At 39.2% G+C, this 72,089-nt stretch overlaps 1 protein-coding gene across 1 annotated transcript; it reads right to left on the minus strand.

The window, feature by feature from the left end:
- Positions 1 to 5,160: 5,160 nt before the first annotated feature.
- On the minus strand, positions 5,161 to 30,623 carry FHIP2A (FHF complex subunit HOOK interacting protein 2A; the record flags this gene model as incomplete). The annotated part of the gene is made up of 17 exons (XM_084244585.1): positions 5,161 to 5,489; positions 5,591 to 5,694; positions 6,053 to 6,193; positions 8,227 to 8,370; positions 10,358 to 10,448; positions 11,284 to 11,427; positions 12,069 to 12,238; positions 12,427 to 12,619; positions 12,703 to 12,779; positions 13,303 to 13,417; positions 15,034 to 15,230; positions 15,405 to 15,698; positions 16,375 to 16,497; positions 17,236 to 17,340; positions 19,477 to 19,646; positions 24,073 to 24,151; positions 30,579 to 30,623. The coding sequence occupies 17 exons, from the start codon at positions 30,621 to 30,623 to the stop codon at positions 5,384 to 5,386; spliced, it is 2,298 nt and encodes a 765-aa protein (XP_084100711.1). The 3' UTR covers positions 5,161 to 5,383.
- Between the last annotated feature and the right edge of the window lie 41,466 nt (positions 30,624 to 72,089).

Genomic DNA, 72,089 nt, shown 5'->3' on the forward strand with positions numbered 1-72,089 from the left:
GTGTTTGTTTTTTTTTTTAAGTCATCTGTGAGCCCCAGCATGTGTTGTTGGCTTATTTGGATTCTCTCAACTGAAAATTATCCCCAAAGCCTTTAGCACATCTCTGGAATGAAACATTTTGTTAAGAATAGAATGATCACCATGCCAACGAATGCACATAACATGGGTACCATTAGGAAACTAACAACCACAAATATCCAAAGATGTCTTCCTTCTCTCCTCACCCTCACCTCCTCAAATGAGAGCAAAGTAACCCATGGGGATGTCTGAAATCCTGACAGCCCTACTGAGCCCTACTTTTGTGACAGGATTTGTTTACTCAGTCAGAATTGTTACCCTAAAGCCCTCCTCACTCCCCCTTTTAAAAAGAGACTTGTTGGCTCCTTCATATACTGATGAGTGTAACTAAAGGGAAAAATCACGAACTGATAAAGCCATCTAAAATTCCTTTAATTCCTCAGACTCACCCCAGTAGATCAGGGAATTCCTTGGGGCCACCTAGAGGAGAATGAGAATAGGAAGGGAAACCGAAGTCAGATCTCTTCATTTTGCTTCTGGGCAGGTGTAACGCTGCCCTGCCCCACTGCTAGCTGCTAGCCTGATTGCAGGCTTGAATTTAGGGAATGGGTAGGCATTTCAGGGAGAAGCTAATGGAGGGTTACACATTCCCTCTCAACATGTGTCCGGCATGTGGGTCCTGTCTCCCTCAAGCTCACTTGGTTCTCTGTTAATTGGATATACAGCTACCTTGTGCCCCAACTCAGGGAAGGATAAACAATGTGGCCAAAGGAAGGGAACACTGAGCCCAAGCAAGGAGAAAGGTGTGGCCCTATAAGTATTTTACTAAACGAAATCTCACCCTGATATTCGGGTCATTTTTAAGCCTACTTAAACCTTTTGGTTTTGGTATTTCAATTGACTTTTTTGCCTTCTAATAGTTCTAGAATGAGATCATTTAAATTACGTATCATGATTATTCATTCATTGAGAAAATACGGGTCCCAAAGCACAATGTTTGGACTGGTGCTTGACACAAATCTCAGAATGAAGGTGAAATGAAACAATCCTGGTAAAACAGGACATGGAACAGTTCTGCATTCTGCGTTGTTACATGTGTTAGTGCCCAGAACCCTCACCCGACTGACTTCTTGAGGACAGAGACTGCTTCTTCTTGTTTTCCTATCCACCTTAAAACCTGGCCCATAGAAGTTCTCAGTAACTGTTGAATAAATCGTTTTTGAAAGACATGTATCATTTCTGAAACATTGTTAGAAATACTATTGTGACAGGAAAAGAAAATCTCTACTGCACTCAAGAGTCAAACGATGAATAGTGAGTGTACAGGAAACATACTTAGATGGATGTCACGGATGTGGGTCTTGGGGAGCAGGTGGAGTAACTCAAACACCAGTCTCCTGCAAGCTGGCTCATAGCAACAACTCTCTTATTGGCTTAAGACCAAATAAAACCTTTTCCAATTCTTCCAAGGATGCTTCAGCATTAAACTGTCATGCAGTACTGTTTTGTTTTTTTTTTTTGAGAGTTGCTCTAACAAAATCTCAACCTTAATATTTCTACATTAATTCTTTAAATTCCATTGAGATAAAACACTGAACAAGTTTTAATTAACAGCAGTCTGAACTGGGCTGTTTAGACTGGGGATCTGTGTTCCTAATCAGCCGTTTTCTTTACAGGCAGCTCAGCTCTTCAACACCTAGCCCATGGGTCCTTGTGAACCTCAGCCTGTCATCCTCTCTACGTCCTTATGACACTGATTTTGAATCACCTTGGCCGAAAAGAATCATGGGATTAATAATAAACTTTCCTCCTTCTAGTTGTGCCACTTATGTCTATTTCAGTTTTCAATTGAGAAACTTTGGCAAATACTCAAGCAAATCGAATTAGTCTACTTGTCAAAGAGAAAAGTTTTTATATGCTATAATATATGAAGAAATAATGTTTACCATAAATTCTTTAAGACTTGCATAAATATTTCTCTCTTTAGGGAAGTGATTATTAAGGAGTGGAGTGATGGATACACGCGTGGGTCACCGGGAGGGATTTTTCTCCTACTCTTATGATTTCTCCTTGCTCTCACCCTAGAATCAGTGCCCATTGATTGCTGTGTGTCATAGCTGTTGGTGTGTTGGTGGTTTGAATTATTATTCTAGACTTATCAGTGCACACAATGTTTCCAACTAGAATGCTATAAAAATGTAAGGTTGACATAATATAGACATGAGACATTTTGTTTAAATTACATTATTTATTTTTAGATTATCCCTCTTAGTCCTGCATGCATTGTTAGCACAAAAAGTTGAACGCGATCACACCTCCTTTGCAGAGAGAGTAGGTATACAATCACCTTCTTCACAGGCGGCCCGAGAATTCCAGGCCTTAGTAACACTGTCAGTAACCTACGCAATGCTCGATAGAAAAATTTACCAAATATCCTTTGTTTAATATAAACAAAGCAGGAGGCAAAACAGAGCATTATGGTAACACTATTTTACAGGGCCCAGAAATATGATTATCGATCGTGTGTCACATCAAGTGTCACAATGACATGCATATTTTGATTCGTAGTATAACCCAAAATGTAATTACCATACAATTTGTGGTTTTCACACTTCACTGTAACTTCTATGAAACCTCATAATTAAATGGCAATTATCTATTAATGCAGTAATTTATGGAAATGTATTACCATGAATTATGAAGTAATTTCATAATTTGTGCCCTGTAAAATTAAGTGTAACAATCTTTACACTAGCAACGGTGTAAGCAAGCTAAGGATTTTGGTCCTTCTGTATATACATTTATATACACATGTACACCACAATAATATACAATTAAACCAAAAGCTATGAATCCACTCATAGCTCTCATATTGCACACAGATACATTATGAGAACATTACATAGTTATGAGTACTACGGTGATAAGTGGCTAAGGACAAATCTGTGTTCTAGCAAATAAGGAACGTGGCTCATTACTAAAAAAAAAGAAAAAAAAGAAAATCCAAAGACACTACTGTCAGAGAAAATGTTTAAAAAAAAAGTGTATACCTACTTATATCAATATGAAGCAAGGCTAAAATCCAGTTTGGAAGTTGCTATGGCAATCAATTGTCACGGTGGTTATTTCCACCCAACACAGTGTGAATTTTAGTCACTGTTCTGCAAATACTGAATAGTAGAAATATTCAGCTTCCAAGAGACAGTAAGAAAAAGACTTACTAGTCACATAGCACAGTGTTCCCCTCACAAATCCAACTCACTGTGGGAATTATGCTGGCTCTCGGTCTGAACTAAGTATGGGGGGAAATAAAAAAGAAACCTAGAAGATAAATTATTCCTTAAGCTTTAGCTGATTGCAAACCAAAGTCATTATAATAACTTAGGAAAACAATTGTTTTAAGAAGCAGCACACATACACATATAAGAGTTAAAGCTTTTCTGCTCTTGGTTTCATGGATTAGTTATAAGGTCCCGTTGTGGCGTCAAAGATAAAACAGTATTTGGTTCAAGAGGTAACATCACTGCTATTACGCCTATTGAAACATTAAGAAATACCTAGTACCTCTTAATGCCTTTAAACAAACCTACGCACTGCATCTAACAAGCGAGAGGCTGCAGCACTCCTTGCATGAGTGGGTAACGCTTTCTCACCATTAAAGATCATTCAAGGAAAGTAATGCACAAAGTATCCCCCACATTTGTTTTTTCATTGTTTAGCTTAACACATTTCTAGAAAGAACTAATATACATTTGCATTAAATTAGAAATTTAGTCTTTTTTTGTTTAAGTGGTAAACATTCTACTGCCAAAAATATTCATAGTCTTCTGATATTTTGTTCTTAATAAATAGCAAAAACTAACTATAAAATAAACCAGAAAACTGATTCATCAAAATTAGCAGTAGGTGTAAAACAAGTGTCTATGCACATGCCACACAATGTATATATGCAGACATGCTGCACAGAACAGCTTCCCAGCAGAGCAGTGGTGTCCCTTTCAAGATGGAAAATCTGATAGTCTGCTCCCCTAAAACATCAGTAAATGGAAAAATAAAGAGAAAAGTGCTGCTGCTTAATATTTCAACTAAGAGGGAACAAAGGGGAAGGGAAGGGGAGAGAAGAAGGAACAGGGGGAGGGAGAGGGAAGAAAAGCAAAAGGTTTAAAAGCAGTATCTGAGTGATAAGCATCACTTAGGGATGAAGAGAAAGTGGATTAGCAAACACCATTTCGTAAATCAAGTCCCAGCGTGCAATGCACAGCACAGCTTCGCCAAAGGACCACATGCTCCCACACATCTACCCATTCACATACACTCAGTCTACCCCAATTCTTTACCATGTAAACAGGACAGACTGGTTAGTTTGTTTTTGAATTTCTTTAGGATCATTTAAAACAAAAGAATGAATAAAATGAAAAAAAATGTAAACAATGAGGAGGCCACTGGCATTTTGATTGTTGCCTAAAAATCATCAGTCAATTCCCCTGCAAATACCACCATGCAGTTCACAAGGAAAATCAAATCACAAAGCAGCTTTCAGAGAGGGGGAGCAAGCCAGGCAAAAAAAGGTTTTCGAGGTTATGTTTATGTTAATTAACTTAAAAAATACTATTTTAGTAAACACTATCAATGGAAGGCCTAAATTCAATATGGTTGCAAAAATGACACAGTTTAAACTGGGACTCACACAGGAAAATCAAACACTACCATGGCTATGTGCACAAAAGAGTAAAAGGAGAATGTTTCTTTAAAAATATATATATTATATTAATCAAGAATTTTTTTATCATATTAAATTGTTATTCTTAGAAAAGCTGAAGAAAGTTAATGGTGCTCTACAGATCTTTATGTCTTATTATTAACTCATTCATTTGATGTTTCCTGAATTTTTTTTCCTCATTTAGAGTTTTTTCATATTTTGTTTGATAAGAATTCTGACCTTAAAAAGTTATAAAATTAGTCCTTTTGTGCTACTTGTTAATCCAAAAGAATATAAGCATTTGAGTCCCAGAGAATGTCAAAATGCCTTGCTGCCTAAAAGGATATTAAAATAACAGAAATATCATCAAAGTCATGACATCACAAATTTTGCAGCTTTTCACACAGTCATTAGAAATGCTTAGCTTCTGATTGTATCCTGGATTCAAGGACGTGAATGTTACATCTGGAACCATTGTGAGAAAGCCAATGAAAGCACTATACAGGTTTAACGAGAGTGTCACTCAGTGGGTTCTTAATGGTTCTGTCCAGTTTACAGCAACACTTCATTTACAAATGCTTTGTATCCTCTTGGTTGGATGGAGCTGAGCTTTGTTGATGAAATGTACACGCCAGTTTCGGCCCTCAGCGTCCTGAAAGATGCTATTTATGGGGTGGAGGAAGCGTGGTATTTCACAAATGCAATTGCTGCCAGCTCCTTACAGAACTCCTCTAACACGATCACACCCTCCAGCAACGTGATGTGGTCAATACTGTGAGGGGAAAGCAGGCAATAAATCAACTCATGCCATTAGCAGCCCATCATGTTTGGGGGAAATTTTTAGATTAAAAAATATGTAAAAAACTGACTTACATGGGGCCTTCAGGCTCCAAACCAAGTAATCGCTTTCTTACTAACAGAAGCTTAGGCGTAAAGTCTTGAATGCGCTGGATTCGAACCATAAGGTCCCCAACAACCTGTATCAGAGAGACAAAAGGAACTCAGTTTCTATAATAAGCTCCACAGGGGTTTTCAGGATTAAAAAACACTCTATTTCCCATTACTAAATAAAGAGTATCTTTCATTCTAGGTTAATGGTTCATAATAGTGAACTTTTTGCTGTTCACATAACCATTTTTGATGAAGGACTCAATGACTATCCCTTAACTATAATAGCTGTATATATCACAAAATTTTTTTCTTCCATATTTTGTAATAAAATAATTACTTCCAATTATATCTAATCTCTCATTATGTGACACTATACAGTGACAATAAGACATTAACTGGACAGGTTTATCAATCCTAGAGAACAAAACAAAATTAATAACTCACCCTGACGATTACAGAGAAGAGAGATCTACAGCCCGAAGCAAGGTTCACATAAGGATCCAAAAGGTACTCGTGTATGTGTGGATGAGGGAAGAGAGAAAGTCTAGATAACACCGAGGTTACTTGTAAATTGACATCATATGGCTGTGGAGAGGTGAAAAACCAAAAGACATCTGACATCACTTAAAATATATGCACCTGAACACTTTATTCACCCTTTTAGTCCTTCCATTCCAAATCTACCATCTCACTCCACAAGCCCTTCTATAATGACACTAAACTAGCTCTCACCATCTTAGTCAAAATGCATGTATCAGGGGCCTAAAACTTAAAAACAATGCATATAAACATACATATTAAAAAAGCCTCATACCATAGCCTGTTTTATGCAAGTGGTTTTATTTATTTTTTTATTTTTAAGATTTATTTATCCATACAAGAAGTGGGGTACAGGCCAGATGTGTGGGAGGGTGAGAGGATTCACCAGAGACAGAGCAGGGAACAGAACAGGCAGACTGATGAAATACACTGCTGAGGGGAGCAGCGGGCGAGACAGGAGAGGTCTGCTGCGCCATGTGGGAATCTCCCCAGCCAGCAGGGAATTGAACCCGCACTGCAGAGGCTGCGGATAGCTTCATAGCGTTGAGCTCAACCCGCTGTGCCACTGGGGAGGCCCAAAGTTTTGTATTTTTGAGCAAGGGCAAATAATATCAACTTCACTTTTACAATAAGCAAATGTGACAAGTGGCTAAATAAGATGCCCAAGGTCAAATCTTTCACTGTCAGGGCCTCCCTTTTTCTTGGTGTCCTTGTGCTATAGGCCATATCATATTATTATCTTTTAAAAATCACCAGTTATAAATAATTCTGTTTGTGTTATAAGGCATTAAAAAATTAACTTTGTGACAACACAATTGCATCATAAATTATACGTGCAGATATTAGCTCCTTTATTAATTATCCACAGTAAATTTTTAATCTTAGTCTAACCACCCTGGCCCTATTATGGATATATACTAAGAAAATATAAGCAAATGCCACCCTCAGCAAAAACATTTAGAAAAGAAAGAAAATGAAACTAAATCAAGTGTGCTTAGCACACACCAGGACTCATGATCATCTTTGAGATCTGATTATATAATGTTCTTACCAAAAAAGGCTCGGAAAATCAAGGATTTTCAAGACAAAAGGTTTGAGGCTGGGCTCCACAGCTCGCTAGCTGTTATGTTAACTGAGACTAAGGATTCCTCACTTATAAAATAATACTAGAAATCTGTCTCGCCTATTAATAGGTCACAGTTGTAGGGACAAAGACTGAAACACTGTATGTGAATCAGCTCCGCATTAGCAAGTGCTGCAATTGCATCTGAGGAAATGAAAGGAATTGAAGCCTTTCTGGATATTGTCTTCAGTACCTCCTTTTGTGTTGGCACTTCAGAAACTAAAGAGAAAAATGCTCAAGTATAAGGAAGATTCCAACGGGATTTTTCCTCAATTCAGAAACTACTTTTGAAAATTTAGATTCTTTATTAGAGCTTTTGATGCAAATTTCTAGAGAGTATGACTTGATTTTGATATTATTACTGTATCTTGGACTTGCTTAATTAGATTCAAACTAAGTCTAGCAATGCACGAGCATGTGCATGCATGCATACACACACATACACACACACACACACACACAAATATGAATCCTGGCTACCCCAGTTCACTTCCACTGACAGTCATTGGGACAGACATAACAATGTCCCAGACGTTAGCGCTTCTATACACCTTGGAGTAAGCAACCTTTTTTATTTCCTCCCCGATTATGAAGAGGAGTAGCATTCATCAGTGCTTTGTCTGAAGAAGCAGGTTCATCTAATATTGCTCTGTGATTTTATGAGACCAGAGAGTTCAAGATCCAATTTGAAATGACGTTGAAGATCTTGGGAATCAAAGTTAACAAGTTTGCCTCTATCTGTATCTGCACTAACCAAAAGACTTTCCAGTTAGTCATAGAAGGAAAGCCCTCCAATTACCACCAGAAAGTGTTAAGGATATTAAGACAGTGACCTATAAAAAGAAATACAACACAAATCCATTTTAGCCATCAGATCAAATAAATGCTTTTAACATGATAAATGCTTGGAAACAAGTAATAAAATATGAAAAATGAATATTTTAAAACTTATTACCTGATCAAGGATTCTTCCCATTCTGTCAAATAAAACTTTCAAAAAATGGCCTTCAAAGAAAGCTGCTTCTAAATTGCATCTTTCCAAGGCCTTCGGAGACCCAGGCCACTCCCATCTCAAGCAGATAGCACAGTAGTCCCGGAACTAGGAGGGGGAAAAACAGCATTTGGACCATTAAAGAACTGACACAAAACAAATTCAGATGAAACAGAAATGATTTCCCAAACAGGCACCAAAAAATCCATTTGAATGCTGAGAGCGTCTGTAACCCGTGAGGTGTCACAGGAGAGGGGAGAAAGAGATGACTCAGGATATGGCCTAACCAGAGGCACACGGGAAGATCACAGTCACAGTAACCACCGTGTGGATGAAAAACAGGCAGAGTAACTTTACCAAAGAGCCCGTTTAACTACTGTGCTTAGCTCTTTCCTTTAGAGGAGTTTAGCCCTTTATATATTTTAATAACATACAGAGGTTATTTAAAAAGTAAGGTGAGTCTATCCTAAAATGGGGCACAGAATGGATGAGCAGAGACACGTCATCTGAGGGGCCAGTCTGACCCTCCTGTGAGGAACTACACACGGCACGCGGCTACCACAGCGTAAGCGGTGCTGCTCAAAGTGTGGTGTTCCACATAGCAGTGCTGGTCCCCATGCTGACACCACTGCAGTGAGGTGAGTACAAAACTGAGAGGAGCTTTTAGAAACTCTTCCAGCAATTTGATTTAGTGAATTTTATGTCAATCGAATCTAACAAAACAACTGGAGTTTTTATTTTATGTGTTTTTCCCACTTTTCTGGTAGTTCATTTTTATTACATTTCACCAAAGTGTGGACCTGTGAAACACAGGATATAATAAGAAACTGGCTCTTCACTATACTAAGTTTATCTGTAGTTAAACAGTATCAACGTTTATCAACAAAGACTACCTCATATAATAAATTTTAAGTCTTCCATTATGTAATTTACTTGAATTTAAATAAAAGAAATTTATAGCATAGTTTTCCTCTTTCATATTCTGTTCCTCTTCAATCTCCTTATTCAATAAAGCAAAATTACTTTGATGTGAAATTAAAACACATTCTTAGTTAAAAGAAGAGCATATTTAAAACTACTAAAAATTAATTTCTTCAAAATCTTTTGAGTTTTAAACTATCAACTTTCAATAATTTTCTTTATAAAGATGTCCCAATTTTTAGTGATTCATTTTTACAATAACACTTTTGAGATTCTGACCTAAAAAGTAAGTTTCTGGTTTTGCCTATTTTCTAATGTTGCTGAAATGATCAATACTTGCATTTGTGATCAGAAAATGGAGATGAGAGAAACTACAGAAAGAAAAAAACACGGGTTTATGAAATTGCTTGGTAAGGAGATTGGTGTCACTCATACTACCTCTGCTGTTATATGAAGGTAGTAGCTGCCCCATTACTCACGTTACTCCGTAATAGTGTAGAGTTGAATTTAGGTTTAAAGCATTATAAATTATAGGTATTTGCAAATTGATTATATATAAAGTATACTTCAATCCAAAGAATTTAAATGAAAAATAAATCTATATTTTTCTGATTTGAGACATTTCAAAATTTAGACTTTTATAAATGCTACACAGAAAAGTTTTTGAGAGGCATCCAATTTATTAAGAGGAGACATTCGAGAGAGCAGTTTCAGTGAGGTAGAAAGCTAGAAGGCCAGGGACGAAGGAATAAGACTGTGACAGAAGAGTCAACTCTTGTAGTTCAGGGCTTGTGTTAAGAATGGCGGGGGAAGAGGAAGGGTAATGCCCAAGAGACGGGGAGCAAGGAGGGTAGCAGGTAGGAGCAGTAAAAAAATCATATTTTGGATCAGCAGGGGAAAGGATTTGGGGGAGCTATAATTTCAAATACAGGAAGAAAGAATAAAAAGGGAGGGATTGTGAGAGAGATGTGTGCGGGAGCAGTGGAAAGGGAGAGAGAGAAAAGCAAGTGTAAGAAGCTTGTCAGCAAAATGCAAAGCGTAACCATTTGCAGAAAGTTAAAGTAGTGAGAGTAGAGTTCAGGTCTTGCAGAGAAAGGGAAGCCTTTGGAGAAATGCCTGGGCAACATGGCAAAGTGGGTGTGCATTCCTGTTAGATTTCCTTCGCTTCACCTACCTGCCTATGAGCATCTCGGAGGTAGGTGTCATATCCAGTGCCCTCAACATGGTAGGATGATTTTGCTTCATCAGGCACCAGACAGAGAAAACTTAAATGAAAAAAGACATAAATGTTATCACAACTCAGTATCTTTCTGTGTAGTAAAAAGTCTAGCAATATCTTCAGTTTAGTCAAGTATTAGTGCAAATGGAAAAATGAAATTGAAAATAAAACTGAAAAACATAACGATATGTTCTTAATATATCTTGAATCATTTCAGAGATTAAATATTTCACTGTTCTACAAAAGGTTTTATTTTTAAAAATTACTCATTCTACTTAAAGTAGAAGTAAGCCTATGACAATTCTTTTCTTTTTTACACAGATCATCATGATATTTGTTAATCTCAGGAAACTGGCTTTAAGTAACTGGACTTAGTTTTTTTATCCACCCTAATTTTGCATCATGAGTCACATCCTAAAGCCACCTGCCAGAACCAGGTATACAGGTGACAGCAGGCAGAGGAAGAAAATTGACACTTTTGATCTGAATGGGTACTTTCAAAAAAAAGTGAAAACAAAAGTAACAAGAAGGAACAGCCCTCTGCACAGAGCATACAACCACACACCTGGTAAGTGCCCTGGGCCAGCTAGAAACACAACACCGCCTGCTGGGGTTACCCGACAGTCCTTATGGAAACAAAACAGCAGGGAACATTGAAGGTCCATTTAAACACTGTTACCTGTTTTTATTTCTATAACAAGTCATGTTTTCTCTTGGTATGGACTGCTGCCTCTAGGCTGGCAGGTGCTACATGTGACAGAAAGCTGACATAATCTTTAAAGGGAAAATTTAGTAATATATCTCTATAATAACCTAAGCAGAGGTATTACATGTTATAAAGACAAGTCAGAATTCTAAGTCAAATTTATAGAGGAACTCACCTATTTACAATTTTATGGACTTCAGTTTTCCCATCACTTTTGGGGTGGTCTGGAGTAGCAGGAGGTGAAGAACTAAGCCACTCTTGGTTTGACAGCATGTTATCTGGTGAAATGTCAGTAAATAATGGATCTTCTTCCAGATCTCTAAGTTTAATTTAATGATGTATAAAAAAAAGGTTTATTATATTTTCTAAATCAAAAGATTCTCACTATGTTCTTAGAAAACATTATTTAACTTTGCTAATAAAATAACTAAGGAATAATTTATATTTTAGACAAATTAACATTATACTAACAGAATGATATGTGATATGTTGGGGTTTTTTAAGGATAGTGGATAATACCATTTGTAATTTTTTATTTATTTTAATTTATTTATTTTGTAGAAGAACTGGAGTGTAGGACAGAGGTGTGGGGGGGTAGTTGGGGGCGGGTGGTAGTGAGAGGACTCACCAGAGATAGAGTGAGGCGCAGAACAGGCAGATTCACTAAAATATCTTGTTGAGGGGAGCAGCGGGCAAGATAGCAGAGGTCTGCTGTGCCATGTGGGTTAGCTCCCTGGTGGGGGATAAACTTGGGCCTTAGCAATGACAGCACTGAGATTTAATCCCTAGGCCACCATGGAGGCCCCAATTTGTAATTTAAAGGAATGGGCATCTTAGTTTTATTTTAAAAAATCTTTTAAACTCTTACAGGTTTATTTTTGTGAATAAGCAAGAGTATAAGAGGAGAGGATCACAATGCTACACGGAATGCTAAACTCACTGAGCGGGATGGAGACTTACACTGCTCCTGCAATCAGTCCATTCTCCACCACATCCTTGTCTTCTGGACACATGGGTTTATACTCAGTATAATTTCTTTCTTCAAGATTTCTTAGGACTAAGTTATAAAGAATGTGCTCATTCGGTTTTTGTAAAAGATGCTCAAACATTCTTAATGTCATTATGCTTATCTGAAACCAAAAAATGATAAAGGCTAACTGAAAAATACCTTTAAATAAATTCTTCTTGCCAGCTATAAATCACACTTTCCATTTTTAAAAACTCTTTTAAAAAAGAGACTATTCAAAACATCAGAAGCATACTAAAATCAGTATTGCAAAGACTCTGAAGTCCAAGTGTGAATCAGCACGTAGCTTACCTCATCAGATATGTGATCACAATGTTCAATTAACCGATGTCTTAATGGGTGTCTGCTAATTTCTGCCAGAGTTTCTGGTTCCCTTTGTTCCCCAAGGATAAAATACACCATTTCTTGAAGCAAAACATCAGAGGTTACTTGCCGAACAATACGATGAAGCAGAGCAGTTGACGTCAGAATACCCATCTCAGAACTGAATATAAAAAACAGGTAATTAGTTGGCAAAAATAGCACAGTGTTTTGTTTTGCTTTGTTTAAAGTAAAGAAGCTACTCACGTTTGCATTAACTGAGGCTCCATAACACCAATAAAAAATCTCTCATGAACAGCTTTGGCAAGGGCAACAGCAGTGGTCTAGAATGTAGTATGGACATCATTATTTTTTTTAATGGAAGAGATTAAATTGTACTGTCAATTTTCAAATCCACTGGATTTAGATAAGACAAACTTATCTACTGACCATCTTGTTGATGGCAGGCAAATCTAGTTTAGGTGTTAGCTATTGAGGGTCTTTATGATTTATCTAAATTTCCAAGAATAGTAACAGCATAAAAATATTCCCCTACTCACCTTATGGTATTAGCATCTCCCTAGAGAGGAGACGTGCAGGGAGAGCAAGGTCACCTTGTAAAGTGTGCACTCTATCAGTTAAATAAATATAGGGACAAAACCGCAACTCTGATTTATTCCAGAGTTCTCTCTCCCTCCCTCCCTAACCCCCCCCCCACAAACATTTTCTTGTTTATTTGGTTTTATTTTGTAATGAAGCTATCCTAAGACAATAAAATATATTTGGAGATATAAAGTGAAGATTCAAATTTTACTTAATAGACATTTACATATTTAAATTATCCATAAATATCAAAAATATTCAAACCTTTTGTGCTTCCTTTATGAGCTGATCACAATAATCAAACCAGGAAAGAAATGAAATTAAGGCTCGTTTTCCTGGAAATGCTGAAGCATCTTCTTTGTGACTATAGGAATCCAAGCTGTAGGACAGAGAAGAAATGCTATGTTCAAAGTTACCCATAAGCTTTAATCCAATTCAGTACATATAGAAAGATGAAGGCATATGAATGAACTCACAGTGTGATTTTTTTATAGAGCAATGCTGAGTGACAATCAAAGAGAGACAGAAAGTCAAAGATAAAACTTTTCAAATGAGAGTTGTAAGTAATTTTCTCATATACAGAAAAAGAATGCAGAATAGAGGGGATGCAGGAGAAAAACCATTTAGTCAGCTATCCATAATTCCACCAAAAATCTGACCAAATAACAGAAGTGAAAATTAAGAGGTTCTCAGCTGCTGGGATGGAAGAAAAGAAAGGTAAAGGAGGATCTTCAAAAAGAAATGACCAGGAGCCTCCTGGTGGCCTAGGGGTTACTTTCAGCCCTATCATTGCAAAGGCATGAGTTTGATCCCCGGCCAGGGAGCTGACCTACATGGCACAACAGACCTCTCCTGTCTTGCGCACTACTCCCCTCAGCAGTATATTTCAGCAGATCCACCTGTTGTGCTCCCCACTCTGTCTCTGGTGAATCCTCTCACCCCCTGCACCTCTGGCCTACCCCACAGTTCTACACAAAAATAAATAAGCATTTCAAAAAAGAAAGAAAGGAATGAGCAGTCTGCTTTCTGCCTTAAAATACAATCCAGGGGAAATGCTAACAAGTGGCTCTACTGCACCCTATAGATACTGACAGAATATCAGTTTAAAAAAAAAAAAAAAAAGACAGGGCCTCCCCCGTGGCGCAACGGTTGAGTGCGGGGTTGCGAAGCTGCCCGCAGCCTCTGCAGCGCCGGTTCGATCCCTGGCTGCTCCCCAGCCACTGGAGGAGGATCCCACATGGCGTGCAGACCTCTCCTGCCACCCGCTGCCCCCCTCAGCAGTGTACTTCAGTCTGCCTGCTCTGCTCCCTGCTCTGGCTCTGGTGAGTTCTCTCACCCTCCCGCGCTTCTGACTGTATCCAGTGCTTGTATAAATAAATAAAAATAAATCTTTAAAAAAAAAAAAAAGACAAGTGAAAAAGAAGAGTTAAAAATACACAAAATAGGTTATTATGTCAAAATATTAGACCGCTTTTAGGTGGTATGATTATGGGTAATTTTATTTATGTTGCTTTATACTTTTTAATAATGTATAAATGTTCTTCAATAATCATGTTTTCCTATGAGAATCGAGGGGGAGCCCGAAAAGATGGGCAGAAAGGATGGAAAAGTAAGGCAGAGAGGTTCTATCCAGGCAGATCACGAAACATGAGACTGTGGCAGGGGCTGTGGGACTTGGAGATCCCTTCTTTCAGGTTTTTTGTTTTAAATAATCATATGAAATTGTTGGTTTTCATGTAAACTCTTAAAAATCGATCAATATAATAGACAAAGGGAAAACAGCTTAACTATGTAATAACTGGATTGTTCCCATGCAAATTTATTCCCACCTATTGATTAAAAGACTAAAAATAAGTCTCAAGGAATAATCCCATTTAATGATCACCAATAATATTACATTTTTCTAAACAAAAGATTCTTTCATTACAAAGCAGGATTTAGAAGTGTAGGTGTGAGAATTCACCTTTACAGGAAAACACTGATAATGGTTCTTACCCCCAGTTGATTGCTTCCACCGTTTCAATGTCCAAGGGATCCACTGACTGAGGTAGCGCCTTGTACAGGGAGGCGAGTCTGTCCGTCAGCAGCTCGCACAGGCAGGTGCTCTGTGAGAGGCACTTGGCGGCCGCTGGCTCTGGCAGACTCACCAGCAACATCAAGCCCTCGCAGGCTTTCACAGCTATCCGGCCGTCCTAGGGGAAAGCCACAGTCCTCAGCGTGTGAATTAGGCACACACCAAGGTGTCTGGGAAAGTTCAACTTAAAAAGATGTTTTCTGCTAAAATAAGAATAGCTTTCTTTTTCTATTTTAAATACATCTAACTTTGATTATGGGGCGGGGGAGAGTGGGGAGTAAAGGGCACTCACCGGACTTCTGGTGAGATTTAACAAAGAATTCACTAAATTGTAATCCTGGTTCGGACGAACAACTGCAGCCTCTGGCAGTGAAACCACATTGAGATTATCCAGGCTTGAGCATAGGTCGTCCACCTGCTGAGGAGGCTCGTCCTCTGACTCTGCCTGCTCGGGCCCTGCGGCACCAGGGAGCTCCCCTGGCAGGCAGGACTGTCCTGTGTCTGCCGACAAGGAATCTTGACCTTTTCCTGTGTCTTCTGAAATTACATTCGGTGGTACTCTGGGAGCGAATGATTTCAATTTATTCTGAAATAAAATACATGTGTTTTAAGATTCACATCAAGAGCCTTATAAAACAGCAATCATATTTTCTAACAGACTTTTCTCTAACATTCCAATGTCTAGCCAATGTAGTGATGGGCAAAAATATGACAAATGGAAACACTGAGACTTTAACAAATTATGTTTCAAAGACTCTAAAGTTCCACAGACACTTAGGGCACTCTTCACACTGACTATACACTGTTTTACACTGACCATAAAGAGTGAATTATACTGCATGTAACTTACACCTCGATCTTTTTAAAAAGAAAGTCAAAATGATTTTTTTAAAAACCAAAAAAAAACACCAAAGTTCTTTTTTCCTAGTGTATTCCTAAATGACCTCACTGCTGAAAAAAAGAAGTGACTGGGTGCAGGAAGTACACAGCAATTATTTTCTAATTTAAATTGAAAGTGAAATCTAAAGTATCAATTGGTTTAGATAAACTGATGTGGTAACTTTAGCTACGAAAAGAGAGTACAAACCAGCAGAGCAAACTCAACTGTTGCACCACACTGGAGAGGTGACCTGTGATTGTTGGCATCTTGTCCAAATCTGCACAGAACACCCCACCCGGGGTCACACAGAATTAAATTCTCTTAATAATTTTAGTATAATTTTAGTATTAGCATACACAGAAGGCTGACAGAAGTACCATACCTCTAGGAAAAAATTAACCAGGTAGGGGTCTTGTTTCAGCTTTGCACAAACTATACAAAGAAACTGAATTTCTTCATTTTCGGTTGGGGTTGCAAGGACTTCACCACAGAGTCTAATTAATTTCTGTCAAAAAAAAAAATACACATTTTAAAACTGGGTCTTCTCGGTGGCACAGCGGGTTGAGCGCTGTGCTAAGAAGCTGTCTGTAGCCTTTGCAGTGCAGGTTTGATTCTGGGCCGGCCACGGAGGGCCCCACATGGCGTTGCAGACCTCTCCTGCCTCGCCTACTGCTCCCCTCTGCAGTATCTTAGATCCGTCTGCCTGTTCTGATCCCCGGTCTGTCTCTGGTGAATTCTCTCACCCTCCCGCGCCTCTGGCCTGTACCCCAGTTCTTGTATAAATAAATCTTTTAAAAAAAATTTTTAAAACTTAGGTCACTTTTTACAGATACAGAAACAGTCTTCCATTTATTAAGGGTATCTAAATTTTTCAAATAATACAAATATTTTGCATTATTTAGATAGAACACTATTTACAATCTTATACATCAAAATAAATGTACTAATAAAAAGTCTTTCAAAATAAATTTACTAGTAGTAAGTTTTTCAAATATGTTACCCTAAAAAAAAATCAATGAAGTATATAATAAACTCCCCCTGAGATGTCATGGTGAGAAGTTAGAGAAAAAATTAATAAAGATGTGAACATTTAATACAATAGCATGCCTAAAAGAAGCTCAAGTATTTGCTATTTGCATGCCATTTTTGTAATTTCCTGTATTTATTTTTACTCTTAGGAAAAACATATAAAATTATTTCTGTACTAAAACAAATCAAACAATTTTACTCGAGAACTAGATACCTGCACTGGCCTGTGCACATTAATGTGTGGAAGCAGTGGCTGCCGGATCCTCCCCAGAAGTTTCGTATAGAACACCAAGACCTGCTGTTTCATTCCAGGAGGACACTGGAGACAGGTAAAAAGGAAAGCAAACAAGAAAAGAAAGGACAACGCAAACACATTTACTCAGAAGCTTAAAAAAGGGGAGAGGCAATGTATTTAAATGTGTTCTATCCCAAACAAGTCAATGCAACTAGCCAATTAATGACTTTGTCAGACTAAAAGTCCTAATCAAGTATTAAGAATTAATATTAATGGCTGATATTATAGAAATAAAATTACATCTGGGATTATAACAGGGTATGGAACCACAGACAGACATAATTACAAACAGTGTGGTGATAATACGCTACTGCGATTAGAGTTTGCTTCAGGTAACATCAACCTGCTTATATTCCAAATGTGAGGATAACATGAAACTAAGAGAGTTAACTCCCTGGTCAAAGCAAAGGCAGGATCTTGTTACTTGCACTAATGACACATGTAATCAATAACATCCTATCACACATACAGAGATACACCAAGGAGTAAACAAAGCCTTCTAGATACATATATATGCAAATAAAAGGAATCCTATAGTAAAAACAGTTGTGATTTATTCCAACAATGCTGCTTTAAATTAGTTGCAAAATTATTTACATTGTGATTATTATATTTATTTAATATTTAATAAGGAAGTATTTTTAAGCTGCCTGTTTTAAATATTTACTGAAAAGTGATAAACTTGATTACTCACACTGTAGATTAAGAGAACATGAATTAACAAGGCTATACTTTCCATAATTAACCTGCTTATATTGCTTCACATTGAAGAGTCATAAAATGAGTATTTCCAAAGCATCATCAGAGACATGCTGTCTGGCAATAGTATAAACTATAATCTTAAGCACAGTAATGATTTTTAAGATACCAAATACCTTGCATTGTTCAGATAAAACATGAAAATTTACAATCACCCATTATCAAAATAAATTCACCAGTACAATTACTAACATCTGCTCAAAAATCAATATTATGCAACTAGCGTTGTACAATCTTTCTCTCTAAGGGAGAAAGAATGGAGGAGAAAAATGAACTGCAAGGTATTAAGGAGCAAATGTGTTACCTAGAAAATATAAATGAAATAAATTTAACTTAAAAATGAATTGGAGGGCCTCCCTGATGGTACAAGGGGTGAAGACGCAACCTATGAAGCTATCCGCAGCCACTGAGTTCGATCCTCGGCCAGCCAGGGAGCTACCCACATGGCGCAGCAGACCTCTCCTGATTCGCCCACTGCTCCCCTCAGCAGTGTACTTCAGTCAATCTGTTCTGTTCTCCACTTTGTCTCTGGTGGGTCCTCTCACTCCCCCCACCTCTTGTATGCATTAATAAATATTTTTAAAAAAATTGGAAAAATATGAACTGGAGAAAAATGAATTGGATTATTATATATTTAAGAGGAGATAGTCTTTATTATTATTCCTAACTCTATTGATGTTTAAATGTATCTATTAGCTTGGGTGTTGTTTTTTAATTTGGGTCTCACATGTATTACAGAAATTCACAGAACGGAACCACTGATATTTTAGAGTTGGAGGAGACTCCCATGGCACATACCTCCTTGTTTTTAAAGTGTAGGTAAATTAACCTTGCTGAAGGTCATAGTGTATCAGTGAGGAAGCAAGACTGTCTAACCCAAACCCAAAGTTCTCCTTCCCCTGCCCTACCACGAGGTTTGAAACTTATCTTCATAAGTGAAGTTTTGTGATACAGAATATTATCTATATGTTAGCTTTATAAAGATTCCTCAAGATTCCTTAAAAAGTTGAATTGTCTCCATTCATCAGTATAATTATTTTCAAAATAATCAATGACATTTTCTTTCAGGACTGAAAAATAATTGCTCTTTTTGTAACCCAGTTTTCACTGGAATCCTTCTCATCTCCTTGGCTTCTGAGCACAACAAGTAGAACTTATTTTCATGAATGTTTACATTGTACTTTTAAGTAGCCTAGGTACCAGGTGTTACTTAGAGCATCTGGGAGCTTGGCCATCTCTATCTAAAGTCACATTCGTACAGGCAGCACAGTTTTCTTTTCCCCACACTACTGACTTGACTCCTGCCATCCTTAGTACTTACCTCTCTAGTTAAGCTTGTCTTTATCTCTAAGACATTAAGGCATTACATGCCCAAGAACGAGATATGGACTAGGAACTTACATCAGCTTTCCCCAAGGTATATAATGTTTCCAAGATCTTGTGATGGAGCAAATATTCCATGCATGGCCCTGTCTCTCCAGATTCCCGTTCATTTTCTTCTTGTACCAATATATCTAACATCTGTTCCAGATGAGATGGAATATTTGTATCTGTCACTGGGGCTTTATCATCTAAACAATAGAAAACAATTATCAAACATTTAAACTGCCTATTTGCAACTAAAATACTCTTTATTTCCCCATTCTTATTCAAACTGAGAAAAATCTGAAGTATAAAAATATTCAACCAGTATTCTGAAACATATTCTATAAGCTAACATCCATGTATAATTTGAAAACAAGATCATGTTCATGGGAACATGATCAGGAGAAATACATGTAACATAAGAATTTTGTGTGAATTAGAATTTTTTTTTCAATGAGCCAGTTCAGAAGACCTGAATTTTAAATCTGTTTCTACAGAAACAGGTTGGTCTGGAACAATAAGCTGAATGACCTAGAATATGTGGAGAGGACAGGTTCTGTTTCTGATTGCTACTGCATCACTCTGTAAACCAGGGGAAGTGAGACACCGTAAGTTCATCTCCACCTACGGAAACATGTGGAGCCCAAAGGAAAATCCTCAGTCAACATTTACTCTCATTAACAGATAGCTATTCCTAAAATCAAAACTGCTTATTAAATATTTGTGAGTTTGAAATAAAAATTCATTCATTTTACATATCACAATTGAACTAAAAATCACATGGTTTTATCAACTATCTTTGTAGTACAAAGGTTAAGCTATTTTTAATTTAATGGGATGTTTTATAGAATGCTTAAATGCAGTATATATTTAGAAATGTCAAGTTCTTTTTTTTTTTTTTTTTTGTGGGACCCTCGCTGGTGGCTGGGGAACGAACCAGTGCTACAGAGGCTGCGGGCAGCCGCACAGCCCAGCGCTCAACTGCTGCGCCACCAGGGGAGGCCCTAGAAATGTCAAGTTCTAACTATGTCTCTATTATCACTTAGGACTTTCATACTCTGTACAATACGACTCCAGTGTGCCATGTATTTGATACGCGACTTGGTCTGTCCATACTCACACACGTATATACAGAGGAAGCCCTACCACTCAGTCATGTGAAGAATACAATAAAAAGAGAAGGGTCACTCTTGTTTCCCAGGAGGACGTATGTATCAAATTTTATATAATATGTGATAGGTGCTAAAAGCATGGGAGTTGGAGTTACTCAGATTGGCCTCAAATCTTGGTGCTGTTCCTGTTAGCTGGAACACCGAGGGAAACTAGGGAAGCTCCAGTCACCACCACTCATAAAACAAAGCTGATCATCACGGGGGAGAGCTGTAGGAATTCAATGAAACAATGTGTGTAAAGCCCAGGGCCTTAGCACACAGAACTCAAGAAATGTTAACTTAATATATCTCATTTCAGTCTTCTAAAATGAGTAGCCTAGTCGTAAGAAAAGATAATTTATAAGTTCATTTGAAATTTACTTTTTAAAAGTGTTTTCCCCCATACTTGACTCCTGCCACCCAGGAAAGAAGAAATGTTCAAACACAGCTTGATTGCAATGATTAATGGGGTGAATGACCAGAAAGACATTTTAAAAACTGAGAAACAAATGAACTATAAATTTGACCTGGCAGGATTAAGTTCTTAGCTTCCTAAAACAAGATCTGGTTCCTGCCTTCACCTCCCCTCATTCTTAGGTCCCTGTGCCTTTGCAAATGTTCTTCCTTTTCCCTGGCACACCTTCACCCTCTTTATCTACCTCAAAATCCCCTACATATGCATTAAAAGCTACTCTGGACCCTCCACGCGTCCTCATATTTTTCTCTTCTTTGTTCTATTTATCTGACACATTTATTTGCTGTATATTTTATTGTAATGTACAATTATAGTTACTACAATTACTGTAAGGTACAAGTGTTTGTTCTGCTTCTGGACTTAAGAACTTAAAGCATTCTCTTTAAAGCATTTCCTTAGGGCCTCCCTGGTGGTGAAAGGGGTTGAGCACAGCACCATGAAGCAATCCCCAACCTCCACAGCACCAGTTCGATTCCTGGCCAGCTAGGGAGCAACCCACGTGGCGCAGCAGACCTCTCCCGACTCACCCGCTGCTCCCCTCAGCAGTGTGTTTCATTCAACCTGCCTGTTCTGCTCCCCACTCTGTCTCTGGGGAATCCTCTCACCACCCCCACCCCACTCCCCGCACCTCTGGCCTGTACCCTAAAAAAAAGCATTTCCTTAAAGCTTTGTGGGGTGGGCATAATTCACAAAGGCTAACAGTCATTTGAAAAGGCAACTCCTCTAAAAAAAATGTTTTTATAGATTTGCTGTCTATACATCCAAAGGAATTAGAGATTATATTTTACATGTAAAGATATGCAGATACACATTCTTTCATTTATTACATAAATATAAATAATTTTTTCTTTTAAAGGTGAATCACCTACCACTCACCAGTCTGCAAAACTAACTTCTCATTTTTGCAAGTTTCCTTTCACTTAAACGACACATGTCCAATCTGCACACGCGCTAGTGTGTACCTATGCACCCTCCAAGGAGCCTGTGGTGCTATGTGGCACTGACACTGTGTGTCCAGGCAGGACAAATCCAACCCTGTCATGTTTTAATAATTCTTGTTCTCCTACACAGTGATGATGGCCACTTCTGTGCTGCAACAGAACTGAGCAGCTGCAACAACACTAGGTTTCCTAGTGAAACCTACCGAGCCTGTAATATTTACTATCTGGCCCTTTTAAAGGAAAAAAGGCTAATTAATTCACACTCCCCATCCCTCCTATTCACTGAGAAAAACAGAACCAGAAAGCAACTCCCAAAGGCTCCCTACACAGCATTTACCCTCTTCCTCCCATGTCCTGCTTTCTACCTATTTTTATGAAGTAACTATCCACAGCCTAGGAAGGCTCCACTTGTGCACTAGATCCCATCTGGTCTTGCTTATTTAAGGACATTGCCTGGAAATTAGCTCATTCCATGCTGACTCCATCTTTACCTTTTCCTGTCTACTAGATCATTCCCATCAAATTATAAACTGTAGAACCTACTATCTTTAAAAAAAAAAAAAAAGTTTAAACCCTCTTGACACATCTCAGTCTGGGTATTGGTCCATCTGTGTTTCCTTTTGCACCATCGCACCTCGAGAGAGAGAGAGAGAGAGGAGTCTATACACACTGTCCATTCATGGTGTGTTTTCTCAAACTTACTCTGATGTGGCCTCTCACTACCCTGCCATTATCAAGAGCACTAATGAGCTCCTCGTGGCTAAATCCAATGATCTACTCTTAGTCCTCATTAACTTGACCTCAGCATCAATGGACACAATCCCTTTCTCCTCTTCTAGCTTCTAGCTCCTGGCAGTCTTCTACCTCACTGACAGAAGCGAAGTGTCATCTGCTACGGTTCCCTCACCAGTGAGCCCAGAGGTTCCTGAACCTCTCTTCATCGAGCCTTACTCCCTAGATAACCTCATCCAATGTCATCGCTTTAAATTCCAGTATGTGTTGATGACTCTCCCTTTCACATCTCTGGCTTAGATCTCTACCCTGAATTCCTGATTTCCATCTTTCAACCATCTTCTTGGCACATCCAGCTGGATGTATGAGCTTCTTTAAACCTAACATGTCTAATTACTCATACAAACCTGTTCTGGGAGTCTTCATCCTAAGTGGCCCTTCTATTTTTCCATCTAAGACTTTGGACATTACCTTGATTCATAGTTTCTCATACCCAATATCTGATCCATTTACAAGCTTCCTTCAAAGTAAACCCAAATGCAATCACTTCTTACCAACCCTGCCCTGGCCTAAGCGACCATCAGTGCTACGACCACTGTACCCACTCAATCTAAATTTCTTCACAGAAGCCAAAGTGATCCCTTTTAAAGCAGATTATATTTCTGTTCAAAACCCTCTGAAGGCCTTCCACCTTAAGAGTAAAAGCCGAAGTCCTTGCAGTGGCTTATAAGGCCTGGGATGAATCTGCACCCACACCTGTGGGCTGGCATCTCCCACCATTGTTCTCCCAGCTCTCCTGGCGCTCGTCAGGCTTGGCTGTGGGTCCTAAATATGTCAAACATGCTGTGTGCTCCCATCTCAGGGTTCATCACTAGGTCTCTTCTTGGGCCTTTCCTGCTCCTGCCCCTCAAGCCTGCTTCCTCTCTCTGTTAGGCTTCAGCTCAAAAGTCACCTGGGCAATTAGGCTGTCTCTAACCTTAACCAACTAATTGCCTCACCCCCACCCCCAAGAACATACCCCCTCAGGCTGCTTCATGTTCTCCTTAACACTTAACATGGACACACTGTGTTTTTGTCCATTGTTTGCTTTTCCCCATCAATACATTACTGTTAGGACAGGGATTCTGTCTAATTGTTCTATCTCCCAGTGTCTAGAACCTACGCATAGTAGGTGCTCAACAGATGTTTTCTGAATGAATTCAAAAGATTAAAAGTAAAATAAATGAGGAATTACAGCTAAAATAAAATAATTATAAATTTTAAATAAAACCAACTTTGCAAGTTTGTCAGTATTTCACAAATCCGCTTTAATTAATATTAGCATGTTTCTTACCCGAAGTCTCTATGTAGTAATGCGTAATTGCCTTCCAGTGATAAACAAAATCTTCTTGTAAAGGAAGGGACGGTGCAAGCTACGCAAAGAAACACACAAAAAAGACCACAATTAAGAAAATGGCATTGCAAGTTTCCCCATATAAAATATAACAGCATTTGTCAACTAATAATACAAAAACAGTAAAAATAGGGTGGCCTTTTAATTTGAGCAAAACCCAGGAGAGCAAAAATGATTGTGAAAGAAGAAAAACACATTTATGAACATTGTTATTAAACTACAGTACTGGGGAGTGACCCCTCCTCTGAAATTACTACTTTCAAACCTAATGGTGTTCAAGGAAAACGGAATATTCTATTACTATTAAGTATCAGTAAAGTGAAGTTTTCGATAACCAGAGATCTTTGTACCTAGGACTTTGAAATGCCCAACAGCACAGCAGTGCTATATAATTAGTACACATCACCACTACTCAGACATATACCAAAGTCAACCTGTAATCAGATTCCAACTGTTCCCTACTTTCAGAGACTTAGTCATGTCTTGTATTTTTTTTAAGCTTGGATTAGGCAAAATAACTACATAAACAAGACACTACCCATTTAAATCCCACAAAGCCAAAAATGTTTTACATTATAGCTTTTAAGACCAAAATGATATCCCTTCAGCCATCTCAATGTGAAACTACAAGTATTTCAAATACATGTTAAATGGACAGAAAAAGACATGGCTGCCACCTTGTATGCTTTCTTTTCTTTCCTTTTTAAAAAAATATTTATTTTTATTTATTTATGCATAGGGGTGAGAGGATTCACCAGACACAGTGGGGAGCAGAACAGGCAGATCTACTGAAATACACTGCTGAGGGGAGCAGCGGGGAAGGCAGGAGAGGTCTGCTGTGCCATGTGGGTCAGCTCCCTGGCCGGGGATCAAACTCAGGCCTTAGCAACGATAACGCTAAGACTTAACCCCTAGGCCACCAGGGAGGCCCAACTTTTCTTTCTTTTTTTTTAAAGATTTATTTATTTATACAAGCACTGGGTACAGTCAGAAGCGCGGGAGGGTGAGAGAATTCACCAGAGCCAGAGCGGGGAGCAGAGCAGGCAGAAGGACCAAAGTACACTGCTGAGGGGAGCAGTGGGCGTGGCAGGAGAGGTCTGTGCGCCATGTGGGACCCTCGCCTGTGGCCAGGATCGAACCGGCGCTGCAGAGGCTGCAGGCAGCTTCACAGCCCAGGGCTCAACTGCTGCGCCACTGGGGAGGCCCAACTTTTTTTTCTTTAAAGAGAGTGAGAGCAAGGGAGAAGTTCCCCAGTCCTAATGCGATCATTAAATTTTGGTCAGAAAGCACAGAGTTGATCCTGGTAGCTGAATAAATGGGTTTGTGCTCTGCAAACCTCAACTATAGCACAGTAACCTTCCATTTTCATATACTACATCTAAATGGAGGGCCCTTGTGAAATTTTGATTTCTTGGTATCCTAGCAAGACATCAACATTCAAATCCTGGCCAAACAATTTCCCAGTTATGAACACTGGACACAGACAAGTGTTTCAATACAGAAAATGGAATGTACTTGGGAAAAACACGGAGTTAAAAACTGTTTGGCAATCATTAGCATCTTCATACCAGCTCTTCCACACTTGCCAATTCGCACCACTATGAATGGACAGGATTAACAAAAAATATGTAGCACACAACACATCTTCAAATAGAAAGCCATGAAATTTTTAAAGACTTAAGGATAGTTAACATAGATCTTAATTTGAAAGCCTTTGTGGTTAGGATTCTTCAAGAAGAATATGGGTAGAGAAAAAACATGGGAAAATGAGAACAAAATTAGAAAAATAGGAATGAAATAACTTGGGAAAACAGAATAATCTTCCTGAAATTTTTAGATGAAAAAAATCCACTTTAACCAGCTACTTTTTTTTAGTTAGAAGTCTCTTCATTATACATATAAATTTTTCTGGTTATACATATAACAAGAAATTTTTAGATGAAAAAATCCACTTTAACCAGCTACTTGTTTTTAGTTAGAAGTCTCTTCATTATACATATAAATTTTCTCTTTGGACCTGGTTTTTATAGACCAACTTAATATAGTTAAATGTATTATTGTTTGGGACAAACCCAAATGAAACTTGGTGTTTCGAGAAATGTATCCTGTTTCTTAACTATAAATATTGCAATCTGTTAACGTCAAGGAAATTCCTGGGTATATAAGGAATTACAGCATCCTCGTTCCAGACTTAACGCTCTCATAAGGGTAAGTCACTAACTTGGAGGAACTATGCTGCTACAGCCAAGTTCAAAACAGGATTATTACATGGGCCTACCTCTCTCCCAGGGTTATATTTAAACAAAAAACCTATTTAAGTAGACAAGGAAACAGTTCTAAACTGTTACTTAGTTTAGCAATAATCTTGTTCAAACATGAATACAATTTCTTATTTATATAAAATTTCTTGGTCAATTTGCTTTATTCATTACCAATTCTAACATGCAAAATAATCTCTTTGTCATTTCAAAAAAATGTATGCTCTAGAGGGGAAAAAAGGGAAAGATGTGTGAATCAGGGTAATGGGGATTCACATGAGTTAACCTTTTACAAACAGAGACTAAATATTTGAAAGTACATGCAGTCACTATGTCAACCACAAGCCGACATCGAACCCAACCTGGGCATCATTTTCTCTGGGAAGTCAGGCTTCCTGCCTCGGATATGGCCTGGGGCACCCTCTGCTCCCTCTCATTTAGCCCCTGTGGCATGTGTGTAATTATTGAATTAGCCATCTCTTCCAACAGATTGTAAACTCTACAAGGTCAGGGCTGTGTCATCTTTTTCATGACAGAACCCCCAAGTTCCAATTCAGTGATGGCAGATATGAAGTGCTCAATAATATTTATGAGAGAGTAAATGAACAATACAGCAGTTGCGGGGTGCCAGGTTAGGGCTATTAAGCCTACACTTACTGTGTGGTCTTAAATTCTCACAACAAACTCCTATTAAGGCCCAAAGTCAGTTAACTGCCTTGGCAAATGAAACCCTACTTGCAACTAGAAACCCAAAAGCCTTGCTCCAAAACACCTTCTTCACAAAAGGACTGACTTTGGTAGTCTGGATGCAAACGAGTGTTCTAACAGTCTAATTGCTTACTGTCTCACACCCAGATATCATGAATATTCTACACCTGGATCTTTTAAAAATGCTTCTCCCCCATAACTTTCTTGATGCCCTTCCTATCTTCTTTGCCCCTCAAAGTTCAGCTTCAGTCTCACTTACTTAGTGCCTTCTCCAACTACACCAAATCCTGAGAGCGTGCTCCCTTCCTCCTAAAGAACTCACTAGCGGACCAATCATCGTCATGGTTAACATTTATTAAGCGCTTACTGCGTGCCAGGCACTACGCTAAGCACTTCATGCATACTATCTCATCTTAACTTTCAGAACAATACTATGAGGTCGGTATAATTGTTTCTATATTACAATGAGGAAATGGAAATGCACAAAGATTAAGTAACTCCTTGGTATAAGAGGAACAGGTATAAAAGTAAGGGACAGAGGCAGGTCTGGGACCCAGTTCTGTCTGGTTCTAGGGGCTGGTCACACTCTTGTTCATTCCTTTGGCTGGGGTGTTTATTTGTCTCCCAAATTAGAGCCTAGGCATCGTGAGCCCTCTAAGCTGATCTCCTTACTAAGTCATGCTTTCACGGTGGGCTTCTTTGCTGCATGATTAAAGGTTTGAAGTTAGAGATCACTTGCTAGAAAAAAACACTTAAAGGGCTATATATGTTAGAAGTTTTAATTCCCAGTGCAGAGTAGATTGTTTAAAAAATTGCCAGTCCCAACAATCACCAACTGTGAACCCTAATTTGGAAAGAAAATACTGCCTTCAAATTCTGAAAAATTACTTTCATTGATCATTTAAAATAAATAAAATTGTGTTCCCTGACAGTGCCCTTTATCCTCTAGGGAAAATATCTGCCCTCAGTGGGTGGAACTGCCTGGAATTTTAAAGGATTCAGCCCCCAGCAGATTACCTAACACAGACCAGGCCCTCCACAAATATTGAATTTTTGCACTAACTGGAAGGTGTTATATTTATCCTTTGGAGAAGGTATGCTAAAAGGATTCAGTCCAATCTCAGAACTAACTAAGAGAGCCCTGACTTTTAATTTAAGCTTGTAGAAACTGACCAGCAGGATAGAGTGATTTCATAAGAATCTTACTAGTCCATCATTTTTATACTGTGGAGAGACTGTTATTTCTGAAAAGGGAGGCAAGAACTACTCTGCAGTTTTTGGTTTTGATCAAGGTGTGAACTTCTCTCCTAAACACAAAATACATCAACTTAACTCATTTTTAAAAACACTAATCTTTGAAAACACAGGTTATTTTTTTCCTTGTAAATAGTTAAGAGGAGAAACCACTAATTAAACAGTTAAGGAAACGTGTACATTTAAACCACATTTAAGTGAATGTTTCTGGTGAAGCTGAAAAAACCATCTGAAGGCTGTTGCAATCAAATAAAGAAACCAAGAAAGTTATACTACCAAATTGGCTGGGAAGCTATCAGTCTCATGCAAGGACACAAATGAAAGAGGTCAAGTTGGTCTCTGCATCTCTCATCTGCATAATCAGGGTAATTATGTTAAAAGCAAGACTATATAAAAACATTGACTAGAAATTAAGAGTACAGAGAAAAACTAATGAAATGAACTAAAGAATTTTAAGATTTATTTATAGGAGAAAATGTCAAGCAAGTAAATACACTGAATCGAAAAAGCTGAAACCAATCTTGGGTTAGAAAAAAACAATCTTCAAGTATCACAAGGATGGCTTATTTATCATTATGTATGAACTCACTGCCAAGAGAATGTTAAAAGAAAAAAAAAGTACACCCAAATTTTTTCATGAGATTTAACCTCCAGTCATGGGAAACTGGAAGTGCCACAGCTGAAAATACTAATTGTAAGCAAATAAAAACATCACTCTTCTAAATAGAATGCATTTGTTCTAGGATCAGATGATTACAATCCACTCTTAACTTTTCTTACTAATCTCAGTCAAGTAAAGAACCTGGATATCACAGGGCCACAGTCAGATAATCTACATGGGTAATTTGGCTGATATACAATTATAAGAAAATAATGGGGACCAAAAAAAAAAAAATCACAGGTCTCAGGACAAAAATGGATCTTTACTGGAAGAGCAGGAAAACCATCTGCCTTTCTTTAAAGTACTTATTTTTTAAACATCAGTCTGATTTGTAAAGCGCATAATGTGATAAATTTTTATTCTCAATTATTTCAATATTAAACTGTATTAAATGTTGAAAAATTCAACGATTGTTGGTGCTTTAAGTTAAAAAATAAGTTAAATGCAAATGTCAGTTTTTACAAACTTAAATTATTCTAACATAAGCTGTAGATTGTGTATAAGAAAAAAAACTCAAAGTTGTCTTAAGTCTACAGCTGTTGCCTCCCTCTTTTGTAGTAATGTTTTTCATTTGCAAACCCTTTTTCTTGATTTTATCCATACATTTCCAAGAGTTTGCAGTAGAGCTAAAAATTACTGTTAAATATTTCCTACATGTCATCTAAAGTAATAATCGTAGTAACATTTTGCTTTCATTGTTACATCTTTTAAATCCATTTCATTTTTGCTATCCGGCCATAAAAACCCGTGTTGTTGTAATGTGTTTTATATCACATCTGAACACAGAAAGCAAGACATTTTTAAAATTAGCAAAGGAATCATTTCTTGACAGGATGCACTTTCCAATTGGGGCCGTTCTCCCAGCAGTCAAGGAAAACCTCCAAAGTCAAGCGCATAGACCTCTTATAATAAGACCAGCAAGACTTTTATTTTCCTTTTAGCTACTTCTTTCCCCCCAGTCTGTGAGACTATCTGAAAGGTGCCTCTGCTGGAGCCTGAAATCCTCAAGGGGCGAACACAATAGCAGGGAAATCGCAGACCGTCCAGGAAGGAAACAGATGGTCTCGGGGCTCACTGAGGACTGGGGCGCTACCTAGACCGGGTCCGATCAGCCCCTCCAACTCCAATCTCACAGCAACTACCAGGGCTCAGCTGAGTTGGGCCGCGAAGTCAAAAGCCCAGGAGAGGACGAATCGGGGGCGCCGGGCCGCTCCCCGCAGAGTCGCCCAAGGCAGGTGCACCCCCAGCGCCCCACCCGCCGCCCCCAGCCCCGCCGAGCCGGCCGGCGGGGTCAGGCCCCGTCTTTTGTCTCGCCCCGGCTGCCCCCGTTTTCCGGGAGGTTAACGGTCAGGCCGTGAGGGAAGCGCCCGGGCCCCCGCGCGCCCCGCCGCCCGGCCCGCCGCCGCCGCCGTCCCGCACCCGGCCCTGGGCGGCAGGAGGGGGGCCGGGGCGCGGGGGCCGGCGGGGGGCGGGCACCCCCGAGCCGCGGCCCCGGGGCGCCCGCCGGGCCTGCCCTCGCGCGCGGGCCCCGCCGCCCAGGCCGCCGCCGCCGCCGGGGCCCTCACCGCCTCCACGGCGTGCTGCAGGATGGAGGTGAACTTGGAGAACATCCTGTCGCGGGACTGCAGCAGCCGCTCGCGCGACGCCCTGGAGAGCTCCTCGATGCGCCGCCGCCGCGCCTGCTGCGGCTGCCGCGGCCGCTCCAGAGTGAAGGCCGGTGCGGGCCGCGGGGCGCGAGCGCGGGGCCGAGGCCGCCCGGCCCGGCCGCTTCGGGGCGCGCGGGCGGCGCGGCGGCTCCGGCGGCCGCGGGGACGTGGCGGGCGGCGAGGAGGCGATCGGCGCCGAGCGGGCCCCGCGACGCGCTGCCGGGGCTGCGGCTCCGGCTCGGACACGGTGGCAGCCGGGCTCGGTCCTTCCGCCCGCTCTGCGCGCCGCGGCCTGCAGGGGGCGCCGCCGCGGCCCGGGGAAGCCCGGCCAGGCCGGCGGGGCGGCCGGACGCCGCGGGGGCGGGGCTGGAGGCGGGGCCGAGTGGCCGGACGCCGCGGGGGCGGGGCCAGGGACCGGGCCGCGGCGGCCGGACGCCGCGGGGGCGTGGCAGGGGGGACCGGTCGCCCGCCTCGGGGGCGGGGCCAGGGCCGGGGCCGAGCGGCCGGACGCCGCGGGGGCGTGGCGGGGGGGGGGAACCGGTCGCCCGCCGCGGGGGCGGGGCCAGGGACGGGGCCGAGCGGCCGGACGCCACAGGGGCGTGTCAGGGGCGGGGCCTGTCGCCCGCCGCGTGGGCGTGGTGTGGGCGTCGCCTCCGCGTGGGCGTGCCCGACCTGTGCGCGAGCCCCGCGGCGCTGCAGCCCCCGCCCGCCCGCTGCTTCTGGGGCGCCGCGGGCCCCCTGCAGCCGGCGTCTGTCGCAGTCAGCCTTTCTCCCTCACTTTTGTTTCTCCGGGGGAAGGAGCACGCCGATTTTGCAGGGACACGTCGCCCTCTGTGTGTGTAGTATTCAGCTTGGTCTTTTAAGGGCAGACTTAGAAAACGAAAGAAAAAACCTAATATTCCTAAGTAAATGCTGAGGATGAGAACCTATCACAGGCTCCGTTCCCTCTAAGGGGTTATTATGATGATCAGCTATTCGACATGAAAACAGGAAGCTGCAGTGGACGCTGACAACACGGTTGGGCGCGCTCGGTCACGTGGCGGAGGCGCGGTCACCGCTGCCTGGACGGGTCAGGAAGGGGCAGAATCCGCAGGACTCTGCCAAAGGTGTAGGGCGGGTGGGTGGAGGTGCAATGTCAGCCCTTGGGTGGAAGCTTCTTAAAATACGGTGCAACCTGTGTGAGGCAGGCCTTGGGAAGAAACATCATTCAGACCGGGAAATTGGGTTGATACAAATTATGACATTGCTCACATCCTGGGGAACTTTGTGTTTTTCCTAGCTGTGGCATTTTTTAATCAAAAGAACCATTACCTGAGGATGTGGAGAAAAAGGAACTCTCCTGCACTGTTGGTGGGAGTGCAAACTGGTCCAACCACTATGGAGAGCTGTGTGGAGATTTCTGGACCTACTAAACATAGAGCTTCCATAGGATCCAGCAATTCCACTCCTAGGTATTTACCCAAAGGACACAGAAACATCAATTCCAAAGAGCACCTGCACCCCTATGTTTATAGCAGCACTGTTTACAATAGCTAAGCTTTGGAAACAACCCAAATGCCCAAAAATAGATGACTGGATCAAGAAGATGTGGTACATATATACCATGGAATATTACTCAGCATTCAAAAAAGATAAACACATGCCATTTGCAGCAACATGGATGGCGCTGGAAGGGATCATGCTCAGCGAAATAAGCCAGAAAGAAAAAGAAAAATACCGGATGGTCTCACTCACAGCAGGAATCTAGAAAACTTAAATAAGGGACCAGGAAAATGAATAAGAAAGTGAAAATCAAAATCAACAAAAAACTATGAACCAGAGACACTCTATGGGGGTGGGGGCGGGGGAGGGGAGGGATTGGGGTCAAAATAAGGGGGTTGCAATTGTATGGGGAATATAAAAATAAAATTTATTTTTTAAAAAAGAACCATTACCAATGAGCATTGATAAGAAGAGGGGGGAGTAAGTTTTGCACAACCAGTGATGAAAAAAATTCAATTCGTCATTGAATTCGTTAAACAGAGAAAAGGTAGCATGTGGAAGGGTGTTCTGGAGGTGGCAGGTCGAATCTTACATTCCAGCTCTGTCAGTAAGGAGTTATTTCACCCCTCTGTGCTTTAGTTTCCTGATCTGTAAAACTGAGGAGAATAACATAGACCTGATGAAGTTGTGTAGGAATTGATGAATATATGTAAACTCTATTTTACCTGTGCCCAGTCCATAGTAAGAGTTGTATCAGCACTGATTGTTGTCATTATTAGTAATAAAACTATTTAACAATAATAGGGTCAGAAATCAAGACTAGTTTATCAAATTTACTTTAATCAAGGAGACAAAGTCTTGCCATCATTTCTGCTGTTTTTGTTGCTTATATCCGTGACTGACAGGTAAATTTGACTTTAGTTTTCTGTGTAGTAGTCCCCAGAATGCTAAAGGGATCCACTCTTATTTGCTGGAAATTGGAATGTGTGCCTTACCAAATGCTAGTCAATTGTGTCTGCTTCAACCAAGAGCCTATAATGTATATTATTATTACTATTATTTACATAGTTTAAGATAGTTACTCATATCGTTAACCATAATTATTTTCCTGACCTAATTATCATATATTTATATGGTATTTTGTGTTGCTGTAATGCCTTACAACCACTAATTGTGGGCATTTGATGATGCCTGCTTTATGTACTTATAAGCACAACAAAATACGCATTTTACTGTAGATTAATATCAATATTTAGGGTGGTGATTCATCTACCTGATAACTGGGTTCCAAAACATACAAGACTAGAATGATAACTGATATCTTACTACCTATTCTCAACCCAGAATGCTAATATTATCACCAATCTTATGCATGGGTAGAGTTGGACTTATTTCAACAGTGTGATTTGAGAAAGCGTAACAAGGGTTTCCCATAGCCTCCAAAACACTTAGAGTGTTCCTCAATTAAAACTTCATTTCTTTATTCCATTGGCTTAAAACAAATAAGAGATTTAGTTCCTGCTAATATTAAAAATACTCTTGGGAGCAATAACATATTAGATTTTATCATTCATTATACCTCAAGTGAATGAATTCATTAAATTTTTGAATGAAGTTTGCTCACTAATGATACAGAAAAATACGTAAGACTGAAATGCACTTGGGTTGGAGTTAAAAAAAGAGAAAGAAGATTAGAGTAGATGATACCTGCTTTCAAAGTTTGGCAGACTTCTGCCCAAGCACATGAAAATTATTGTTAAACAAAAAAATTCTGGTCCAAAACGGAGTCCTTTATGGAGGTGGGACACCCAGACTGTACCAATTGTAGTTTCAACAAAAGTATAGTCCTATAAACCAATCGATCTCAAGTTTCCCAATCAGCACTTATCAGGTCATCTGCATGAATATAGCCCCTTATCTTCCCTGGCTTTACCTGAAATAATCTTTTGTTAATAACCACATCGCATCCCCTCTCTGTCTGTAAATACCCTCATTTAATGTAAACTGTTGCAGTATGTAGACTGGATGACGCCTTACTGAATCCTTCAATAGAGCCAATCAGATCTCTAAATCTGTGAATTGTGTTTCTTAACACAGTAAAGGGATTTTCCAAAATATAAACCCAAAAGGATAAATAAATGAAGAGATGAGATAACACAATTTTGAGAATTGGAAAGTCAATAAAGGAGGTAACTGATGTGGCTGACCTAAGAAAGCTGAATCCTAAGGTAAAAATGAAAACCAAGATCTAAAGTACTTTATTAATGCCTTCACAGGACCTCTCAAATGGCTCAGAAGTAGGTAGCATAATACCCCTGGAATTAGAGGTAAAGGTGGTACCCAGACTGACAGAACAGAGGGAAAGCTTGTTTAGAATTGGATGCTCTCTACTCCGCAGGTTGGCTGACTGCTCTTTTCCCACCCTGGTTTAAGATTAGCTACTTAGGGCCTCCCCAGTGGCGCAGCGGTTGAGCGCTGGGTTACGAAGCTGCCCGCAGCTTCTGCAACGCCAGTTCGATCCCCGGCTGCTCCCCGGCCACCAGAGGGGGGGGGTCCCACATGGCGCGCAGACCTCTCCTGCCGCCCGCTGCTCCCCTCAGCAGTGTACTTCGGTCCTTCTGCCTGCTCTGCTCCCCGCTCTGGCTCTGGTGAATTCTCTCACCCTCCCACGCTTCTGACTGTACCCAGTGCTTGTATAAATAAATTTTAAAATCTTAAAAAAAAAAAAAAAAAAGATTAGCTACTTATTCCCAGAAAGGGCAAGGACTCCACACTGGGAAAGGAAAAAGGGAGAGGATAAAATGAAAAGAAATCTTAAAAAAAATATAAATAATTGGGTAAAAACTTTTAGATAATGTTCTTCATTAATATTACAAATGGCTACCAACATAACCCAAAAAGGTTTATGTTCTTTACAGGCACAAATTAATTTTGGCTCAAAGTTATTTGGCATAAATTTTGTCAGCACAATATCAAATATTGTATTCAGGATTAACTGGGAGGGGAAATTGTGTGTGTGTGTGTGTGTGTGTGTGTGTGTGTGTATACACCACTTTGGAAAAGTGCAAAAATAGAGGCATTTATTTAAAATTTTTATTTGCCATTTAAGCATATTATAGTTAATAAATAAAATTTATTAGATATTCAAAAAAAAAAAGAAAAGAAATCTTTTGAATGCTGAGATACACGTTCCCAACCCTCATGCTCCTGTTGGTTCCCAGAATACAGGCATCAGGCCGACATCCCCATGTAGAAGAGGCTCCGCTCTGCAGAAACTGACTGGTTTCAAAGAGACCTAAAGATGCTGCAGAGGGAACCCATACAACCCTACAGCACAGTTCCCGTTGACAAGCTCTTTCCACATGCTCAGAGTTCTAATCAGTTTTTTCATTCACCTGTCTTAAATAGGATCTGACAGCCTGGAGTCACCAACACTTTGAGGAAAACCTGTAACAGTGAAGCTAGAGACCAAAATGAAACTTAGAAGAAACAGTGGTTTTCACTGAACAGAAGGGAGATGAGAAGAAAACTTGAAAAAGACACCACCATCACTATCATTCATCTCAGAGAGGTAAAAGAAAATCCTGTATCTGTTAAACTAGAATGTGCTATTTTTTAAAGCAGTATTGAAAGAACATAAAAGGTACTCCTAGAAATCAAGAATATGATTATAGAGCTGAAAAAAATAGCATAAAAGGGTGAAAAATAAACCTAAAAAATTTCCCAAAGACTAGAGAAAAAATGATAATGTAATTAAAAAATGGGAGAAAAATGTTTTCAAATTAGAGTCAACTCAGCAGATCCAATATCTGAATAATTGGGGAGAACAGAGACAGAAACTCATTGAATTAATAATTAAATATAAATTTATAGATCTCAAAGGATATGAGTTTTCAGATTGAGAGGGTCCATTAATCACCAGAACAATGAATGCAAATAGACACATTCTAGCTGATATTGTGACATTTTAGGACACTGGGTTCAAAGAAAGATCCTACAAAATTTCCTATGAGAGAAAGATATGTAAACAATGTAAACAATCAAGAATTACTATGAAATTACACTGTAAAATCTGCCACCCCCAAAAAGGTCTTTTTTTTGGCAAAAAAGTTGATTTCATAGGAGAGCCTGTAAAAGCTGGGTGGAGGTTGTCTTTGAAAAGGAAACTTCTGTAAGGTCATGTACGAGGCTGACCTAATCTCTTTCTCACTTTTCAATGGAGAAGACAGAACATAAATCTGCTAACCTTTATCTACTGTTCCTTCCCAGGGAACCTCCTCAACTGACCTTCCCTTTCTTCTCCCTAAAGTCTGTCCATCTTAGCTTATCTACTTAAGATGGTACCTGAAGACATATAGGTGACTGAGACATACTTGTCCTTTGTATGCATGAGGTACACAGGTTTGAGTAAATTGACAAAATGGGAAGAGAGTTCGATGTTAGTGATTAGTACAAAGAAAACCAATCAAAGACGAAAGCTAGATTATTATTAACACCAAGAAAAATAAAATATTGTGCAAGAACAAGTAATCATTGCTCAAATGTAAATAGCATTTACATAACCATTAGAATGCAAATACTGAAATAACTAAACGTAAGGTGGTGTGCTGTGTGGGAAGATGAAAGGATAGATGTGTGGTAGGAGTGGTGTGGGAGTGTGTGTGTGTTTATTCTAAATCCTCATTTTTACTGAGGAAATATTAGATATTGCTTAACATAGAAATATCAAGAAATAACAGCATATTATATCAAGAAATAACAGCATATGCATATTATTTAGAGTAAAGCAGTAAATAATAAGATTCAACCCACTGTGTTGAAAGAAGTTGTATCTGGAGCAGGAAGTTGGAGTTTTGGAGGAAGGACAGGCTCTTTCATAATAAACCTTGTAAAAACTCTGTACAAAATTGTATGCTGATGCAACTGATATGACCAAAGATTGTTTGGCAAGTGGAGAAACTACAGGCAAGAGACCTTTGTTGGTGCTTTTTTTTTAAGTTCAGACAAAGGACTATAAGGGTAAATAACTGGAAAGAGGAAGGAAACGATAGACTTGAAAGATGAGGTAAGATCAAGAAAATTTTGCAAGTGATTAAATGTAAGGAGTGAGGAAGACAGAAAGGAAAAAGATATTGCTGGAATTTCTAACTTGGATAAAGTTAGGTGAAGATGCCTATAATATAAAGGGAATATGAAGATAGATAATAACATGGGGGTTTTTTAATGTAATTTTTTTATTTTAACATTTATCTTTTTTTAATTTTTTAAAACATTTATCATTATAAATGTTTATCATAATTTTTTAAACATTTATCATTTTTTAAATTTTTAAAAAATTTTTTTTTGCTTAATAAGGTGGTTTTTTTAAATGTTAGGTGATTACTTATATGATGACATTGATGTCATGGGGTGTCTAGCATGGGCTGAAAAATTTGGATTTGGAAGTCAGGAGAGTGATATTGACTAGGAATATAAATTTGAGAATCAACTCTTGGATGCAGGAATAAGTAAGAAAGTTCAGTGAGATGATATAATGAAATGAAAAAGAGTAGATAAAAATTTCTCTCCCTGAGCTGTGTGGAGATTTCTGGACCTACTAAACATCGAGCTTCCATATGATCCAGCAATCCCACTCCTAGGTCTTTACCCAAAGGACACAGAAACATCCATTCCAAAGAACACCTGCACCCCTATGTTTAAAGCAGCACTGTTTACAATAGCTAAGCTTTGGAAACAGCCCAAATGCCCAAAAATAGATGACTGGATCAAGAAGATGTGGTCCATATATACCATGGAATATTACTCAGCATTCAAAAAAGATAAACACATGCAATTTGCAGCAACATGGATGGCGCTGGAAGGGATCATGCTCAGCGAAATAAGCCAAAAAGAAAAAGAAAAATACCGGATGGTCTCACTCATAGCAGGAATCTAGAAAACTTAAATAAGGGACCAGGAAAATGAATAACTATAAGAAAGTGAAAATCAAAATCAACAAAAAACTATGAACCAGAGACACTTTTTGGGGGGTGAGGGGCGGGAGGGGAGGGATTGGGGTCAGAATGGGGGGGTTGCAATTGTATGGGGAATATAAAAATAAAATTTATTATTTAAAAAAAAAATTCTCTCCCCTCTTTAAGGGAAGGAAAATAAGTTGTAAAAGATTAGTCAAAGAGATAGGAAAACATACTGTGAAGAAGTTCAGAGAAAAGTGAGTCTTTAACTCATCTGTTTACTATAACCACTGATATATTTTAGTTTCTGTTTACCATCTCATTGTTTTCTTTTTTACCTGTTTTTGTTTTCTTTTCACACCTATCTTTCTTTCCTTAGATTAATCAAGATTTTTATTTCCAGCTTTTGTTTAATTCAATTATATATTATTTAATATTAACATTTAATCTTGTTACTTTCTATAATTCATTATTATTTTTTCTTATTATTTGATGCTAGATTTTTGTTCAGTAGGAGCCCCTCCATCCTCACCTTTTAACATGTCACCATCATTCTTTATACACATTCTTGCTTTCTGGCACAAAATATTCCAGGTATTTTACTGTCCTTTCCTTTCCTCGGCCCTATAATCAAACACTTCACCTTGGTTCTTTTCATTAGACAATTGTTATTAGAAGTTAAAATAATATACAGGAGAAAATGTTTTACACCCTGTTATAAACAAGAAATAAGATCTCGCTTTATCATTCTGGTCTAAGTACATAAAATCTTACACATTTTTTCTGGAAATTTCTCACTTCCTAACAAAAACAAACAACCAGCTTCCTTGACTTTTGCAGTGCTGATGTCTGAAAAAACATTATGACCTTGTGGATATGACAATAATGTGAGAAAATTGTTATTTTTCCATCATGAGCAAACAAACTATAATATAAACTCAGTAACAGTAACTTTGTGGGTTTTTAAAAAAAAAGGCCTGTTTTATTTTTTGTTAATGTTTTTAAAAATTTCCTTTGCAAACCTTTTTGCAAGTTATTTTTCTTTTGTAAATGCTTTTGACTGAGTTTTCTTTTGACAGAGTGTTGTCTTCAAACTGGAGTTCTAACTAAATTAACAGTGGACCATCTTGTTGGGTCATTTTATCAGGTAAAGTGCTTCTGAAGTTTTGGTTACATGTTAAGGCCAAGATAATCCAAAATATGAACCCAATGCTATGATTCTTTTGCAATAAAATTAATTCTCTGATCAGAATAAGGTTCTGTGGCACAGCATCATGAAGTTAAGACATCTATGATTCTGAGGATGGTGGGCCCAGCACAAGCACAGCAGGTAGGAAAAGACACATCCATATCCAGAAGACAGATCTATCAATGATGACAAATGGTGGCATTCTCTGTGGTGATAGGGCTCCAGTGTAATCAGCCTGTCCCCATGGCTTCATATCAAGGCCTCAACCTTGTTTTTCACTGTTCCCAGATAACTGCTCAGCAGTGGTGGTTGCCAGATAAGCTGGGTTGAGGCACAGTGAATAATGGGGCCCTTGTTTCCATGGCCATGTTGCAAATGACCCACTGAGAAGACACTGGGGTGCGAGGGAAAAGGTTGAAGGACAGCCACTTGATTATGGAGACACCCCTCTACAGTACACCCCTTTGGTGAACATTTACATAAGATACAATTTTTTTCACACTCTGTGCCTGAAGAGGTCCATCCATATACCTTTTCCCCAAACCTCCTTATCATCAATATCATCATCCTACTATAGACTAAGAGCTTATGACTTGATTTGGTTTTCTAGTCACCAGACCTAGAGTTTTTACTTTTATGTTGATTAAGTGAATGTTAGTAAGCTATCCATCTATATCATACCAGGAAGAGTGAGTTTTCAGAAAGGGAAAATCAAGACTTCTTTTTTCAATCTGTAAGATGTCTGGTAGTTATCTACTTGGAAAAGCTGGGTAGGTAATTGGATATACTCTAGATCCCAGCGGGGAGGTGAGAGCTAGAAGTATAAATCTGGGAATAGTCAGTGCTTACATGAAATTTTAAATATGTGAACCTGCCTATAATCTCCAAGGCAATAAATGTAGCTAGGGAAGAGAAGAGGACTGAGAAGTATTCCAAGATATAGACCCTGGGAAGAGACAGTAGTGCCAGCTAAGGAGAGCAACATCACCCTGGATTGTTTTTTGACATAATGCAATTATAACGATATGCAACATCTAGTGTTAGGCACTATTCTAAACAATACATGCTACTTTAAAATATTAATAACTACTCTGATATAGATTATGTTGTCTTCATTTAATGATGAGGAAACTAAGGCAGAGTTGGGCTTATCCTATTAAATATTAGAACCAAGTAAAATTTTATGGAAGTAAGTAGAGGCAGTGTCTGCATAAGACTTTGGATATATTAAATGCCACTGAATTGTTCACTTTAAAATGCTTAATTTTGTTTTATGTGAGTTTCACTTTGATTGAAAAAAATACCCATTATAAGGCCAAGAGAGAATAATGCAATGTCAGGAGAGACTAACAAAACAATATAACAATGAAGACAGCTATTGGAAAAATCTGTATTACCGGAAGGAAAAAATTTATGCTAGATCTGCCTGTCTCAATGTATAGTAACACAAACACCAAATGGTTTAAACACATAAACATGCAAAATAAATCTTACAGTTTCAGCAATAGATGGAATGTAGAAGCCTGTAGAGTAGGGAGATTTTCTTAAACAAGATCCCAGAAGCCAAACCATAAGGAGGAAAACTGAAGGATTTTTATTATATCAAAACTATTTTTGTTCAGCCTTAGACATCATGTAAAGACTAACAAGAGGTAGCAACTGTCAGAAGGACTTCAAAGTCTGAAACTGGTGTTTTAGTTTCCTATTCATGCTGTAGAAAAAACCTTAGTGGCTAAAGGCAACAAAAAAGTATTAGCATACAGTTTAGAAAGTCAGATGTGTGAAATGTGTTTTTCTAGGTTAAAATTTTAAAAAGCCCTGTTTAAATGTGAACAGCATCAGCAACAGTATTAATCTCACATACAAGTACTGTATATACTGTAATATTTAGATACTTTATATGATAGCACATTAGTATGTAAAAGAGAAAATAGTTGCATTTAACTTCAGTGGATAAAAAATAGTTATTAAGCAGATTCCTATTTATAATGACAATTGCTATTAAAATAAGTAATTTATTTTACTTTACAAATAAAAATAGCTGTTTTTATAATTTCACTTGTGTGAAATTGTGTATGTACAAAGGAAAATGTGTTATGTCATTTAGATAAAGTAGACCAGCAAACTTCATGATATTAGGTCACAGAATAGAATATATTCAGCAGGTAGAGACCAATCTTACTGTCTTGTTCCACCCAGCAATAGATAAATAATGTTAAGAGTTTTGTGACCCAAAGTTACAAAGCATGTTTTAGAGATGCTTATGTATTATTAAATTATGAGGACAAAGAAATATTACTATGCTGACTGTTATTCATAGCCATGAGGATGCATAGTCCAGCTTTCATCTTATATTTGCCTAAGACAAAGAACTATAATCTATCAAACATTTTTAGATAGTTATTAATGTCTCCGAGTGCATGTGCATCCAATAGAAAAGAAGCCCAAGACATAGCAGAATACCGTGTGATAGCACAGAATACCACGTGATATTATGACTTTGGGTCACAAAACTCTTAATATTATTTATCTATTGCTGCCCAACAAAGTTACCCCAAACTTAGTGGCTTAAAACAATAAATGTATTCTTTCCATTTCTGTAGGTTAAGGATTCAATTTCTGGATGGATTGAGAGAACAGATTCATTTTTGTATAATGGCTTAGTGGTAAAACCAGAAATGTAATTTTTTTTTAAAGATTTATTTATTGATTGATTTATACAAGCACTGGGTACAGCCAGAAGTGCGGGAGGGTGAGAGAATGCACCAGAGCCAGAGCGGGGAGCAGAGCAGGGAGAAGGACCGAAGTACACTGCTGAGGGGAGCAGCGTCGGCAGGAGAGGTCTGCGTGCCATGCGGGACCCTCCTCGGTGGCCAGGGAGCAGCCTGGGGTGGCCAGGGAGCAGCCGGGGATCGAACCGGCGCCACACAGGCCGCAGGGCAGCTTTGCAACCCAGCGCTCAACCGCTGCGCCACTGGGAGGCCCCAGAAATGTAATTTTTACTTGGCTTGCTTTTTTTAACCACTTGACAAGGATGACATAGACTACCTGGTAGTAGTCGTGTCATTTAAATACTTCAATAATTCTGACCTTCTGGTGCAGTGAATCAGTGATGGGACCTAGTGTCTGTATTTCTGTTCATTGTCTCTAAATGTAACATGCAGAGAAGGGCAGATTGCCAAAAAGGCACTTTGTGGCTTCCATTTCCATGTCAAAGAGTCTGCCATTTGTATGCACATGACTATTATGTCAGGGAAATTTAGCATGACCTTTTGACTTATACTTTGGGTCTGTTTTTTAAACTGTGATTATGTAATACTTTGATTTTTTTTCCCCCTATATTAAGAATATAACTAGAAAAGTGGAGGGGGGAGGAAGAGTAGAAAAGTAGTTTGTGTTTCAGTAGAACATGGATTAAAAAATTAATCTGGAGTGCATTCAATCTCCAATTTCACTAAATCTCACAAAAAATCAAATATATCTCCAATTACTCCTCATTTCAGTCAGTTAAATTGCTGTCACATATTCCCAGCATTAGAGAGATTCTTGAATGTATTCCCATATTTTTCTCACTATGTTTGAAAAAAAGAGATTTGCTGACTGTCTCCTAGGATTGTTTATTCCTGAGAGTCATCGAAAGGCAATTTTCACTCCCTTGACAGCTCTGCACTTCTCTGGTTCCGATCCAACTGATTAAGTATGACCTGAGCTTGCTTGTGATAAAATACTATTCCATATTTGATATTACATGGATTAGTCAATAGATGTAGCCTAATTTTATATTCAGCAAAAATAAAAAAACAAAATGTCCTTAATTACTGACGGTACTACTCTTTTTAGTTCTGCCCTCATTCTAGGAATCTCAGATGTTCCTAATTAAATTTATGTTTGTAAACTCCTTTGACTTTTATGATCCAATTATGGTTTTTAGTATGAATTCACTCAACAACATTTCTTGAGCACTTATTATGCTCCACGTACTTTTATATGAGACTTGGGACTGAATAAAACTTATAAAATCACAGGTCAGGTTCACTATGGATTTGGGCAGATGGATAAAGGAGAGTCTAGGAGCCCTGGGTGGATTTTTCAGGCTTTAATGCTCCCTCAGTGAACCAGGTACACAGACACACTAGGCAGGGAGGCTGGCATGCAAGGAGGCAGGAGTGGGCCAGGCAGACTGATTTTACTCTCTCTCGAGTTTTCTGATGGTAGCTGCTAGGTGATAAGGGTTTAACATAGATCCTTTCAGATTCCATTTCTCTGGCAACTTGATGTTTACTAGGTCCTTTTATTTAACATTTAACTAACAAAATTCATTGGATGTAAAATATTCTCCAATGTCTCTTTCCAAGGCAATATTTTTCAATTAAGTTATGTGTTCAGTTTTTTTCCTATTTCTGCTATTATAAATGTGACATCCTCTTTAGTTCAAATATAAGAAATGACTACATAATAAAATTATCATAAATGAGATTCAACCACAGATCTCCAGAAGCCTCTATATTCTAGGCCAAGTGCAAAAGAAAGATTCCGATGTTGGGGGGAAGCAGGTGCTAAGGCAGGGAGGAGCAAAATGAGTAAAGCCGTGACTATTACATACCAGATCAAGATGCATGTGCTTTCTGAAGCCACTGAGAAATCACTGGATGGTTTTAAGCACCACAGTGTGGTCAATTATCTCCATTTTAAGGTTTGCCAGATTTAGCAAATTAAACTATGAATTTGAATTTCAGAAAAACAATAATTTTTCATACCTACCTTTTAGGGTATGTCGTATGCAATATTCAGGACGTACTTATACTTCAATAGTATTGGCTGTTAACTGAAATCAAATTTAAAGAAAGTTCTATATATTATCCTAACACAATGCTTGCTAAGTGGTAGGTGATGTATTTTAGTGTCATTCTGCTTTTCTTGCTGCCTGTAGGTGGCAGTCTGATCAAATAATTTCTTGGGAGAGAATCCACGAATCCAAGATAAACTCTCCTTTATCCATCTATTAATAGCACTGTTTTTAAAATATAAAAATGTTTTGCATTTTTAAATCTGAAACTGCTCTGGCATCAGGACTTAGTTGCTTCGTGGCCCGGAGGGATTAAGGGCCAACCCAGCACTAATTCCTAGCACTCTTGAGGCACGTATTGCGGCGTCCTCTGCTGGAAGTCCTCATGGCTAACTCCATGGGCTGGATTCTTAAGTCTAGCTACTTTCAGTTTCATATTCACGGAAGGGATATTCCTATGACCTTGAGGAGTGTGTGCTTTTTCTAATCCAAGCATCTTTATTATATCTTTTTCTCCATATGGAGATCTTTTTGTCCTTTTTTTAAAAAAGATTTATTTATTTATGCATACAAGAACTGGGTTACACACCAGAGGTGGGGTTGTGTGTGTTTGAGAGGATTCACCAGAGACAGAGTGGGTAGCAGAACAGTTGGACTGGCCGAAATAACACTGCTGAGGGGAGTAGCCTGTGAGACAGGAAAAGTCTGCTGTACCTTGTGGGTTCCCTCCCTGGCCGGGGATTAAACTTGTGTTGTAGTGCTGCAGATTGCTTCACAGTGCTGAGGCTTAACCCCTTGTATCACCAGAGAGGCCCCTGTACTTTTTACTCTGATCTCAATATATAGTTTACCACAATGCTGTGGGTCCCCCACTGTATTTTTCATGATATGCAAGCGAAGGCTGAAACTTAATTTGGAATTCTTGGCCTGATAAATTTGTGACAAGTCCAGTCTGTACAAATGAGAGACTCCACACATTTTGTCAAGTCTAGACTGCCTGGGGTTCTGTACTACTGAGTGCAAAATCCCTGCCATGTGTAATGAGTTCTGGTAGAAATGCAATATCTTTGGCCACGCATTCCCTACTCACCAGTAATTGCTAAATGTTGTTCAGGCTTAATGTTGCATGGAGGGGAAGCTGACATATAGCACTATTTAAAAAAACTATATACTTGAAATTTTCATGAAAGATATATTTTTCATGAAAAAGATATATTTTCATGAAAAAGATATATTTTCATGAAAAAGATATATTTTTCATGAAAGCAAGATACATTTGTTCAAAGCTATGTAATGTTTAGTTCTCAATAATTAAAAATCAAAGACTCATATCTATATGCTGTTCAATTCTAGTAAACTACAGCGTCTTTTATACATCTAAGAATATTTTGATTATTTTGTTGGTTTACATGAATTGTAAATAGCATCTTTTTTTAAAATTTGGTGTCAGACTACTTCTGATATATAAGACAGTTACTGATTTTTGTATCTTTATTTTTGTTTTAGTCCATTCTGTTGTTCAATAGCATAGTATTACTATAACACTCTCGAAATCGCTAATACACAGTTAGATTTTCAGCAAATAATGTACTTCTTTCCTCCCTTGTTAAATATAACAATACATCTTTTGCACTTAAAAAAATCTAAATACAATTCCATCAAATGTAGGTATTAAGAAGAAAAAGAAATATCTATATTGATGTTCTTAAAAATAATTTCATTAAAAAATTTCATTTAATTTTGTATTCACTCAAAACTATTATTTGTTTAAATCTATAATGAATGATAAAATATATAATTATATGCAAATAGAAACTTAATTATCTCTTGCATCTATACCTACACCCATGCCCTCTATACTTCCCTCCCCTACCATTCTGCTAAGAATACTTATTTTTATCATAGGGATCTGTCCTCCTGCAAAGCCAAAAGAAAATCATCACCAGGAAACCCAATGAAGTACCTACGTAACTTATTTCATTGCTATATACTATATTCTAGAGAAGAATGGATATCATTTATTTTGAATTTTGATATTATATCATCCTTTTTTTTGTAGAAAAGTGGCATCACCTTCTGTTTCTTACCATTATTCATTATCTTTTGAGCTGTGACAGTGTACTTAGCATTAACACAAAACATAGGACACAGTGACTTCCCATATCTAAGGTGAACCACCTAAGAATTAGAATCTATAAAATCATGAGTTTTGAAGGTAGCACCTTTAGGTATTTTAGTTCACAGGTATTTTAATGTGTGTTGATTTATAAGCTGTAAAATGGAATGGAGGTTTAAGTATTTATCTGAGAAGTAAACTTTGCACTAGGTGGCACTGTTTGGTAATACGCTATTTATATTGAACTTGATCAGCTAATGGGTTTTTATATACATCTCTGTATCCCAGTAGTTACTTTGCAAATATGAACTCTATGAAGTATTTTTATGATTATAAGAGCAATTGATTCTCATAATGAAAAATTTGGAAAATTCAGGGAAGTATATAACATTAATATCATATAACATTAACATCTTATCATTAACATAATTCTGTGTTTAGATAGCTTACATACTTTTTTCTGTATGGTTCAGGAAGCTCTGAATAGGCATACGCTTTAGAGATAAACAAACCTGGTCCTATTCCTATCTTTGCCACTTATTTAATGCAGAGCATAAACTGTGAACATATTGATATAACTCTGGCCCACTCCTTGCCACCTACCCTCAAAACAGGCAAGAGATCAAAGTCATCGGCATGTCTGAAACAGCTTTGCAAAATCTGATGCTTGCAGGTAAAGCAAGTCTTCATTCCTACTGATGACCAATGTTGGACCAACATTGATAACCAAGATTGAACAATGGTTGCCCAGCCTTTGTATCCTGCAGTACATCTTTTAAAAGGAAGAGATTAAATGTTGCATTACCTCCTTCTAGTATCAGCATATCATTAGATCTGGACAATTTAAAACAAGAAGCCCCTCCTATCTAGAATGATTACATTTTTTAATGCCAGTGACTCACTGTTCCTACCTATGTAAACTAAATTAATACTTGAGTTTATTGGAATGGCACTCACAGAGTAAAATCTGTCTGCTTCTTGGGCTTGAATCGTTACCTTGATTATCTAAACAAACTCTTGGTGTAGCTATCATTGAGACTTTATTTTCAGTTAATAGGGCAAAACTCAATAGCATTGAGTTTCTATTTTATTTTTTACTCCTCTTCCTCCAGCTACCATCTATTTCTTCAGGAAAGTTGTCCCTTGTCCTTCCTTTCTCACCTCCAGTGCACTCAGCTATCCATTTCAGCCTGACTTCCATACCCATAATCCCAAAATTACTCTTATTAAGGTTACTAATGACCTGCATGTTGTTAAATTCAATGCTCTTTTTCTTATTTTCATTGCTTACTCTTTCTCAGTTAACGGTGTAGTCCTGAAGTTCCATAGTCAAAATACTTGACAATTGATCATGTGTCTTCCAGCTCCAAGTTCAGTAAATACAAGAGGGTAGCTTGAAATTAGCCAAGGTGAGAGTTTTTACAACACAGAAATCAGCAATGCAACCATCAGCCTCCCTGTCTCCCCACGCATAGGCTTTTGGATATAGGTGATCACTTTCCCTTTCATATTCCTGTTTTTTTCTTTATTCAATAGCTCTGTCAGGTTTCCTCTTTGCTCCTCAGTTTTCCTCTTTTTTGCTGACTTTTCCTCTGTCCACATTAGTATTCCTTAGGAACCAGTCCTGGGTCCTTTCTTCCTTTTTTCAATCTAAGCTTCAAAGTAAGCTCACTAATTTCCATGCATTTAAATACTACCATTATGCTGATTGATTTCAGATTTCTATTTGGAGCCCAGATCCCTCCACTCACCCCCAGATCCAAATGCAAATATCAAACCAGTTGTATTTCAATTTGTATGGGATTCCACAGATGTCTCAAACTCATGGCCAAAACAAAGTTCCAGATGTAATTCCACAAACTTTTCCCTTTAACCATCGTCCACAGTTCTTTTCTGCTCTAAATCTTTGTTTAATCCAGTGACCAACACTGTCAATTTTACCTCCAAAGTTTTTAATTTAGAGATGTCTATATTCTTATATATCTTCTCCATTTCTATTGCCATTACATTTTGTACTACCATCACCTTTCAACTCGATTGCTCTATCAGATGCTGAGTTTCAATTCTTCCTCCCCTCCAATCCCTCCTCATATAGCAGAAAAAAAATCATAACATATAAATCAGAGTATACTGTTTCTTTGCTTAAAATCCTTAAATGGTCTTTTCATTACATTTAGCTTAAAAGTCTAATTTTGGGTTATGATCTGGCCCCAGCTTATCTGTTCAACCTAATGTAAGATCATTGAAGTTCATTTAAATTCCGCTAAAATCCACAATGGTTACTTTCTAGTTCCTGAGCACACCAATTCCTCCATTCTTACATCCCTACCCATATATGCATTTTTATCCGCATCTCCTGCCTGAAATGTTTTCTTTGTTCTTTCTTTGGAAAGAGCCTTCTGTCCCTTTAATTATCAAATGAATTAAAATCTGCCTTCCTAGGACCTCCAGGGTGGCTCAGCGGTTGAGTGCTGGGTTGTGAAGCTGCCCGCAGCCTCTGCAGTGCTGCTTCGATCCCCGGCCCCCAGCGAGGGTCCCACATGGCGCGCAGACCTCTCCTGCTGCCCACTGCTCCCCTCAGCAGTGTATTTCGTCAGTCTGCCTGTTCTGTTTCCCGCTCTGGCTCTGGTGAATTTTCTCACCCTCCTGCTCTTCTGCCTGTACCCAGTGCTTGTATTAAAAAAAAAAAAAAATCTGCCTTCCTATATCTCAGTCCCCTATTTATTTCCCGGTTGAATGAATGAATAAATCTAAAAATAGATTCTTGTAGGACTCTATAAATAGATCTCATAGGCATAGACTGAAAAAATATTAATCAGTTCTTAGTACAAGGCCTGGTATAGTATAGTATGTGTTAAATAAATGAGAACATTTTTAAATTAAATTTAATTAATTTTTAGTATTCCAGAGTTCCTTAATAAAGACTTCTGTCCGGAAGGTGGCAGTATTAAAACTTAAACTTCTAGTTTCATAGATGGATAGCCTTAATCAAACACAACACATCCCTATTATTTATGCTTTGAATAACTAGGTATATACTAGTAAGACAAAGAGCTAGAACTGCTGATAGGAATTAAAATATTTATGATAACCCAAACTGGATAAGAGATAAAAGCACCAATAAAACAATTAGGCCATAAATGCCTTCCGTTTTTCCTCATCAAATACATATGAAAAGAGCTAATTAGCTTTTTGGCTAATGACTTTGGACTTGGGCAATTTAATAGTTAGTATGTGATATTAATAAAGCTCTGCTTATATGATTAAAATTTTTTCACTTAGGTTGATATCAGAGAGTTCTGCAACTTTAATTTTGCATTCAAATTTTTAATTTTGCAGCTTGTCATTAAAGTACCCAATGAAAGTGCAAGGGTGGAGTTATATTTATTATTTTTCCAAAAAGGGGGATCTCAGAGAGTAATATTGACTTATTATTGTAAAGCACATTCAAGTAACATAAAATTTAAAATGATGTAAATAACATTTAAAATAACAATATGCATAACCTATATAAAATAATTCTAGTACTTGCAGCAAATTTTAAAATCACTTTAGAAAAGAAATCTATTAAAATATTTCTTGGTTGTGTCTCATAGAAAGTGGTTTTGGACCAGTGACACCTACTAGCACTCCTTCTTGTGACTTCCCTGGAGTCCTGCGTGTGTATGCACAAGGCCCCTCCAGGCAAAAGCAAGCTGCTTCTGGCTAAATCTTTAGTTCCCATCCTCTCTGGCCTCTTGCCTGCATATTCCTTAAGGGATTAGAATAGAATTTTCCTGAATTGTTCATTTTATACATTCTTAACTCTGAAACTTGTCCTGTCCAGAATGACCTTTCAAAGGCAAAGGGAAAATCCTAAGCATAGTCATATCACACGGATCACAAAACACAGAAAAGAGACCCAACAGGAGAAAGATTCACTTCCTTTTTTTCCCATAGAGAGTTTCTCTTCCCTCTGACCTAACATCTCCTTTTTTGGGGGAGTCCCATAGTGTGTTTTCAAGGTCCCTGTTTGTTCTGTAACATATCAAAACTCTTCCTTCCTGAAGATGAAGTGATGTTAGTGTTGAGAGTGCTTATGTATAGAACTGGTTTCCTCGAAACAAAACCTCAACCCTTTTGATATGTGGATGATAAAAGAATAAAAGGCATAACCTCCCCAGAATCATCTTTAAAAGAAAAATGAAAACACAAACTTCTTCCCCAGTAACTATATTTTTAAGTGTCTTTCCTAGGCATACATTTATAAACAATTATGAAGAGACACTTTCAAGGATATTCAATGCAGCACTGTTCATCACAGTGAAATCAGAAATAATATAAATGACTAACAAAGGGGAAATAGTAAAATAAATCATAATGCACCCACACTATGGAATATATCCATAATATACAGTTTTCAAAGACTGAAATAGATCTATAGTTATATGGAAGACCTTTAGATAAATTGTTAGTTGAAAACAGCAATCTGTAAAAGAGAGATATTCTCTGTATATATGTACACTCATATACAATGTATGTATGTATGTAAACAAAGAAAAAAAAGTCTGGAAGAGGGTACCCATCAAACAAACAGCAGTGATTACCTCTGAGGGAAAAAGTTGGACCTGGGTGGACATTGGATTAAGGGATTTTTGCTTTGTCTCTGAATTTTTTCTAATGCAAAATATTGAATTACTGCTTCTTTAATTAAAATTAAGAAAAAAAGGAGAAAGAAGGCAAGAAGGCATGTAGTATAGCCTATCCTAGAGGTTAATATCATGGTCCCTGGACCCAGACAACCTGTATCCAGATTGTGGCTTGCCACTCATGTGACCTGTGCTTCAGATTTCTCCCTAGTAAAATGGTGGAAACAACAGTAGTTATAAAGATGTGTTTGAAAAAGAGAAAGAGGGCCTCTCCGGTGGCGCAGCGGTTGAGCGCTGGGTTGCGAAGCTGCTCGTGGCCTCTGCAGTGCCGGTTCGATCCCCGGCTGCTCCCCGGCCACCGGAGGAGGGTCCCGCATGGCGCGCAGACCTCTCCTGCCGCCCGCTGCTCCCCTCAGCAGTGTACTTCGGTCCTTCTGCCTGCTCTGCTCCCCGCTCTGGCTGTGGTGAAAAAAAAAAAAAAAGAGAAAGAGTAGGCCCAAAGGGAGTTCATGCTGGGCCCCACTAAGACCTAATACCTAGCCTAGCTGCAATTTAGCTTCTTCCAAAAGTAGAAATTTAAACCAACCAGTCTGGAGTTTTCTGGTCAGCACGAGTGAGACCTTCATATTTATGAGCATTCATGGATCCTTTGCAATAGTCTTCAGCTCTCTGAGCTATTTGGCCTCATAATGTTATATAATTTTGGGCATTGCAATTGTGTGGCATAAAAATCACCTCTGCCATTCTGAAAACTGAAGTCTTAATGCTCCTTAAAGATTATATTTACTTTTGTACCCTCTGGGCTTGACTCTGCAATCAAATCATAACATCAGTAAGATTTTCTCATCAGGAGTTGACATTGCTTTGACCTTATTAGCCAGAGCTCTATGCCTGGATATTCGGAATAGTACTTGTATTAGAAGCTTCTGTTCTGATTTTTGTAACATAATGTAGAATCTTAGTAATCAGAAATATTTTAAAGGCCATTGTAAGCATCAGACTTGGAATTTAGTCACAAACTATAGACCAGACCATTTTTCTTCAAGTCAGTTTAGAATTTCTCACCCCATATCATGGAGACAGATGGAACAGTTCAGTAACATAGGCAGTGGTGCCATCGTCGGGTTGAAGTTCCTTTTGGTGTGACATCTAGGTAAGGGGGGTTGTAAAATGTGTGTCTTCAACCCTCCCATAGATTCATCATAGTGAAACAGAACAGTGAGGAGTTCCTATGACCAATGTGCCCTCGCTAGTCTAGCTATAGTGTTTGGCATGAACATTCAGTTATTATTGTCGAGATGCCTCTCTTCTCTCCTGGAACTAAAGAGATACCAGCCACCAGCAGATGAATGGTCATAGCAGATTAGAATTTATCAGATGTCATGCCCCGTCCCTCAAATGTTCTATTGAACATCCAGATCCCTTCTTCTCAGCTTAAATATCTTGTTTCTTGCAGTTGTTTCTTCTTCAGGCTGCTGGTTCCTGGGGTGGCACCTGTGGACAGCCAGTACTTTTTTTGCCTTTATCCTGCTAGGGACTAAAATCTTTTTTGACCTCTGCCTTGATTTCCTTGTACTGCTTCCTTTGATGTCTACATCTGAAATATTCAATATCTCCACTTACTTCTGCCACTGGTCCTTGTTCTAAATCAGAGACCCTTCAAGTTTCACATTCACCCTGGATCTGGACTAGATTACACATTTCTTTATTTCAACACATTCTCTCCTCTTCTGGTCCAATTTTTCTGTTTCCCTTATGTTAGTGCCAACTTCTGTGCAACTTTTCCAACATGCTTTATGACCAACCTTTAACCCTTGCTTCAAAGTAACTGTTTTATTCTGTTGAGGCTCTCACACGAGGATGTCAAACATGGACTCTTTACTAGAGCTAGACTAGAACACATTTCAGAACAGAGTTCCCAAGAGACCAACAGCAGTAATCTCCACCTTCAAAGAGCAATTTTAAGCATGAGCTCACTTAAATTTCTGAGATGTCAGCACAGTTAGAATCCTGAGATGAATTGAACATGGGGTTTGGATATGAAGTCATGGACAATTGGGTTGGTAACTCCATGTATTAGTTCAGAATTTCCTTAGATGAAAAACAGGACTCTAATGAACCATATAATTACTATTTGTTCAATGATTTATATTAAAATGTTCTTTCATATACGTTATTGTATTTGGCAGTGCACAAGTACATATTGGATATTATATTTATTATTTATTATATATTGTATTTATTATATATTATATGTATTATAAATTATATATATTATATTTATTATGTGCCTTTCAAACCCAGACAATAATAATTTTATTATTTACCATTTGGCAGATTATTATAATATATTTAATATTAACAGTCTAATTGAATTCATAAATAATCCCAAAGAAGAAGCAACTATTTTTCAGATGTGGAAAATTGAGTCTATGCCTAAAGAATCAGGAGTAGCAAGTAAGAGACCCAGGATTTAAAGATCCTAAGCTCTTAATCATGAAGTTTGCAAGTTAAATGACTTGCCAAAGGTTTCCCAGCCAGGATATTTGGGACTGGAATTGAGCCCAGAGCTTATCATGATATATTGTTCACTCTTAAAAACAGTTTTATTCACATACAGTACAATTGACCAATTTAAAATGTAGAATTCAATGACTTTTAGTATATTCACAGATTTGTGTGTTTGTCAACTCAGGCTGCCATAAGAAAATACCATAGACTGGGTAGCTTAAACAACAGAAATTTATTGTCTCACAGTTGTGGTTATAGATGTCCAAGATCAGTACCAGTGTGTTGGTTTCTGCTGAGGATTGTCTTCCTGGCTGATGAATGGAGACTTTCTTGCTGTGTCCTCACATGGTGGAAGTGGGGAGAGAAAAAGGATTGTAAGAAGAGACACTGGTCTCTTATAAGGGAACTGATTCCATTATATAGGTCTCACCCTCATGACCTGATCTAAACACAATTCCATCTACAGCACCTCACTTCCAGGTCAGAGGCTCAACAGTGACTAGTAAGTGTCCTATGTTTCAATCCAAATTCTCCAGAGAACTGGATTGCCATAGCTTGGGTCTGATCCTTGCTACAGTTCTATCAATGGAGTAGGGGAAACTGTCATATCACTGAGTTGTAGTAGCATTTAAAGAATTCTATTGCTTGAAAAAGGAATTTACCATGTAAGTCTGTATCCCAAAGTGATATCTTTTCTTGTATGACTTTTTTTTTTTTTAAAGATCTATTTTTATTTATTTATACAAGCACTGGGTACAGTCAGAAGAGCAGGAGGGTGAGAGAATTCACAGGAGCCAGAGCGGGGAGCAGAGCAGGCAGAGGGACCGAAGCACACTGCTGAGGGGAGCAGCTGGCGGCAGGAGAGGTCTGCGCACCATGTGGAACCCTCGCCGTTGGCCAGGGATCGAACCAGCGCTGCAGAGGCTGCGGGCAGCCTCACAAACCAGCGCTCAACCGCTGCGCCACCGGGGAGGCCCTGTATGATTTGTTTTTAATGAAATTATAGCTCTATGATTCAACTGTGCTGTTGGGTATAGCTGTGGTGCATTCATTATCACAAGTGTAAAATAATCCAATATTCCAAATGTGACTATACCATACCTTGTTTTACTTATTTTCTTTCTTTTTTTCTTTTTTTTTTTTTTAAAGATTTATTTATTTATTTATTTATACAAACGCTTTGTATAGTCAGAAGCACCAGAGCCAGAGCGGGGAGCAGAGCAGGCAGAAGGACCGAAGTACACTGCTGAGGGGAGCAGCGGGCGGCAGGAGAGGTCTGCGTGCCATGTGGGACCCTCCTCCGGTGGCCGGGGAGCAGCTGGGGATCGAACTGGCGCTGCAGAGGCTGCGGGCAGCTTCACAACCCAGCGCTCAACCGCTGCGCCACCGGGGAGGCCCTGTTTTACTTATTTTCAAATTGTCTGGTTCTTGCTTCAGATATGCCCAGTTTACTGATGAGCTCATTGAAGGATTCTCATGTCAGATAAATCTGGCATGTTCCTTTGACTTTTCATATTGTATTCATTTCTTTGCTGAAATTTACAATTTCCATCTTTGTGTATGTTGTCTTTCTTATCTATCAGATCCCTATTCAGATATTTTACAGTCCTTGTCTGATAGTTCCAAGACTAAGTCAAATCTGAGTCAAAGTCTCAGATCTGATTGCTGATTCTATTTGGTATCATTTCCAACAAACTCCTCCTCACCCTTAATGACTTTCTTTCATATTTTCATAGTCCAGGCCTATTGGTGATGCATGTTCTCAACTTTGCTGGGTATAAGATTCTAGTTTGATTTTTTTTCTTTCAGACTTTAGAGCATCTTTCTCTCTGTATATATCATTTGTATCTGCTCTCTTTATTTTTGTTGTTCTGCATGTAGTTTATCTTCCTACTCTAGCACCTTTAATTATTTTCTCTTTATCACTGGGTTTCTGCAATTTGCTTATGATATGCCTGAGTATATTTTGTTTGGGTATATTTTGTTCATGTTTATCCTGCTTAGGAATCATTGACTTCCTTGGAATGTGGGTTTATTATTTTCCTTAAATTTGGAATGTTTTCTGCCATTGTCGCTTCAAATGTATTTTCTGTCCTTCCCCCTTTAGGATTCAAAGATACATAATGTTAGATTGTTATTGTTTTCCTGGTTGCTGAAATGGTATGATATTTTTTCACTGACATTTTGCTCTCTGTATATATCACTTTGAATAGATTTTACTGCCTTATCTTCACTGATCTTCTAAAGAATTTAATTTTCTTCTAAAGAATTTAATTTTCTAATCCCTTCAAAATAGTTGTTTTCACTTTGTGAATTTTTTGCCTAAAATATTATGTTTTCACTTTTAGAACTTCAATTTGGTTCACTTGTTCTTTAATCTTACCTTTTACCTCATTATACTCATGTATTTCTTTAAATATTTGCTAGAGTGGTTTTAGCTAAAATACTCCAGCAGTATTTTGACCTTCCTACTAAGATGTGCCCCTACAGGGTCTTCACTGAATGCCTTAGATTAGCAACATGAATCTTCACTGTGCTTGACCAGAACTTGAATATTTTCCAGTCCCGGTGATCCTTATAAATTGTTCAACTTTCAACTTTTTGTTCATTTTACCTACCTTTGTAGAGCTCACCTATACACTTGCAGCCTAATACTCAGTAAAGTATCAGAATTCCATTGTATTCTGATTTTCATTGTTCCCTTCAAGAAGTCTGTTCTCAGTCTGTTAATTATTTCTAAATTATTTATTTTTGATTGCTTTTTGTATTTTCTCTTTGTCTTTAGTTCAAAACAGTGTGTCTAGGTCTGGATTTCTTTTTGTTCATCCTGCTTGATATATATTGTTTTTCTTTCATTATGGATTTATGTCTTTCTGTAATAAAGTTCTCAGCTGTTATTTCTTCAAATGTCTCTGATCCATATTTTCCTTTGTTTCTTTGAACTTCTATTACTTACATATTAGACCTTCTTATCCTATTCCTCCATATATATTAATCTCTCATATTATCATAATATTTCAGAGCTTTTATATTGAGTAATTTATATTGAGTAATTCTTTATATTGAGTAATTCTCTAACATTTTCCTTTACTTCACTAATTCATTGGTTCCAATTAATTTCTGTTTACTTACCCAGTATGTCTAAAAAATTAACAATTGCTATTTTAAATTTCTCTTTGGTCCTTTTGAAATTACTTGGTCATTTGGTACTCATTTATTGCTTCAATAGCTCATATTTGTCATTTATCTTTTATTACTTTACATGTTTCTAATCTTATTTTGTATTTTTTTGCTGGGAATGTACAATAGCAGAATATTTAGTAACTATATCTGCAATTTGTTGTTCCTGCTATTTCTTATTTGGAATGGCTTATTTCTTTGTGCACTTAGTAACCTTTGATTATGGCCTCATTTTTGGTTGATCATCTGTGGAAATCGGGTGGTATAAATTAGGAATGCTTTCTTCAAAATAAAATGTTTGTTTTCTTTTCTTGGAAGCCAGTGATGCTACTACCTGGGGTGTTTTAGTTTGCATCGGTGACCTGGCTTAATGAAGAGTCTCAAGGGGCCTCCCTGGTGGCGCAAGGGGTTAAGTACGGCACTGTGAAGCTATCTGCAGCATGAGTTCAATCCCCAGCCTGGGAGCTACCCACATGGTGAAGCAGACCTCTCCTGTTTCCCCGCTGCTCCCTTCAGCAGTGTATTTCAGTAGATCCGCCTGTTCTGCTCCCCACTCTGTCTCTGGTGAATCCTCTCACCCCTTGCGACTCTGGCCTGTATCCCAGTTCTTGTAAACATAAATAAATAAATCTTAAAAAAAAAAAAGTCTCAAGTCTCCATAATCTCCATCTTGGAGACTTCTCTATAAGATTGTAAGTGTCATGAAGACATCAAGCTTATCTAATATGGTTGCTATATCTTTCTCATTGCCTGTTACATCATGGACATAATAAAAATATTTGCTGAAAAATTGCTGAGTAGCTTAGTCTTCTTTTTTTTTTTTTCCTTGCAGAAAGGAGAATTATTCTCATGTTACTTATGAGATATTTAGGTTGAGAATGAAAAGTGATTGTCTCCTGTTGAAAAGTTATGGACGTAAGACTCCATATTTAATCATTTTGAAAATCAGTAATGAATAAGACACACTGGTGTATACTAATTTTTCTTCCATTATGAGTTGAAAGGGCATTTTTTTGCAATTTTTTTTTCAAACAGACTAGGATCTATGTCTTCTCTTTGGCTATATAAATTCCTCTTTATACTTTCAACCAAGACTATATTTTCTGACTTTAAAAAGTGACACTTGATATTTGTCTTAAAATTTCTTGCACCTTACAGTTTGCCTTTACAATAATTTGTAAGGTATTCTTAGTTATTTTAGACAAAAAAAAAAATTGGGATGTTCAAGCCCTTAAGAGGAACTTGTTTGCTCTGTGGTCAGAAGAGTTAATTTCTAAGATTAAAGGAAGAGATTCTGGGATCGTGTGATTCACCTGAAAGGGTATTTCAAAATATCAAAACTCCAAAATATAAACAAAGCATACATTTTAAAAAATCTGAACTTATATCTAACCTGAAGAAAACTAAAGCTACATGCCTAGGAAGGGAAATCTTTCTTTAGCCAAAGATAATCTTGATAAAAAACTCACCATTTTCCAACCTATAGTCAATTGTTTACTGAGAACTAGCTGTGTACCTACCAGTATTATGTTAAGTGTCTTATTTCAGACTTAAAGTTATAACTGGTGTATACTTTATTATAAGTATCAGTGTAGTTTTTTCTAAGCATCTTAAGGACAAGAGTAAGGTCTATTCTTTCTGGAGTTTTTGCACTGTATCTGTATTTTAGATGTGAGGTTATCAGGATCAGAATTATTGTGGCAGTTACAGAAAAAGATTAGCTATTAATTACAAGATAAAAGAAGAAAGACAAACAATTCTGAAACCTTCCTCTCTCACTAGTATGGCATCTGATATAATATGCTCTGTAATATACCTCCTGAACAAATTCAACATGACTATTCAAATCTCTGCGTTCAAGGAACTCTCAATCAACTGGGGCGACAGGAAACATGGGCAACAAAACCGTTCAATGGTAACACTAAGCGGTATATTAAGTAAAAAAAAAAAATAAAGAGGTGGTTCTGAAAATACAGATTACAGAAATTGAAAGAACAAGATCACTGTGGATTAAGGTAGCTGGAGAACATTTCACAACAAACTGGTATATAAGTTCACTTGGTGGGGAAGAGGGCATTTGGGAAGAATCGTGAGAGCAAGTGATGAGAAGACCACTGAGAATGAGACTAGAAAATATGGTATTGAGGAACAAAGAGTGTTTGCATATGGGAGTAGTTGATGATGGTGGAGAGAGGTAGGCGAGCACAGCTTATGGAAAACCTTAAAATCTCTGTAGATCTTAAGTTCCATGAAACATGGGAAATATCCAGTTTACCATTAAAGCTCTAGTACTTACCGTTGAGACTGGTAAATAATGGTCTGTGTTTAATAGAATTTTGTTGAATGGTTGAAGACACTGGAATGTTGAGGCTTTATCTGGAGATTAGAGGGGATTCACTGGAGTTTTTATAGTACAGAGATGTCAGGCTGTGGATGAGACTTTAGGAAAACTATTCATCTAGGCACAAGGCAGAATAAATTGAAAATGGAGGCTGGATGCAGGTCGAGCTGCCAAGCTATTCATGTAATTTTACCCTTTGGATGAGAAGGTTATTAGATGGAAAACAGTGGGAAAGAGGCCCTTTGAGACCAAATCATTTGGATTGTGATCATTAGGCAAGTTTTCAACGTAGAAGCCAGGCAAAGGGATGTGCTAACATGGAGAAATAATGAGTCGACGTTTGTAGTTGGTAGTTAACTTTGAGACTTTCTACTCAATTATTCGGTTTCATCAAGTATTTTCTTCTCAGATGATCATTTGGTTGGACTTTCTTCAGTGATTCTCCATTATCCACCAATTTTTTTTTTTCTCCTTCTGGAGCTATTATTTACTCTTTGGCTATTTCTGAACTGTCTGACCTATTATACCAGGATATATCATGACAGATTTGGGAAGTTCCTCCATAGAAAACAACCAGAACAGCTATTGTGAGAGTGAGCAGAGGGATGTATGGCAGAAATGGGGGTGAGTGTTCTTGGACCAGTTCTAGGGGTTTAATCAGATACAGTCCAGTTCCCCTCAAAGCTTAGAGTCCCACCTGTGCAGTTTACAATATCTGGGCTTGGTGGCTTCTGTCATGATGCTTACTAGCATCAAGGTCCAGCTGCAGGACCAGTTCCTACTTGGGCAGTAGAGATTTTTCTTATTTTTACCAAATATACAGCAACAGTGGATTTGTTCAGAGCGCAGCCGACGCCTTCCCGGCTCAACCTTGACCCTCGGAGTGGATACAATCCAGCAGATGTGCTTACAGAGGCGTCCCTGGGTGTTGACTGCAGGGTCTGCGTGGGGTGAGTGGTCCCTCTCTCGGGGTTCCCTCACGCCTAGTGGAAAACTGCCCCCCATCCTACCTGGCTCACTTCCACCTGGCTCACTGGTTGCTCATTTTGCTTTGACCCCAGGCCTTCTGCCCACCCAGGGCCGAGCGCCTTTAGGCTGCCGAGGTCTTGCCCTGCGGTCACGGGCAACTTAACAGAGCCGAAGCAGGTGTCTGGAAAGCCACTAATAACACACAATTATGATCAGGGATTATTTTTAATCAAGGTTGGGTGAGGGGAAGAGGCAGGTCCAGTGCACGCTCCTCCTCGCTGGGGACAAAGCCCCGGGGGCGCCGGGGCGGGCGGGCGGGCATCCCGGGCGGCCGCTGGCCCCGCAGGGCCGGGCGGGCGGGGGCGGGCGGGGGCGGGAGGCGGCCCCGCCCAGCTCGGGCCCTGGGCTGTCAGCGCGGCCGCGCCCGCCCCTGTCCCCGCGGCCGCCGCGTCCCCCCTGCCGGCCGCGCTGCGCGGAGCGGGCGCCCAGGTGTCCTGCGGGGGGCTCGCGCCTCCCCACGGCCGCCGGGCGCGTGTGCGCGGCGGTGCCTCCGGGCGAGCCCCCCACGCCCTGCCGGCTCTGCGCCCTCCCGCGCGCCCCCCGCGCCCGAGCCATGTCCGCGAGGGGTGAGTAGGGCCAGGTGGGCGCGGCGCGCGGACCCCGCGCGGGCGGGCGGGGAGCGCCACGCGGGCTGGGCAGGTGCGGGCGGGCGAGGGCTGCAGAGGCGCCCCGGCCCCAGCCCGGCCTGAAACTTTGGCCGCGGATCCCCGGGCTCGGCGCGGCTGGGGGTGGGGGGTGGGGGGTGGAAGGAAACCCTCGCCCTTGACTCGATCCCCGGATGTGGGCGAAGCCCGCGGGCCCAGGTCGGTGCCCCGCTCACCTGTGCGGGCTGCGAGCCTGTGGGGGAGGGGCGCGCCGCCGTCCGTCCTGCTGGGGAGCGGCCTGAAGAGCTGGCCAGGAGGGAGGAAGAGGTATTTTTTTTTTTTTTTTTTTTTTACCTCCTTTCTTGTTACCATTTTGCAGCTCGGTTATGGAAGGAATCCAGGGCTTGGTGCGGTAGCATTTAAAGCTGCAGTGCTGACACCCATTGCAAAAAAGTAAATCCCCCACCTGTACCCCGCTTTGCTTTAAGCTCTGCTCCCCCTCCTACCCGCCTTTGGTTCTTTCTGGAGTGAAACAATTTATTGCAGGTGAAACTGGGAGAACGAAAAATCAGAATTGCTTTTCAGGCAAGCTTGAAGGAAATGCATTTCTTGCCATCTGGAGCCAGTGGTGATGCTGAGGAGAGTGGGTTAGTCATGCTCGGTGGCTGCTACTATGAGGGAAATATTCAGGAGATCAAGTCGTTGTGCCACTTGCCAGCAATTAAAGATGAGGTGACTTAGTTGTTGCAATTTAGGGGAAATATTGATTATTTTTAGAAAGTGTATTTGCAAAGCTTTAAGAGCCATCCCTCCTGATCCCCTGAAATTTCTGAGTTGAAGAGTTATTCTCATTCAACTCTGGAGGGTCAACCCTACGTTTTGTGGGGTGAGTTAAGGAATTTAATAACGTGTTGATAAGTAAGTGCTGATTTTCAGGGGTCATTCTGGGACATGTAAACGATAATTTCTATCAAGAATGTTTAAATTCCTTTTTAAGTATCTGGTCTTTGTTGATCTGGTACACCTAAAAAACGAGGTGATAAGGGGCAGGTGGAATGGCAGAATTTACGTTTGTTGATTCCAGGCTGAGGAGATGACTTGGGACACTAAGATATTACATGCATGCTAGAGCAAGAAAAAAGAGGGTTGGGCAGACATGATTATAGGGGATTGGTGTGTGTACTAGACCTTCAGCGTGACTCCAGATGTATAAGCTCTAAACTGTGTTTATGACCCTATGATCTGAGGCTTTCAGTCCTGATTTCTGTCCTACCTATGCCCAGAACCATGTAGAGAATGTGTCTCATAGGTTATAAAACTCTGAGGTCAGAGTCCACTTCTGATTCAGCTTTGCACTGTCCAAATCCCTTGCACACTGTAGGAACCAAGTAGTTGATAGAGGTGTGCTAGGAAGCATCAAGTTAATTAACTTGTTCCGTTTTACCTTGTCTCTGGCCCCTCCTACTACGGGGTCTATGTGGTTTACCTGGGGATATCAAGTGGCCCCTGTGCTTCAAAGGATAAAGCCCTGACTTGGGTCTGAGTTCTCAAATATTTCTTCTTGAATCTGGTTTCAAGCAGGATCACTTGGAGTCAGATACAGACATTTTACTTAACTGTCTTGTTTTTCCTTCAGACTCTGCATTTAACAATTTAAGGTCTGACTAGTCTTGCAAAGGGAAAGAATAACGAACATCAGTTGTTGCATACTTTTTATATGTCAGATCCCCTTATATGTCTTATATCATTTTATCCTCACATAACTGAGTCAAGTAGATACTGTTAACTGCTCCCCATTTTACAGATGAACTGAGATTTTGAGAGATTGTGTAATTTGCCTGATCTCCAACAGTTGATAAATGGTAGATCCTGATTTCCACCCAGGTCTCTCTGATTTCTGGTCACATTCACTTTTGTTTTACTGCCTCTCTTTTAGTCATCCTTAGAATATTGTAGTAAACATCACAACCACTGATTTACTAAGAAGTGAGGGAAACTGTCCTATACTTGAGATATAAAGGAAATGACCTTGGTAAGTAACTTGGAGTTCCCAATATTTTTAGAAACATCTTCATGGACATTTGATAATGTCAAAGTGAGGGAAACAAGGCCACTTATCTTCAATGTTGTTCATTGGATACTCTTCTGTTACCTCCTACTGCAGTTTTGAGGACCAGAATTTCCTAGATATTGCCCGCAATGGAAAATTTTTCTTATGCCTTTAAGAAGTACTTTTTTTTTTGAATTTGTAAAAAACAGTTTTGAATGTGTAGTAAAGTGTCTCGTAACTTCTGGATTGAACTTGTGAGTAATTATGTCTGTTTGCCAATTATTTTTATAAACAATGTTCTCAAAACTGTGAGCTTTGCTGTGATTTTCTACTGCAGTATCTGTTCTCATCTATACTCCTGAAAGTAAAAATAAACCTTTAGAGTTAGAAAGTTAATATGTCTACATAACTACCTAACTTATGCAATAGGAAGGGCTTTAGACTTGATTTTCAAAAGGTTCTCTACTTGTTTCTAATATCCAGGCTCGTATGTTATGGTAATGGTAGAAATGTTTTTTAAAATTTGAAAACACTGAAATCATTTGACTCATAAGAAAAGTAATTTTACTGAAAAATTTAGAGAGGAAAATATTCTTTAATTCACTTGCTTTTAAGGTATAAACAGAGCACTAAATTCAATTCATTATTTAAGCTAGCAATAAAAAAACATATTTTAATTCCAGGATAGAGCAAGCTAAGACATTCCCATGTTGTGGTCTTTAATATATTCTCATTGAAGTCTTTGAAGTTGGTATCATATTTTTATAATTGGAGACCAAAATGAGGCCATCATATCTTGATTTTTGTATTTCCATCTAGAGTAATTGCAACACTTAGAACAAACTTTACTAACCTGGGCGAATTTAGGCCCCTTTTAGAAATGTAGAGTCCAGGCTTCCTTCCAGATCTAATGGATCATAAATTGTAAAGGCAGAGCCCAAAATTCATATATGTGAAAACTTCCCAGTTTAAGGACCATTAGGTAAGAGCAGGACCCTAAAATTGGAGAATTCTAAGAATTATCTGGAGTATTTAGCAAATGTAATGATCTCCTAATCAGAATATCTGGGAAAATGCCTGGGAATCAGTATTTAGTAAGCACCAATCAATAAGTTGATTCTTATGTACAGGCTGACTCAGGAGTCTTTGAATTGTTTTTTTCTAATTTGGGGTTCTGTACCATTAAGCATGTTTTTAAAAAAGCTACTTTTAGTTATATGAGTAATATATTAAGAGTTCACCATCAGTATATTAATATAAAATATATTAATACATTAATATATTAAATATTAAAATAATAAAGTAATATATTAAAAATTCAAGCAAAGTGAAAAATGCCATTTTTATTCCCATTCCTACCAATTCCTTGGTATTAAGCATGGCAAACTGTGGATCCTGTGTCTTCTTCCATACAGTTTCTATCTGTGCATCCTGTGATTAGCCTTGGTTCAATTCAGTAAATTGTAAATATCTATTCCATACAGATGGCAGATGGGGCACTGTACACAGCAGAGATCATTTCACGAGCCTACTAGCTTTTCAGAAGTTTGAATCCTGAGAAAAAAGGTCCCGATATATGTGGATAGAGTCCTTTGCACAGGCAGAGAAATAACTCAAAGCATATTTGTTCTAGAAATGTTAGATTAAGTCTGCTGTTTTTGTTTTCAACTTCTGTAAAACTGGAAGCAATGTGAATCTTCATTCATTGGGGGATGAATAACTAGACTGTGGTGCATTCATACTGTGGGAATTATGCAACTATTAGAAAGTATGAGTTAGAGTGGGTCTGGAGGGTTGTCCATGATATATTGCTAGGTGAAGAGACCAAGTTTTAGAATAAAGTGTATGTAATGTATGATCCTAGTTTTGTAAACTGAGAATAATATCTTTGTGTGTGCATGGCATGAGCATAGAGAATATTTTAGCATGGTACAAACCAAGCATTTAACAGTGATTACCCCACGGACAGCAGCAGTAGGGAGTGGAGGTTCTTGGCTTTTCTTTGAAAACATCTTTGTGTTGCTTGTTAGCAAAGAGATATAGCTTTAATAGACTGAGAAAAAAGTTCAATAAAGAAAAAATGTGCATTTCCTCTCCACTCATTCATTTCATTTATTCAACTTGGGGACATAGATTTCCATTCATTCATTCAGCAAACCTTTAGTGAACACCTGTTATATGCCAGCACTTAGTGAAGAGGACTCAGAACTACCTTCAAGGAGCTCACAGTTTTGTGGGGAGACAAATATACAGATATTTACAAAAGAATATACACAAGTAAGAAGTAAAATGAGAGCATATTTTGGTGGCATGAAAGAGTGACACCAAATACAGCCATGGGGAGTGAGGACCATGCATCAGAAGGGGCTTCTTGAAGAAAGCAGGGATGTTTTCTTGGAGAATGAATTGGATTTAGCTAGTGGAGAAAGAATGGATGGAGAACAGGGTGAGAGACATGAAAAGGGATGATGGGTGTCACACCTGGCAGTATGGTGGTACAGGAGGATGTGTTTACCTGGGAGAGAAGAACCAGCTATCTGTTAAGTCAGGACTTTGGCGAAACGCTGAAGATGTTGGGATTTTGTTTTGCATAGAACTGTGGTTCTGGAGAGCACAGCAAAGAAACAGAGGTGTGGTTCTGGATAGTGGAGGGAGATGTGAAGCAGGAGGGAAGAAGTATAGGGCAGGAAGGGATGAGAGGGGAGATGAAAATGAGCAAGGGTGGAGGCTCTCTGTCCTTACCATGACTGACGCTCAGGAAGGAGAGCGATGGTTGGGCATGATTGGCCTCTGGCATCCTAACTTTGTCCTGAGGAATATAGGATGCAAAAGAACTAGGTCCCTAGAAGTATCAGCTGAAGGCAGAGTGATGAGTAGTAGCTGCCATTGGGAGCTGCCATCAGTTGAGTAGTAGCAAAGCCCCTGCTGGGCAGTGGCTCTTTCATGGGTTGCAGGCCAGGGCAGGACCTGGTGCAGAGGTATCAGTTAATCCTTTTTTTTTTTTGCTGACTTCTTGAGCTTCAGTGCTCATAGGACCATGTATCTATGCTCATTGATAAAGGGGAGACTTCTGTTCTGTTTGGTCTCTCTTACTTCTTCCTATCGTTCTATACCTATTACACCCCGAGCTGCATCACTCTACCTTTTTCAGTTTCTCTTATGGTGATGCTCTAATGATTAATGCACTAAGGATTCTTGTTTGCCATAATATGAGAGCCATTTTTCTGACCTGTATTGGCTGCACTTTCCCCCTTCTTTGAGATATGGGATGCTCAAGCACTTTGTCAAACTGAAGAGAGAGATGGTATTTGAAAGCCAGTTTTAGCTATTACTACTTTTGGTGTTAAAAATGGTCAACACAGCAACAAACTACATTTCCTCAAAGTCCTTTCTTGCTTTTAAAGTGAATGGGCTTCGGGCCTCCTCTGGTGGCGCAGGCGGTTGAGCACAGTGCTGTGAAGCTGTTCTTAGCCTCTGCAGTGTGGGTTCGATCCCGGCCAGCCGGCGAGGATCCCACATGGCACAGCAGACCTCTCCTGTCTTGCCCGCTGCTCCCCTCAGCAGTGTATTTCAGTCAGTCTGCCTGTTCTGTTCCCCGCTCTGTCTCTGGTGAATCCTCTCACCCTCCTGTGCATCTGGCCTGTACCCCAGTGCTTGTATGTATGAATAAATAAATCTTTAAAAAAAAGGTAAAGTAAATGGACTTCAATTCAATTTAGAGGGCTCTCTCTCGCTCTTGTTTTTACATGAGAGTAGGAGTTTTTTTTTTTTATAAACTCTTTTTTCTTTTTTTTTTTAAAGATCATGTTTTTTTTTTTTTTTTTAAGATTTATTTATTCATTTATTTACACAAGCACTGGGTACAGTCAGAAGCGCGGGAGGGTGAGAGAATTCACCAGAGCCAGAGCGGGGAGCAGAACAGGCAGACTGACGAAGTACACTGCTGAGGGGAGCAGCGGGCAGCAGGAGAGGTCTGCGTGCCATGTGGGACCCTCCTCCGGTGGCCGGGGAGCAGCCGGGGATCGAACCGGTGCTGCAGAGGCTGCGGGCAGCTTTGCAACCCAGCGCTCAACCGCTGTGCCACCGGGGAGGCCCGAGAGTAGGAGTTTTTGACCTCAGTATTTCACATGAGAGAAACATGTTTCAGAAAAGATTTTCAAAAGGTTAAATTCTTCCCACATTACTTTTTTTGGTGAGCAGCATTACATTTTTTATTTTTTGTTGTGAGACCGTGTGTAGACAATCTTGTGTTAATCACACTTGTCAGATTACTACTTACTATCTTCATCAGGCCCTTCTCTTGTTTAATTTATTTGTTGGTATATTTGTGTCCTTATATTTCAATCCCATTCCGTTTTCCCCAGAGGCAACTATTCTAATACATTTGACATAAGTGTCTTGAGTTCATAGTGAAACCAATTCTTTGACCAGTTCTTATATTTAAAGCTATAAGCACTAAGTCTTTGTGTATGTGTGTGTATCTATGGAATTACTAAATTCTTATTTGGGTAACTGATTTTATAACTATGTACATATTTCTGATCTTTTTTTGAAATTTGTATCACTAATGCAACAGTGTGCCATATTCCCTTATGGATGATATTTACAAAATGGAAAGAGGTTAGTTCCATCCCCAGGGAACTCACACTGAGAGAGTGTGTGTGTGCGTGTGTGTGTGTTTGTGTAAAGTTAGCTGCACAGTTGACAAGCATAGTATATAAGAAAGTTGAATGGGAATGATCAGATGAGTGTGGGAGGGTCAGTACTGTGACTACAGAAGACAAAGACACCTTCACTTCACAGAGAAGATGGAGTTTGCGTTAGATCTTAAAGATGGGTGGGCATTTGGCAGGCAGAATTCTGAAAGACATGGTTTCCCTTCAGAGGGAACAGCACAGGTTAAAAACCTGGGGGAGTGAAAGAGAGTGAAGTATGGGGGGGTCCATGATTTATGAGAAGAGCAGGGAGTGATGATCCCTTTGTATGCTCAGAACAGCTCATTCCTAGTTGTTCAGTTTCTCACAGGATTAAAGACGGTATTTTACTACCAAATGATGCTGCAGTATTTTTCCTGACCACAATTCTCACTTAGGGACAAATCTTGCCCAAAGCTCTCTTTTGTGTTCCTTTTCATGTGGCACATGAGGCTCTCTGAGCCTTCTCTCCAGCTTTGTACCTGATACCCAGCACAGAAGTGCTAAGGACGCTGGCACATGGGGGTGGGAGGGAAGGTAGGGTGGGGTGGTGGCTGGATGCAGAGCAGTCAGCACCCTATTTGGCAGATTGCAATGGGAAGGAGTGAAGCCACACCCCGAGGAAGAAATGTGCCTTCCTTACTGATCCCGTTTTCACCTGCTCATTCCTAGTTCCCTCAGTTTTAGAGAAACAAAAGAACACCAATTAATAGAGCCCTAGACATGAAAGATGAAATTTTGCAAAAAATTGCAACATTTTCTTTGAGGTGATAACTTCATCTGAATGGTCTTTTTTGTTGTTGCTGTTACCTCATGTCTTTTATTCATCATGCACAAATTACTTGTCTTCTTGTTTGTTGAAACAGCAAATCAGACAACATTTGCCACAATAATGTCTGTCAGAGTGGCTGGCCATCAAAACTGCAGCACTCCCTATGCAAGTGACTCCTTCTCTTATCCATGTTTTCTTTTTTTTTTTTAAAGATTTATTTATTTATGCATACAAGAACTGGGGTGTAAGCCAGAGGTGTAGGGGATGAGAGGATTCGCCAGAGAGAGTGGAGAACAGAACAGGCAGATCTACTGAAATATACTACTGAGGGGAGCAGCAGGCGAGGCAGGAGAGGTCTGCTGTGCCATGTGGGTAGCTCCCTGGATAGCTGGTGATTCAACTCGTGCTTCAGTGGTTGATGATAGCTTGATAGCACTATCTTTAACCTCTGTGCCACCAGGGAGGCCCCTGCGTGTTCTTCTTGGGAGTAGTGTAGGGCTTCTCCTTCCTTTCCTTAATACTATCATACAGCCTCGAGACAAGATGAAGAGTGGACTCCTTTTGAATTGTACTCAAAGTACCTCCATCTTCCGGTTGTTGTAGCCAGCAAGGTCAGCCTTTGAGGAATTCCTTCCTTCCTCTGGATCTTGGTCTTTACATTTTCTGTTGTATCTGAGGGTCTGATGGTGACTGTCTTCCCCTTAAGGGTTATCATGAAAATCTGCATGGGGGGACATTTAGGTTGTTTCCATAATTTGGCTATTAAAATAAAAATAGTACTGTAATAAAAATAGGAGTGCGGGTTTCCTTTCAAACCTGCATCCTGGTGGATGAGAGAAAGGAAGACACAGGTTAGATCTGGACAGAGCAAAGAGTGATAGCTTGGCTATTGACCAGACAGCACCCAAAGAGCACACACTCCTTGATCATCTTTTATGGGAGAGATGTTTCTTTTTCTTGAGCCTTTCTTCTCTCTCTAACTTAATCCCTGCTAGTGTCTATGAGTATATGTTTATATAAGACTTATGGATCACTTGATACAATTTGATATTTTATTGCTCCATTCAAAAGATGCTGCTTATTAAGACCTGAACTGTACTTCACTTGTGCCACCTGTAATGACTCACTGCTTCCTGACGTACTTGCATGGAGAAGGTTAGCATTCAACCTGGTTAAAGCAGCAGTTATGAGGGATACTATCCACCCATGCATTCCTCTGACCCTCCATTTATCCATCCATCCATCCACATCTATTGAGCCTTTCTGGAGTTTGAATCAAGCACACATCCTTGAAACCTGCCTGTCTATACTCATTCCTTTTTTTTTTTTTTTTTGACATAAGGAATTGACAGCACACACTGTCCTCACTGCCTTGGGTGACTATCTCTCAAAATGCACAGCACTAGCCATCCATAGCAGCTTGTGCCAAAAAGAAGCTGTTCTGCTCATTTTCTTGAAGACTTCTTGAGAAGCTTCCTGAAGGCTTTTGTTGTCTTCCCCTCTAACCCATCATGTCCACCCATCTTGGTGACAGCGTGGAAAGCTGAAAAGGAGCCTATAACTCTACCCCATGGAGAGAGCAAACCCTGTGTTTCCTAAAGGCTCTGCTGGGGGCTTCCATTTTCAGCTTTTGTTTCCTCGCCAGCAAGTCAGGGCATGCTCTTTGCTGCCATTGTGAATGCCTCATGGTCTGGAGCACAAATTGCATCTTTCTGTCACAGACAGAGCCTGGGGACAAACCAACTCATACACATACTGGAGAGAAAAAGAGAGGCAGCGAGAAAGTAAGAGAGCAATACAGGAATTGAGGTAGAGTCAATAAGATTATTAAACATTTGGATTTGAGTAGAATTTAAAAATTTGTTTTTTCTTTATTGAGAGGGAATAGAGGCCAGTGGAGTATCATTTATGTTAGATATAAAAGGGATTCCACAATTAAGAACATGCATGCTTTCTTTGCTCCTGTTCTCCTAAGAACAGAAATGTCAAACATTTCGCTGAAAATGTTTTGACCAAAAGCCAAAAGACAGTGTGATGAACAGTGGTTAACTCTTTCGAATTTTCTTGCTGATATTCAGTTCAATCAGTTAATATTTACTGATATTCTTTCCTAGAGCTACCAGATTTATTCCAAATCCTTTCCTGGACTGATGATGCTTATATATTAATAAATGATATCATTTAACAAAGTGTATAGAATACTCTTGGGTGAGGATTTTAAAGATTTGTGGTTAAAGAGTATTAGAATTTGTGATCTAATGAGGTTGGGGTATATAGGGGCTTATCATTTTTGTTAGTCTTATTTTTTTTAAGATTTATTTAATTTATTTATACATATAAGAGCTGCGGTGTAGGCCAGAGGTGTAGGGGTGGGGTGAGAGGATTCACCCCACAGATGGGGAGCTGAACAGGCAGATCAACTGAAATACACTGCTGAGGGAAGCAGTGGATGAGTTAGGAGAGGTCTGCTGCACCATGTGGGTCAGCTTCCTGGCGGGGGCTCAAATGCATGCTGCAGTGGCTGCCTACATTCATAGTGCTGAGACTTAACCGCTTGCACCACCAGGGAGGCCACAACTTTTAAATATGTAATACAGCTTACCATATAAGTACCATGAAGTTATCCAAATGGGATACTTGTGTCTAGGACAAATGTTAAACTTGATGAGATTCTGGACAAACAGGTGTCCCAGGGGCTGATCCCAGCCAAATGGGACTATTATGGTTTCTAGTCAGTATGTGTATTGGTGTTAATGTATTTTTCATCTCAAAAGATAGAATTTTGGTCAATATCTGAATTCTACCTTTACAGGTAGCTTCATTGTGTCTTATCTGCATTAAAATTTAACTTAAATCCTGACTATTTCTTTCAATCCAGCACATTACTGAGCTATTTCTTCTCATGGGAAGTTGTTATAATCAGGTTTAACTACTGTTATAAGCTAACAATAACATTTACTACAAAGTCAAGCCCAAATGAATTTCTGGAATATTTGTTTTTAATATTTTGGGGTAATTCACATGATAGTCTCCGTCTATAGGGGTAAATTATCTAGACAAAAACTATTTTAGGAAGGCAATGTTGAATGCCTTTGGTCTTTCCATAGTTGCTGAAATGAATGCTTGTATTTCTTTTGACTATGCAATTCAAAGCACCTTTAAAATGTGTGGTTCCATTTACATAGGATTTTTTTTCTTGGAATCGCTGGTTATTTGATTATGTTCTGTCAAAGTATTGGAGATTCATGTCCCCAGTACATTGTGTTATTTTATTGGGAAAATTATCTAATATGCATTTACCACTATAAGAAAATTGTCTTTATTTTGTTTTCTAATTACCGATTGGGCACGTCTTTATTTAGTAGGTATACTTATAAAATCATTAGTGCTAGTGAGCCCTGCATTAGAATAAAAAAAAGCAGGAATTGTAGGTCCACCACTCAAAAATTACTTGCTGATTAATGATTAGAGGCCATGTAATTTTGGTCCTTTGTCAGGTAATGTTTTTTTAAGGCTTGTAAGAGAGAGCCCTACATGCACAATTATTGTTATTCACTGTATTATTTTAATACACTAAAGTTCTTTATTCTGTACAGCATGTTCTTTCTCTAGCTATTCAACATTTTTACATATGAGAACAATGTTGGATGATATATGTAACTATGTTAGAGTCAATTTATAAATAGTTTTCTAAGGGAAATATCCTATGATAGGTTTTACTTACAACTGTGTCCAAGGTCTTTACGGGGGCTTTTCTTTCTCACTTATTGAGAATTCATTTAAAAAACACATCCACGACAGGGAAGCCACCAGAGAACTGAATGGTAACAATGAAAGGAAATGAGGACAATGAAGTAAACAGCTATTTCTGGCTTTTAGCTCCAAAGGGGAATGAACAGAAGGAGTGGAGTCCCAGAGTCTGGGGGAAGAAAACCATAATTTTTAAATGTTAAAAAAATGTAGAAAAAAGGTTTAGGTTGGCAATCTCTAATGGATTTGGGGGAGATTTTTTTGTTGTTGCTATTCTGTGTAAGACAAGGGAATCTTTATTTTGGTTCATTTAAGCATTTGTGTGAGTAATGAGTATGAACATCAGTGACGGCTTAGTTTTCTC

Source organism: Talpa europaea (assembly GCF_964194135.1).
Source record: "Talpa europaea genome assembly, chromosome: 10".
NCBI classification, from domain to species: Eukaryota; Metazoa; Chordata; class Mammalia; order Eulipotyphla; family Talpidae; genus Talpa; species Talpa europaea.